The following is a 72089-nucleotide window of genomic DNA, read 5'->3' on the forward strand; positions in this document are numbered from 1 at the left end:
AACGAGAGCGGAGAAAGGACCCCCCAGAACCCCTGGCTGATCAGACCAGGCAGCAATGCAGGAACCTTTCTGAGGTGTGTTTCAAAAATGTCTGGTTTTAAAGGCAAACTTGGGCAGTTTCCCACCAGTAATCCTGATAGCCTCCCTCTGTCACAGGGGAGGGGGCACAGGGGAAAAACTGAAGGTAAGCCCAGAGACATGCCTGGACATAGTCCTGTGCAATAGGTGACTCAAGAGCACATGAGACTATGACTCATGCTCAGGATCTTAAAACCACAATAGGCCTTGCAGCTCTGGACATTGCCTACCCTACACCAAGCCCAGGTTCAACGAGGTGATAACAGGACTAACCCTTTGAAAAGGGCAGTGGTCCCATTTAGCATGCAGCACAAGTGGCCATCCCTTTGAGAAGGGCAATGGCTCTTGTTAAACAACTTAAGGGGCCCTCCCTTTAAGAAGGGCAGTGGCCCTGGTAAACAACTTAACAGCCAGGGAAGGGCGGCCACAGGAGAACAGAAAACAAAATGGAGTCTGGGGAAACAAAATGGAATAGGAGAATAGCTGTAACGGACAGTTTCAAACTTGTAAGTAATTAGCCAGGCAAGGCGTGTTAGTCTTATGTTTGTTTTCTCAACTTGTAAATGTTTCTTTTTGCTGGAAGGATTTTATCTCTGTTTGCTGTAACTTTGAACCGAAGGCTAGGGGGGCCTCTCTGGTCTATAGGAATCTGATTACCCTGTAAAGCATTTTCCATCTTGATTTTATAGAGATAATGTTTACCTTTTCTTTCTTAAATTAAAAGCTTTCTTTTTAAGAACCTGATTGATTTTTCCTTGTTTTAAGATCCAAGGAGATTGGTGGGGGAAGAGAGGGGGGATGGTTAAGGTCTCCTTGTTTTAAGATCCAAGAGGATTGGATCTGGACTCACCAGGGATTGGTGAGGGGGGGAAGGAGAGAGATGGTAAATTTCTCCTTGTTTTAAGATCCAAAGGGTTTGGATCTGTGTTCACCAGGGAATTGGTGAAGTCCCTCAAGGCAACCCAGGGAGGGGACAAAGTTTTGGGGGAACAGAGAGTGCCCCAGACACTGGAATTCTGGGTGGTAGCAGCATACCAGAGCTAAGCTAGTAATTAGGCTTAGAAGTGTCCATGCAGGTCCCCACATCTGTACCCTAAAGATCAGAGTGGGGAAAGAAACCTTGGCACACAGTCTGCTTCATTCCATAATATTTCTAACAAGCATCATCATCTTTTCCATCCAAGAGATATGCAATATTCTTTGCCAGCACGACATATCTTTTTTCTTCTTGTCAGTAGCATTCATTTCCCACAATTCACATCCCTAGATTGAAAAAATTAAGCTTTTCACCAGCCCAACCATCATATATTTTGAGATGCCATGCTTTTTTCCAGACTTTTGTAAGGGAGGCCTTGGCTCAGCCAGATATTTCTAGTCTTCTTCTGATTCTTTGGAACGGTGTCTTTGGTTGGATATATATGGTTCTAGATAATTGAATGTATCTACTGTCTCTACAGTTTGACCCTTAATTGTGGTGTCTGGTTGTGTTCTGTTTTTTGTTAATTGTGCCATCATTCAGTGAGGAATAGGCACATTCAGGGATAGTGTCCCTATTCCTCACTAACTCTTTTTATAGACTCCAATATTCATTGCATTGGTGGTGATGGCAAAAAGCATCATGTCATCAGTGTCTCTGAGGTCAGTTCAGAGGTGTTTACAAATGGAAATCCCAGCTCCTTCCACTTTGTCAAAACTTTCCACGGTTTGTGTCATAATTATCTAATCATTATTATTATTATGGGAGAAAAGAGTCAGTATTATAAATAACAGAGTGTATCATTCTATTCGGAAGCTATTTTAACTTTCTAGTTTTCTTGAAGGTGCCTACAAAGATTATTTTCTAGGGCTTACATACTAAAGAATCACTAGAGTTAGTATTGTAGATGGACAATTTGAAAGATGACACGGGACTGAATAGATGAGTCAGCTTGTCCTCTCATTTACATATGTGCAATAACAATTAAGTAATCATAATAAAGTCATGGCAATAAGCCCACTGAAATCAGTTGGGTTGCTCAGATAAGGTTGAGAAGAAAATTTGGCCGCTTATCTGGATAATATTCAGGAGGAAATTAACTAATATACTTGTGCATTCTTCATTTGTGTTCTCTCCCTTCTTCCATGCCATACTAAGGAGTTATATTTGTTAAGTAAAATATGGCATATGTGTTTTAGCCCATGTGTGGCTTGGTTTCTAAGAAGTACCCAACTGGCTTATCGATAGATAGATAGATAGATAGATACCATGCTTCTTCATGCAAACCAGGAAACTGCATCTGTAGATAGCCAGTTAGATGTTAAAATGACCACTTGTGCACACAATTACAAAAAATACAAACCGAAATTTAGCACACAATGTATCAAGGAAGCAAGTGAAAAACCTGTTATACAAGGTATATATCAATGGTGAATAAGTAATGGTTAGTAAATAGGTTCTGTAAAAATAAATAAGAATAAAATTGGAAAGATATGCAAAGGGGCAATAAGGAAAGACATAAAGGCAATAAAACAAATGCATTTTAAAAATATTAATTCATAAATAAAATTAATGTGAACTTAACCTGCCAAGTTTCGCAGACCTCATATTGTAAGGTACAACCCATCTGCCAATATTTTCATGTTGCTTCTTGCTTATAATTTCTGTCACACAAAATTACTTCATTAAGATTCTTTTCATGGAGTTCTGAAACTGCATATGTCTTACCGCCACAGACTATCTTCTACTATCTGTGCTGTGTGAAGGGGAAATGCTTCTGTAAACATGTGAAGTTTGCATCTGGAAGTCTTCCTTCTAAATCAATCTTGTGATACCTTTCTAAGGAAATCAAGTTTAAGGCTAATACAATTATTTAAAAAACTCCTCCATTTCTGCATCAGGACAGGAGCAGCGTGAGGGATTTTGGCACCCTAGGCACAGGGCCGGCTCACTGGTCCTGCGGCTCTGGTGGACCTCCCGCAGACGTTCCTGTGGACGGTCCGATGGTTCGGTGGTTCCGGTGGACCTGCCGCAGGAGTGCCTGCGGATGCTCCATGGGAGCCGCAGGACCAGCGGACCGTCCGCAGGCACACCTGTGGGAGGTCCACCGGAGCAGTCTGCCACCCTCCCAAATCCTGGCACCCTAGGCGACCGCCTAGGTCGCCTAAATGGAAGCGCCGGCCTTGCATCAGGATATTAAATCAAATATTTTAGCTACATGCCTGTAAAATGTACTTGAAAAGATGCTTTATTTTCCCTTTGCAAGCCTCTTGACCATACCCTGAGGAATGTTTTGCTATGATTTTTCAAAATAAAATAATCATTTTTCTATAAACTGTGCGAGTGTGAAGTGTGTCCTGAGGCAGACAGTAGAAGTGGCTCTCCCCATACATCTCCTCCTCTGGTTTTCTAAGGAATAATGCTGGACAAATGAAGAAGTATAAATAAAGATTGAGGTGTTCATGGAATAGCCCCTAATTTAAATCAATCACATTTATAATTGTCTAGCTGAGTTCAGTATGAATTGCCAACACATCCCTCCTTGGGCCTTAGCTTGTCATTTGATGTTCATCGCATGTTGGAAAGTGGTTTAAGTCATTTATCCTCCAGCAGACATATTCTTGTACTCTTCTATCCTCCTATTTTTTAGAAAATGACCCAGATCACTATGTAGTTTTAAAAACATTTAGTTATTAATGTATAAGGATGCCTATTAGCTGTGGCACCTGGGCACTTTACATAACTAAAATATAGCTATTAACAAATTCATCAAAATATAAGACTTACTAACAGACTTCCCATTCACCCTCTCATTACAATGATGTACTTATGTTATGTTCTTATGTTCTTACTGCCAAGTGTTCATAAAAATAACTGCTCACAGATATCGTACTTACACTGCAACCTGACACTTTCAAAGCTTAATCTCTGATGGACCCTGTCAGAAGCAGATTCAGAAGCATGACTCTTACTCTGATAGAGCCCTGCCACCTGTCCTAGAGTGTTTAATCCCAGGAACAGACAGCATGAGCAGTCCTGACATAACGGGACACCACAGAGAAGTGATTTTTCACATAACTGGATCTAAGATGGTTCCAAATCTATAAACCGTATTATCAAAGGTCAGACATATTCCTCCAATTGGCAGCCTCTTCAGTTTCATCCAGCCCTCCATTTGCTTTTTTGTACTCGGTATCACTTCAGTTTTATCTGGGCTGAGCTGAAGTTTGTTTGCTCCCATCTACATGTCTATCTGTATCCTTGTCAGAGACTGAGCCATTTTCAGTCCCTGGATTAAAGAGAAAGGAAGCATAGATCTAAATGTATCTACGTATTGATGACAGCGTAGGCCAGATCATCTCACTATTGCTACTAGTGACTTTACAATACAAGGGGTGGTAAAATGGAAGCTTTCAGAAGTATAAGTACTTACTATGGTCATTTCTCAGAGAAGGGAAAATGAACCAGTGAAAGGTCAGTGACTCCACACCCACAAGACACCACATGCCAGTCAACACAACCTCGTGGTAAGTGGTACTTGACATTGTTGAGGCCCCAAGTCATACTGAGTTTGAACCTCAGTAGCATGGTTTACAGATTTCACCGAGGAGAATGAATGGAGTTTACTGCTCTGTCCTGCAGAATCTGTGTGCACACCCTAAATAGCCTATACTATTTTAATTTTTATAGAAATATTTTGCTGTAGTCTATTGTAAACACACAAATAAAGGGCACGATCCTGCAGCCCTTAGTCAGGCTAAATTTCCTTGACTCCAGTGGGAATTTTGCCAAATTAAGAATACCATTCTGCTTGGAGCTCAATAGTCAAGAGTATGTACACTGTGCAAGTGTGAGGATTCATCTACGCAAATCCAAATGCAAGACTGGAGCTTAAGCTACAAGTTAAAAATTCCATGTTTTCACTGTAAGGGTTGGTCATATCACTCATACTTTAAAAAGTACAGGGATGTGTGATCTCAAGAACTTGTGATTTTAAGCCACTCTATATCTGGTGTAATGATTTGGGATCTAAAATGTCAAGGCCAACATTTTTTAAATGTGGGTGCTTAAAGTTAGGCAGCTATGTCTATATTTAGACACCTAAGTAAAAGTGACCTATTTTCAGAAGTGCTGGGCAACTAAATTCCCACTGACTTAAAAAATGAGAAAGGGTTACTTGATACTTGATTATATATATTCAGCGAATATGAGGCTGGGAATCCTTGGAGCATCTGTCTCCACTCCTGCTTTCTAGAATTCTAATCATTGCATAGGGGCCAACTCCGTGGGTGCTCCAGGGCTCGAGTACCCACAGGAAAAAATGGTGGGTTCTTAGCACCCACCAGCAGCCCCTCGATCAGCACCTCCCCCCCAGCGCCTCCCACTTACTGCAGGCCCCTGCCTGCCACGGATCAGCTGTTCTTCAGCTTGCAGCAGGCGCTGTGGAGACAAGGGGAGGAGTGAGGGCAGGTACACTAGAGGGAGGAGCTAGAACTGGGTGGGAGGAGGCAGGGTGGGGTTGGGACCTTGAGGGAAGAGTTGGAGCGGGAGGGCCTAAAGTGGGGCCAGGAGGAGTACCTAGCACATTAGAAAGTTGGCCCCTATAAGAACATAAGAATGGCCCTAATGGATCAGACCAAGGGTCCATCTATCCCAGTATCCCATCTACCGACAGTGGCCAGTGCCAGGTGCCCCACATGGAATGAACAGAACAGGAAATCATCAAGTGATCCACCCTCTGTTACCCATTCCCAGCTTCTGGCAAACAGAAGCTAGGGACACCATTCCTGCCAATTCCTGGATAACAACCATTGATGGACCTATCCTATGAATTTATCGAGTTCTTTTTTGAACCCTGTTATGGTCTTGGCCTTCACAACATCCTCTGGCAAGGAGTTCCACAGGTTGACTGTGCATTGTATGAAGAAATACTTCCTTTTATTTGTTTTAAACCTGCTACCTATTAATTTCATTTGGTGACCGCTAGTTCTTATGTTATGAGAAGTAGTAAACAACACTTCCCTATCTACTTTCTTTACACCTGTCATGGTTTTATAGACTTCAGCCATATCTCCTCTAGTTGTCTCTCTTCCAAGCTGAACAGTCCCAGTCTTATTAATCTCTCCTCAGACGGAAGCCGTTCCATACCCCTTGTCATAAACAGATGGTTAAGGGTTAATGTCTCTTTTACCTGTAAAGGGTTAAGAAGCTCAGTGAACCTGGCTGACACCTGACCAGAGGACCAATGGGGGGACAAGATACTTTCAAATCTTGGTGGAGGGAAGCCTTTGTTTGTGCTGCTTGTTTTGTTCATTGTTCGCTCTTGGGGCTAAGAGGGACCAGATGTACACCCAGGCTTCCTCCAATCTTTCTGAATCAGTCTCTCATGTTTCAAAATAGTAAGTACTAGCCAGGAAAGGCGTATTAGTCTTATATTTGTTTTCTTAACTTGTAAATGTGTATTTTGCTGGAAGGATTTTTACCTCTGTTTGCTGTAACTTTGAATCTCAGGCTAAGGCGGGGGGAATCCCTCTAGTCTATATGAAACTGAATACCCTGTAAGCATCCTGATTTTACAGAGATAATTTATACTTTTTCTTTCTTTAATTAAAAGCTTTCTTTTTAAGAAGCTGATTGATTTTTCCTTGTTTTGGAATCCAAGGGATTGAGTCTAAATTTACCAGGGATTGGTGGGGGGGGGAAGGAAGGGAATGGTTAATTCCTCTTTGTTTTAAGATCCAAGGAGTTTGGATCTGTATAGCTTCCCAAGGCAACCCAGGGAGGGGAAAGTCTGGGGCGCGGGGAAAGGAGGGGGAATAGTTTATTTCTCCTTGTTTTAAGACCCAAGGGGTTTGGGTCTTGGGTTCCCCAGGGAAGGTTTTGGGGGAACAGGAAGTGTGCCAAACACTATATTTTGGCTGGTGGCAGCATACCAAATTTAAGCTAGTAATTAAGCTTAAAAGTGATCATGCAGGTCCCCACTTTTTGGACGCTAAAGTTCAAAGTGGGGAAAAGACCTTGACACCCCTAATAATTTTTGTTGCCCTTTTCTGTACCTTTTTCGATTCCAATATATCTTTTTTGAGATGGGGTGACCACATCAGCACACAGTATTCAAGATATGGGCATACCATGGATTTATATAGAGGCAACGTGATATTTTCTGTCCAATTATCTATCCCTTTCTTAATTATTCCCAGTATTCTGTTTGCTTTTTTGACTGCCGCTGCATATTGAGTGGATGTTTTCAGAGAATTAACCACAATGTCTCCAAGCTCTTTTTTTCTTGAGTGGTAACAGTTAATTTACACCCCATCGTTTTATATGTATAGTTGGGATTATGTTTTCCAATGTCCATTACTTTGCATTTATCAACATTAAATTTCATCTGCCATTTTGTTGCCGAGTCACCCAGTTTTGAGAGTTTCTTTAGTAATTTTGTATCATCTGCAAATTTTGCCACTAGATTGTTTACTCCTTTTTCCAGATCATTTATGAATATGTTGAATAGGACTGGTCCCAGAACAGACCCCTGGGGGATCCCACTGTATACCTCTCTCCATTCTGAAAACTGACCATTTATACCTACCCTTTGTTTCCTATCTTTTAACTAGTTACCAATCCATGAGACCATCTTTCCTCTTATTCCGTGGCCGCTTACTTTGTGTAAAAGCCTTTGGTGAGGGACCTTGTCAAAGGCTTTCTGAAAATCTAAGTACACTATATCCACTGGATCCCCTTGGTCCACATGCTTGTTGACCCGCTCAAAGAATTCTAGTAGATTGGTGATTTCCTTTTACTAAAACCATGTAGATTCTTCCTCAACAAATTATGTTCATCTTTATGTCTGACAATATTGTTCTTTATTATAGTTTCAACCAGTTTGCCTGGTATTGAAGTCAGGCTTACAGGCCTGTAATTGCTGGGATCACTTCTGGAGCCCTTTTTTAAAATTGGCATCACATAGACTCATAGACTCTAGGACTGGAAGGGAATTCGAGAGGTCATCGAGTCCAGTCCCCTGCCCTCATGGCAGGATCAAATACTGTCCAGACCATCCCTAAAAGACATTTATCTAACCTACTCTTAAATATTTCCTGAGATGGAGATTCCACAACTTCCCTAGGCAATCTATTCCAGTGTTTAACTACCCTGACAGTTAGGAACTTTTTCCTAATGTCCAACCTAAATCTCCCTTGCTGCAGTTTAAGCCCATTGCTTCTTATTCTATCATTGGAGGCTAAGGTGAACAAGTTTTCTCCCTCCTCCTGATGACACCCTTTTAGATACCTGAAAACTGCTATCATGTCCCCTCTCAGTCTTCTCTTTTCCAGACTAAATAAACCCAATTCCTTCAGCCTTCCTTCATAGGTCATGTTCTCAAGACCTTTAATCATTCTTGTTGCTCTTCTCTGGACCCTCTCCAATTTCTCCACATCTTTCTTGAAATGCGGTGCCCAGAACTGGACACAATACTCCAGTTGAGGCCTAACCAGCGCCGAGTAAAGTGGAAGAATGACTTCTCGTGTCTTGTTTACAACACACCTGTTAATGCATCCCAGAATCACGTTTGCTTTTTTTGCAACAGTATCACACTGTTGACTCATATTAAGCTTGTGGTCCACTATGACCCCTAGATCTCTTTCTGCCATACTCCTTCCTAGACAGTCTCTTCCCATTCTGTATGTGTGAAACTGATTGTTCCTTCCTAAGTGGAGCACTTGCATTTATCTTTATTGAACTTCATCCTGTTTACCTCAGACCATTTCTCCAATTTGTTCAGATCATCTTGAATTTTGACCCTGTCCTCCAAAGCAGTTGCAATCCCTCCCAGTTTGGTATCGTCCGCAAATTTAATAAGCTTACTTTCTATGCCAACATCTAAATCGTTGATGAAGATATTGAACAGAGCCGGTCCCAAAACAGACTCCTGCGGAACCCCATTTGTTATACCTTTCCAGCAGGATTGGGAGCCATTCATAACCACTCTTTGAGTACGGTTACTCAGCCAGTTATGCACCCACTTTATAGTAGCCCCATCTAAATTGTACTTTCCTAGTTTATCTATAAGAATACCATGCGAGACCGTATCAAATGCCTTACTAAAGTCTAGGTGTATCACATCCACCGCTTCTCCCTTATCCACAAGGCTCGTTATCCTATCAAAGAATGCTATCAGATTAGTTTGACATGATTTGTTCTTTACAAATCCATGCTGGCTATTCCCTATCACCTTACCACCTTCCAAGTGTTTGCAGATGATTTCTTTAATTATTTGCTCCATTATCTTCCCTGGCACAGAAGTTAAACTAACTGGTCTGTAGTTTCCTGGGTTGTTTTTATTTCCCTTTTTATAGATGGGCACTATATTTGCCCCCTTCCAGTCTTCTGGAATCTCCCCCGTCTCCCATGATTTCCCAAAGATAAAAGCTAGAGGATCAGATACCTCCTCTATTAACTCCTTGAGTATTCTAGGATGCATTTCATCAGGCCCTGGTGACTTGCAGGCATCTAACTTTTCTAAGTGATTTTTTACTTGCTCTTTTTTTATTTTCTCTTCTAAACCTACCCTCTTCCCGTAAGCATTCACTATATTAGACATTCCTTCAGACTTCTCAGTGAAGACCGAAACAAAGAAGTCATTAAGCATCTCTGCCATTTCCAAGTCTCCCGTTACTGTTTCCCCCTCCTCACTGAGCAGTGGGCCTACCCTGTCCTTGGTCTTCCTCTTGCTTCTAATGTATTGATAAAAAGTCTTCTTGTTTCCCTTTATTCCCATAGCTAGATTGAGCTCATTTTGTGCCTTTTCCTTTCTAATCTTGCCTCTGCATTTCTGTGTTATTTGCCTATATTCGTCCTTTGCAATCTGACCTAGTTTCCATTTTTTATATGACGCCTTTTTATTTTGTAGGTCACGCAAGATCTCGTGGTTAAGCCAAGGTGGTCTTTTGCCACATTTTCTATCTTTCCTAACCATCGGAATACCTATCCTCCAGTCATCTGGTACAGAAGCTGATTTAAATTATAGGTTACAGACTACAATTAATAGTTCTGCAATTTCGTATTTGAGTTCCTTCAGAACTCTTGGGGTAATGCCATCTGGTCCTGCTGACCTATTGCCGCTTAATTTACCAATTTGTTCCAAAATCTCCTCTAATGATACATCAATCTAGGACAGTTCCTCAGATCTGTCACCTAAAAAGAATGGCTCAGGTTTGGGAATCTCCCTCATATCCTCAGCCATGAAAACCGACGCAAAGAATTCATTTAGTTTCTCCACAATGGTCTTATCATTCTTGAATGCTCCTTTAGCACCTCGATTGTCCAGTGGCCCCACTGGTTGTTTAGATATGCCTATGAATAATTGTCCAAGTTTGCAAGGCCTTGCATACAACTAGACAATATTTCTCTGTTTGTTTGTATGTACGTATGAAATGTGATAATTTTAGAATGCTGCATTGGATCAATTCCAAAATTTCAAAGAATGTTCTATCCATCAGTAGCCAGAACTCTACTGATTTTGGGGAAAATTGGAGAACTGAAAGGGAGACATATTAAGCCCGTGCCATCTGATTAACACAGCCACAGGTTCAAGCCCGTCTGCAATTGTCTATAGACTCATAGATTTTAAGGTCAGAAGGAACCATTATGATCTTCTAGTCTGACCTCCTGCACAACGCAAGCCACAGAATCTCACCCACCCACTCCTGGAACAAACCCCTAACCTATGTCTGAGTTATTGAAGTCCTCAAATCGTGGTTTCAAGACCTCAAGGTGCAGAGAATCCTCCAGCAAGTGACCTGGGCCCCATGCTGCAGAGGAAGGCAAAAAACCCTCAGGGCCTCTGTCAATCTGCCCTGGAGGAAAATTCCTTCCCAACCCCAAATATGGGGATCAGCTGAACTCTGAGCATGTGGTCAGGACTCACCAGCCAGACATCCAGGAAAGAATTCTCTGTAGTAACTCAGATTCCACCTTATCTAGTGTCCCATCACAGACCACTGGGCATATTTACCGCTAATAGTCAAAGATCAATTAATTGCCAAAATTAGGCTATCCGATCATACCACCCCCTCCATAAACTTATCAAGCATTGTTGATGGTACCCATTAGTGCCTTCAAATTTAACAATATCCCACCCTGGGAGCCACCCAGCAGCTATGAAGCAGTGCTCAGCAAGCTGGGAATCCTTAGACCAGGAGAGGAGTTTTCATACCTTCCCTCCTCCCTCCTAGCATCCTGTCTCTCAAAGTCTCCCATAGTGAGGAAAAGAGAGAGGACACCAGCCTCCATCAGTCCCTTCCAATCTCAGGGAAAGAAAAGTACTTTGGTGGGGAGCCAAAGGAAAGGCACATATAGCCCCTAACTGTGGGGGAAGGGGGAACACACAGGCCCTGCCATAGAGGTGGATGTGAAAATGGAGGGAAGGGAGATGCACACTGTGACAGTCTGTACCCCAAGCCAAAAAACAGGTCCTATATTTCATAGATCTGGTAAACTATTAAAGAAGGTTTGTGCGTGGGTTCAGTGACATATCTCCAGTCACAGATTTATGTTAAAAGACCCAGCCAAATAGAGTCATTTGGAGAAAAGCATGCCAGAAAGAATTTGATAAGGTAAAGAAAATCTTGTCTGAAAAGCCTGTTCTAGCTAGCCCTGATTTTGACAAAATGTTTGAACCGTGTGCAGATGCACCAGACATTGGTCTGGCTGCTGTACTAATGCAAACAGGGGAGAATAACAAGAAGCACCCAATTGCCTTCTTCAGCAAAAAGCTGACACCAACTGAACAAAATCAAATGGACTAGCGCCTGGTTAAGTAGCCATTATTTGGCAGGAAAAAGGGTGTAAGTCAGAATTTTACATCTTGGCAAAGAAACAGCTGGAAGTTCCCATTCCACAGACTTTCTGAACTAGGGTTGAGATGATTATCAAAGAGAATGGAAAAGATGATTCTCAAAGAGAAGGAAAAGATATAAAAATGGGAAAGAGACTCCCCAAATGATCTCTCCCTTCATCTCTACTAATGGCATCGACAACACTTGAAGGCCAAAGGAAGCATCATTAGACTGAGGAAAGAGCCTGTCTGAAAGGAGTTCAGACAGCAAGATTGCTACAGCATGTGGTGAGAAAGACTCTTTGCTTTGATTTCACTTAGTCTGTTAAGTTAGGTATTAGGTTTTTTTACCTTTTATTTACTTGTAATCAATTATGACTTTTATTCCTCATTGCTTGTAATCACTTAAAATCTATATTTTTGTAGTTAATAAACTTGGTTTATTGTTTTAACTGAATCAGTGTTTGGAGTGAAGTGTTTGGGAAACTTCATTTGGGATAACAAGATTTGTGTGGATCATTTTCTGTTAATGAACTGATAGACTTTGTACATGCTTGTATTGTCCAGGAGGGTGCTGGGCAGTACAAGATGCACATTTCTGGGCGAAAGTCTGGCACTGGGCATTTGCTGGTGTTGCCCTGCAGTGTAATTCATAGGCAGGGCTGGCTTTAGGATGTGCAGGGTCTAATTCAAAAGAGCTGCCACCGAAATGCCGCTGAAAACAGCAGCAGCGATTGAGCTGCCGCCGAAGATAGAAGCGGCAATTCGGCAGCAGCTCAAATGGTTGCCGCAGTTTCCAGCAGCACTTCGGCGGGGGATGCGGGGCCACTCTTCTGGATGCTGTGGGGCCCTCTTAGGCGCATGGCTCGATTCCCGGGAATCAGGGGAATCACCCTAAAGCCGGCCCTGATCATAGGTGGCTGGCTATAGCACTCATATGGCAGATATTAAAAGCTTATACTTACCAGAAGTTAGACCTTTTGAAAGAGTTTAGTGTAGAAATATCAGTTCTAAACATTGAAAATCATAGACACTGCATGCAGAACATGTGTTTTTCCACTCCAGTTTTATACATGTGATAAGATAAGTGCCAGATATTCAACATGTACCAATGCATTCATTTAAATAGGAGTGTGTGTGTGTGGGAGGGAGAGTATCTGACCATGCAATCAGTACTGTTGGATTACCACACACTTAGGGCAAGTCTACATGTAAAATGTTGCAGTGATTCAGTGAAGAAGCTACTACGGTGATGGCAGTGCTTCTCCCATTGGCGTAGTTAATCCACCTCCACAAGAGGCAGTAGCTATGTTGACACTAGGGGTTAGGTCTGTTTAATTGCGTAGCTCAGGGGTGTAGTTATACCGATGTTAGTTTATAGTGTAGATCTGGTCTCAGATATGCTTACCTACTTTTAACTGAATCGACTACAAGCATATTTAATTCTAATAAAAACAGGCTGTATTTATTTGTCTGTATGATCAAGACAAACACCTCTTTGTTTTTTGGTCTGGAAGTAGTCACTCTGCAAATAGTTTGTTCAGTAGTGTAGTGCTCTGCTCTGCTAGTAGTTCAACTTAATTATTTCTTGAGCCAACTCCTTTCGGAGTAGAGCTGGGTGGGAAATGGTTTTCCAGTCCTGCAAATATTTTCAAGGGTTTGAAATTTTTCATGCAAGTGGAATCAGAGAGGACAGACTTACCCAGTTCACCAATTCATCCTACAAAACCCTGTCCATGCCAGGTACTTCGAAACCAGTTTGAGCTAAACTATATTTACACAACTGTGGTCAAATCTTAACCCTTGAAACAGTGCAGTTTTTTAACAGAACTATAATGAAATTTTACAAAATGATAATGTGAGCACAAATTAAAGCTACTTTTATATAATGTTGCTTAAACACAATTTTTTAAAAAGGGCCAAATTCTTCCTTTAACTATGCCAGCACAGCTTTCATTGGAAGTTACACTCATCTCTCATAGTTATTGTCTGAACCATTTCCAATTTTTCTACATACTTTTTAATATGTGGACAACAGACTGGAGTATTCCAGTAATGGCCTCACTAACGCAATATGTACATGGGTAATGCCACCTCCCTATTCCTACTTGATATTTCCCTGCTTATACATCCATGAAATTGCATTAGTCCTCTTAACTATGGAATTGCACTGGGAGTTCATGTTCAATTGATTATCCACCGTAACGCTTAAGTTGTTTTCAGAGTCACTGCATTGATGCATTCCATGATACAGTCCCTCATTTTGTAAATGTCACTTGCATATTTTGTTCTTAGGTATATGACCTTGCATTTGGCTGTATAAAAAGTATGTTATTCAAATGGACCTAACTTATGTCACCTGGCAGAACTGAAGAGGGCTGTGATTGATTTTATTTTCTTGGAGAAGGGTTCAGCTGTCAAAAATGTTGAAAATGCTTCTTTAGGATCTTTTTTACTAGCTTCCCAATTGTTTAAAATCCATCTTTCTAAAGCATAGTTTCATACTAGGTCAGGTACTCCCCCCGAGGATGTTGAATTTAATTATAGTGTGGTCACTTTTACTAGTGGTTCAACTTAATTATTTCTTGAGCTAACTCCTTTAGGAATACAGCTGTGTGGGAAATGGTTTTCCAGTCCTGCAAATATTTTCAAGGGTTTGAAATTTTTTTCTGTCTTGAATAAAAAGCTGAAATCTCAAAAATACCTGTGAACTAAAAAACAGACTTTTTGTTTGTTTTGGGTCAATAAAAACATTTTGTTTTGAAAATTTCAAAAGTTTGTTTCAGTTTTGACTTTTATAAACCCTTTTTCTGCCTAATTAGCTTAACTTTCTAAACAAAAAGTCATTTTGAATTGTAAAAGTATTTTTTTAAATGTCTAAACTAAATGTTTCAACAATTTTGATACTTTATCTCTTGACATTTTTTTGAGCTGGTAGATTCATCAAACCCAACCCTGTTTGGGGTCTGATGCACTGGCATTTTTCAACAAATAAATTATTAGTTGAAAACATTCACAACCAGATTTACTGGACTAAGCTGAGAATAGGTTCTCCTCTTGTATGCTTATGAACTAGCTGTTTCCAGAAGCAACCATTTAGAGTGTTGAGAGATTACTTCTCTAAACCTTATCCGATGATAACAATTGATTATCTTATACGAGGGTAGATGAAATCCCTCCTCATTACTGTTATATTAGAGGGACGGATTTTTGAGATCACATGCAGACCTCCTCCATGCCGTGAAATAGAGACTGACCGAGTGGAGTCTTTAGGATTGTACCAGGGTCAGGACTGGTGGATTCATGTAATAATAGATCTTCTTCCCTATTCAGGGCGAGTACAACCTCCTCCAGCCTTGGAAACCCTAGCTGGTAAGCCTTCCTGGGGATTAAACAGCACACATACTCCACTAGGGTACCTTCACCAAGTGTTTTTATTATTATTATTTCTTGCCCTATGTTCCAGGTGCAACATAATATAGCAGCAGATAGAAGCAGCCTCTTTCCTACTTCCTCGCTCAGCCTTTTATACTGCTTGCTTTCTTCTCCAAGCTAAACAGCTAGTGAGCTAATTACCTCATCTGACTCCCTATAGATGTAAGTGATCACCACTAACCTTCCAAACACCCACCTCCTACTGTAGCTACCCAGTGCCCTGCATTTTCTAAGTGATGAGAGTGGTGGCTCCCAAAAGGGGCTCAATTGATAGCTACTAACAGCATCCTATCATGGGGAGAAGGAGCAAGTGAGGGGAGATTCCATTCCCACTACCCTGCTTGAACATGCTCCTCTCTGAGCATGCTCATAAAGATTCACGCACCAGCTACTTGAACTTGGCACAGGAAGATGATTTGCCCTTACATTTTTTAAAAGCCCTTTACGATGCTTGGTTTAAATCTGCTCTCCATCTGCTAAGTATTATTTTTGTTTTGTTAGTTATTTTTAGCTCTCTTTTTCTTCCTGTGAGAAATTTTGATATGCTTCCTATGGACATCTCACATCCAGGGGCGGCTCCAGGCCCCAGCATGCCAAGCGCGTGCTTGGGGCGGCATGCTGCGGGGGGCGCTCTGCTGGTCGCCAGGAAGGCAGCAGGTGGCTCTGGTGGACCTCCCGCAGGCGTGCCTGCAGGGGGTCCGCTGGTCCTGTGGCTCCGGTGGACCTCCCGCAGGACCTCCCAAAGGACCCGCAGAACCTCCCAAAGGCACGGTACCGGCAGACCGCGGGACCAGCAGACCCTCCTGCGGGAGGTCCACGGGAGCTGCCTGCCACCCTCCCGGCGACCAGCGGAGCACCTCCTGCGGCATGCTGCCCTGCTTGGGGCAGCGAAATGTCTAGAGTCACCCCTGCTCACATCCCTTACTATCAGTGAGTTGGATGCAGGTGATTGTGCCTAATGGTTAGAGCAGGTATCTGTAGCCTAGTTATCTGGAGCGGAGCAAAGCAAGGCAAGAATACGAATATGCAGACAAAAGAGTTACCACCACCATAAACAAAGTCTTTAAACAGCTGCTGGTCTTTTACTGCTGCTAGGCTTAAGAGCATGTCTGTTGGTTCCTCCAGCCAATCAGACGGTCTGGCCAATCAGGTGATTCCACTGAAAGCCAGCACTGATTCAGCTGAGAATGCTCTGTTGCTCACAATGGAGGTAGATCTAATGGTCCCAGGCTCAGCTGCAAGCCCTAATTCCTGACATTTACTCTCCACAAAGTATTACATTTTCTTTTCCTTTCTTCATATACTTGGAGTGGACCCCAAGTTTATGGGCTCACAGGTTTACAGCCTGTCCTGGTATTAAGAATAACAATCTTCTTCAGTGTATTGATTTTACTCCTTCCTCAGGAAACCTCCTTAATATGGTGTATTAGCAAAATCATAAATAGATTTTTTTCCTATTGATTTAACGAACAAAGCATAAATAAATCCAGCAAGAGAATTCAATCTCAGTCTTTTTGGCAAATGGTATTGCCCTGCTTTTATCATATCCAGCTGTGCAGAATTTAGTTCTAAAATGCACCATTTAAAAAAAATAAAAGGGCTCTGGGTATAACTCCCCTACCGTACTATCAACTTAAGAGTCCATCAGGCATATCAGTCTATTCAATTTCCTACGGAGAATGCAAGTTTAATCATTAAAATGCTTCCCTCCTGAAATCTATTTCAATTTTATTTTCTTCTTATTTTTTTTAAACATCCATCAGCTGAGATTTCATCATCAGTAAAATGCACAATGCTATTTGGCTATTTTATTCCAGATCAGGTATACTACTGCTGATTTCAAACTTTTCTGAATACTACTAGAAGAGTATCTCATGATGCTTACTGGAGGGTATAAAGTAAGGGATCATATCACAATTTCTCGGAATTCTGTTATCAAATATTCCTTCTATTTTTGTCTACCCCACACTTGCCCTAATTAGGGGGAAGCTCACCTGTGTGGGAACAGGCAGGGCTTCTATAAAGCCAGGGAACTGACAGCTGGAAGGGGGCTATAGGGAGATAGTCTCTAGACACTTGTTAGATGGGAGGTGTGTTTGGGGGCTAAAGCAACAAATAGCTCATGGTTGGAAGTAAAGAGGCTGCTAAGGCCCAGAAAAGGGGAAGTGCTGGGGTAGGAAGTAGCCTAGAGCGTTAGATTGGGGACTGAACAGACTATGGCTGTGTGTTGTAAAGTGCAACCTGGAGTAGAAGGTGGGCCTAGGCTACCTGCCACTGGGGAAGTGATACTGGCAAGGCAGTGAACTGGAAGACTGTCTGGGTCACTGTGGGAGTGACTGAGACTTTGAAGGACTATACTGCAGAAGTGGGGAATGCTTAGGGCCAAGTCATGGAGAGGCTGCAGCAGCTCCTGGAGCAAGAGAGGCTGCAGACAAAGAGGCAGAGGGATGGTGAGCAACAACAGGAAGGGGTGTTAATCTGGTGAGCTATTCTGCAGAGTGACCAGGAGAGGGACCATCCTAGCAGTAAGTAGAGCACCCTGTGACAATTACACTCCTTTTATTTTCCTCATCTTCCCAAAACAGATCAAAATAATGTGTTAATTTGGAAACCTAAGATTCTCTATTTTTGTTTTAGAAGTCAAATTTAATTTACCTAGAGTCTAAGGTGGTATTAATACATCTAGTTTATCTTTTCCTTTATGTAAGAGAGACATACATATGTCTTGTCATCTAGAAGATAGTCTTCCTATGATGGCTGTCTTATCTCTGTATGTTTGGTTGGGGGTGGAAAATATCCAGCATTCAAGTTCATTCAACCACATCTTCTGGAATGGAGATAGGAGGACAAAATGTGCATGGAGCTGCATGATGAAATCTAGTTTGGGCCATGGTATAGAAGGTCATCTAGGGCAGGAGTCCTCACAACAAAACTTTTGGTGGCCTCAGCATGTGGCCACCAACTCGTGCTGGTGGCTGCTCTGACCATTTCCCTAAAATACTTAATCAACTTTAGGAAAAACAAACAAATATGCACATGCCCAAATCATTGTAATTTATTTGTGTAGGACTTTTTTTTGCAAGCTCAATAATAAAAAATAATGTACAGGTGTTTCTATTCTTTACTGGGCCTAAACAGAATAGAAACACAAATAAGGTGCTTTGCACATTCTTGTCTTTTTCTTATTGTTTCTTTCGTTTTTTTTGTTTGTTTTTGTTTTGTTTTTTAAAGACTTGCTAGCTACTAAGTCTGCTGTGAAAAGTGATATTAACAGACCCAGAAATACCACTTTTCACAGCAGACTCACCCAGCCCTGGCAATTCCGGGGACAAACTGAGCCCTGGATGGGGAGGTGGGCACAAAGGCAGCAGGAGCCAAGGGCAATGGGGCACTAGGGAAGGCAGTGTGGGGAAAGGGTGGTGAGCTTGGGGGAATGGAGCCCAAAACCCCGTGGCTGGAGCCTACCATGCCAGGGCTGTAGCCCAACCCCACTGCCCCTGGGAAGGTGGGAAACTCACTGGCTGCCTGCTCCTCCAGCTTTTGTGTCTCCTGAGGGGGGCCACTGCTTCGCTCCCCACCATAACCACCCAGAAGGATGTGGCTGCAAGAAAAGCCCCTGGTGGCTGCATTTGAGAAATGCTGAAAGGGTCTGATCCAAGGGTCACTAAAGTCAATGGGAATCTTTTCAGTGCTTGCAATGGACTTTGGATCACTTCCAAATCTGATCTTTTATGTGTGGGTAACTTTACACACACGCTGATCTCAGAAGATTTTAGAAAAGGGAACAAAGACATTTACTCCCCTGTGGATTTAATGGGATTAATCACATGTATAACATCAGTCTTGCACATGTCCATGCATATGAGTAAAGGCCATAGTTTGTGGAACTGTCCTGTAGTTCTGCAGGAATACAAAAGAAAAACCCAATGGGTTTTACTCCTCGTGTCTCATTGCCTCTATGCTGTCCTTGTCCTACATTCCACCTTCAGTAAAGGCAATATAATTCACAAAGATGCATCCACTGTACCTCTCTTGGAAACAGTGTTCTCATTAACAAATCAAGTATTGTCACTTACAGGTGAGCATTTAATTCAATAGATAAGCCTGTATTTTTCCTCTAAAATATATACATTCCACACTGAAATAAATGCATGGAAGTTGCACAACTTCAGTTTTATGCATAGGCCATAGAGAACTCTAGACACTGAAATCAAAACTGATTTTTTACATTTTAAGTTGCATTCACTTGTGTGTGCAATAATATCAATAAATGCAGGGCAGAACTCAAAGCTTATACATACACTGAGTTTATCTTGAGGGCCATAAATGTACATTTTTAAATCACAAATGTTTGTTTCAATGTGCAATGAGTATTTTTCACTTTTATATTTTAAAATTAAAGAAATTCAATTAAACTTTGTAAAATTCCATATTATGGTCAAGACTTTAAACACAGAAAAATCCAGGCAGCCAAAGTTATGATTTCCATAGCAACTGGACCTTAGCAAATATTGTTACATCCCTTTTCAACAGTGTGCCTGGCTAATTTAGGAGCTTTCTCACAAAATGAGAAAGTGTATGTGCGCACACACACATTGTTGCTATTAAGTTTAAAAGTTTGTTAACAAATTCTCATTTTAATGAGAAATCTTTTAAAAGATTAAATAGCCATCTGCTGACTGCAATGCAATTATTAGCTAAATAAAGAATCTATATACTCTTTATATGCTTTAGAAACACAAACCCCATATGAGATAGAAGAGCTAACATTATAAATGCCTGACTATCCTCCACTCTTCAAACAGTCTCCCATTATAAAAAGTTCCTATTTGGATGTAATGTCCTTGTATCATCTTTGACTGTCTCTAATACTGATGGAATTTATAGACAGCACAGTGAGATTTTGATCCTACAGTTGGCTCTGTGGAGGTGGTCTTCTGAGATCTAATAGAACCTCCCTGAATATAGACATTGTCATATGGGGTCAGACCTAATGTCCATCTAGTCCAATATCCTGTCTCTGACACTGGCCAGTACCAAGTGCTTCAGAGGAAGATGTAACAACCCCACAGTGGCAGATGTGGGTTAATCTGTCACCCACATTAGGTTTCATCCTGATTTCTAATAGTTGGAAATTGGCACTGGGTTTAATATCCCTTCAAAAATGTTATGAATTATAACTAAGGCTACATTTTAGTCATGAGTATTTTTAGTAAAGGTCATGGGCAATAAACAAAAATTCATGGCCCATGACCTGTCCATGACTTCTACTATACCCTTGACTAAATCTTGGGAGTGGCGTGGGGGCTGTGGGTTCTGGGAGTGGAGTGGCCTGGGGGCATGGGTGCTGGAGGGTGCTAGGGGGGTGCTGGGGGTGTGGTCTGGAGGTCACTGTGGGAGCAGCCCAGGACCCCTGCTGCTGGGGTGGGGGGGGGGGGAGTTGGCAGGGCTGGCAAACTCCCTGCCTGGCGTCTTGGAAGTGGCAACATGTCCCTCCCTAAGCTCCTAGCTTCGCATGCTGCCAGCTCTGCAGCTCCCATTGGCCGGAAAGGAGGGACATGTTGCCCAAGATAAGCACTGCCCAGAGCCCTTGCCCCTTCCTGTACCCCAGCCCCCAGCCCTGAGCCCCTTCCCACATCCAAACTTCTCCTGCTGCTGGTGGGGAGCACGGTGGTCCGAGAGCCAGCCACATCAGCCGCTGCAGAAGTCATGGAGGTCACAGAAAGTCAAGGAATCTGTGACTTCTGTGATAAACTCGCAGCCTTAATTGTAATGCAGCCTAGTCTTGGTTATGTATACAAATGTCCAATATTTTTTGCCTCAACAACTTTCTGGAGCAATGAGTTCATCCCAGTATACACACAATTTTTGTACTAGTATATCTATTCAGTTACCAAATAGTATACCCATTCCCACCAAGCATGGACATAGTTATAGTGGTATAAAGGTGCCTTGTACTAGTATAGCTTCTTCTCCTTACCATACAGGAATAGCTATGGCAGTCTCAAATCCACCATAATGGACAAAAATTTGGCCCAGTCTAGAGCACTTTTATAGTGGTATTAGAGGTCTGCTCATGACTAATTTTTAGACCCAACTCAGACCCAAGCCTTAGAGGGTCAAGTCATTTTCTGACCCAACCCAGCCCTAAGTCTTCTCCTGAACCTGATCCAGTGCAACTGCTGCCTCCTGTCCATGGGGTTGGCATGGCAGTAGCTGTGTGCCCACTTTTCTATTCTGCCAACTCCTGCTGTGTTTTGTGTGTGTTGCAGAGTGAGAGGTGCTGCAGCTCCTCAGTACACACACAGTGCAGTGAGATGGCAGCAGCCACGCTGAGCCTGAGAGGAGGCAGCTGAGCCTGAGAGGGTCTGGTTGTTTTCCCACCCGACCTGAACCCAACACTTTTAGTTGGGCCCTGCCATGTTCTAGTTGGGTTGCAGGGCTCTAAGTGGTATAACTACTTCCACACTAAGGAGGTTGTACTGCTTTTACTGTGGTGGTATAGCTAAAGCAGTACAACCTCTGAATAGACAAGCCCAATACTGCCAAATCTTGTAATCTTATTGAAAATCTAATTATATTTATTGTTTTGCTTAAAACTTTAGCTCCTGGAGTCAAGTGATGACATGACAATCTTAGCTTTCAGTAAAAATGTATTATTTCTAGCCCTCAGGTTGTGGAGAAAAGCCTGAAAATGTGACTTGAATGAACCGTAAAAGTTAAGAAACCAGAAGGCAGTTAGAATGAATATAAAAGTAATATTATTTTAAAAGTATGAGCTGGATGAATGGACTATAAGGTGGCTAGAAAGCTGGCTAGATTGTCAGGCTCAATGGGTAGTGATCAATGGCTCCATGCCTAGTTGGCAGCTAGTTTCAAGCGGAGTGCCCCAAGGGTCGGTCCTGAGGCTGGTTTTGTTCAATATCTTCATTAATGATCTGGAGGATGGTGTGGATTGCACTCTCAGCAAGTTTGTAGATGACACTAAACTGGGAGGAGTGATAGATTTGCTGGAGGGTAGGGATATGATATAGAGGGACCTAGAAAAATTAGAGGATTGGGGCAAAAGAAATCTGATGAGGTTCAAAAAGGACAAGTGCAGAGTCCTGCTCATAGGACAGAAGAATCCCATGCACGGCTACAGACTAGGGACCAAATGGCTAGGCAGCAGTTCTGCAGAAAAAGACCTAAGGGTTACAGTGAATGAGAAGCTGGATATGAGTCGACAGTGTGCCCTTGCTGCCAAGAAGGCTAATGGCATTTTGGGCTGTATAAGTAGGGGCATTGCCAGCAGATCAAGGGACGTGATCATTCCCCTCTATTCGACATTGGTGAGGCCTCATCTGGAGTACTGTGTCCAGTTTTGGGCCCCACACTACAAGAAGGATGTGGAAAAATTGGAAAGAGTCCAGCGGAGGGCAACAAAAATGATTAGGGGGCTGGAGCACATGACTTCTGAGGAGAGGCTGAGGGAACTGGGATTGTTTAATCTATAGAAGAGAAGAATGGGCGGGGATTTGTTAGCTGCTTTCAACTATCTGAAAGGGGGTTCCAAAGAGGAACTGGTAGCAGATGACAGAACAAGGAGTAATGGTCTCAAGTTGCAGTGGGGGAGGTTTAGGCTGGATATTAGGAAAAACTTTTTCACTAGGAAGGTGGTGAAGCACTGGAATGGGTTATCTGGGGAGGTGGAGGAATCTCCCTCCTTAGAGGGTTTTAAGGGCAGGCTTGACAAAGCCCTGGCTGGGATGATTTAGTTGGGGATTGGTCTTGCTTTGAGCAGAGGGTTGGACTAGATGACCTCCTGAGGTCCCTTCCAACCCTTATATTCTATTGTTCTATTCTATGATTATAAAAAGTCTCATGATTTTAAAGCCAATCTTACGACACTTTGGAGCCTTACTTGTGATTTGTGAATGCTTAGCATTGGCAATAGTGTTCAGGGAAATGGCTCAGGCTTCTCCCCATGTGGAACCAGTTTCAGTATCAGGACCTTATTCTGTAAATATTTTAATAGTTGCACAAAGTGTCACTTATTTGCTGACAGTGGTAGCTGTTCTTAGGAAAATTACACATACCTTATCATTGGGTCCTAATAGGTTATCAACAGATCCTGTGCTTTAATTATTTGGCTCAATATATAAAGTTCAGTTTTTCTGTTTGTTTTTATTTAAACTTTAAAGTGTAAATTACTTCATAAAAAGAGATTATAATCTCCTTATCTGAACCTCAGATTGGGCAAGCCTCTGAAACTTAAATTAAATGCACATGCATGCACACTCCAATAGAGAGAGAGAGAGAGAGAGAGAGTGTAAAGACAGAATTTAGCTTTAAAAAATAGTTCTGTCTTTAGGCCAGGCTTATGCTTGAAAGATTTTCCTGGTATAGCCAGACTGATATACTGTGCCAGCAAAACACATCACGTAGGGAAGCAGTTTATATCAGCAAAGCTGCACTTATTCCAGTCCCTCTCCACCAAGGAAAATAAGCTATGCTGGCAAAAGTGCAATTTTGCCAGTATAACTGTGTCCATCTTAGGGGCTTTTGTTGGCACAGCTATGTCGGTCACAAATCACACCTCACCAATATAACTTATGCTGGCAAAAATTTGTAGTTTAGATCTGGCTTTAACTATTTCTACCTTGAATATTTTTTATTTTCTGGAGGGAATATTTTTTATTTTCTGGAGGGAAGTAAATGTTTCATATTTTCTTTGTATTTTTTACCTGTTACTATATTTTCTTTTCCTTGAACCAAGTAACAAACTGGCTCTTTTTAATATTTGCTTTTCTATTATAATGCAATCTCCTGATTATAGCTATTCAAACACTTGTGACTTCCTAAACTGAGTTACTTTAGTAGCAAAAGTTTGCTTATTTTCTGAACTAGAAAGCAATGTTTGTCTTTTTAGTTTTGCCTTTACAGAGACCTTCCAGTTCAAGAGGAGGAGAAAGGAAACACCCTGAATTTTATGCTGACATGCCATGTAACTCTAGCTACCTATTAATCTCAGCAGCCAATTATATTACTTTGGGGGAAGGGTTAGAACACTCCTAATTGAGCAGTTGCCTTAACAAACAGTTGGCACTGCCTCTGAAGGAACAAACTGCTCAGAACTCATGGAAGGTGGGATTTTCTTCCCATTGTCTGCCTAATCTCTTACTGCTTCTCACCATGGAACTTTAAAATTAGTTATTTTAGGGCTGTTCCCTAATTGAAACCTTGCCTACCAAAGGGGAAATCTTAAATACAGATATAGAAATAAATGCAGATAAATGACTGTAAGGGTGCCAAGTCTATAACAGAGCCAGCTAACCTGGCTTCAATCTTGCATCTTAATCAATATTAAGAAGTCTTTTTAATCATATTTAAGCTAAATCAAATAAACTGCTATGACTGAAGGGTTTGTCTACATAGGGCCATCCAGGAAAATTAATCTGAATTAACTAAAGGTGTGAATTTGAAGTGGATTAGTGAAACCCTATTAAATCCCTGTGTGTACAATATTCAAAATTAAATTCCATGTAGCTTAAATCACTCTGGAAGTGAATTAAACTAAACTAAATTAAGACTACTTTACTTCTGAATAGGGTCACATGGGTTTAATGAAGTTTAACTAATCCACTTCAAATTAACTGAGTTAATTTGGAATAATTTCCCTGGATGTCCCTCTGTAGAGAAGCCCTGAAAAACACACCCTTTTTGTCCATCAAGACCCAGCCTAAGGACTACATTATGCAAAAGTTTACCTGCTTGAAGCTGGATCCAACAAGGTGCTGATGCTCATGCAAATTGAGGGAGATCAGCATCTTGCAAGATTAAGCCCTAAACTGTTCCATTTCTCTGGGGAGGTCTACACTAGGGTTATTTACCTTGAGTTAACTGATTACCTGGTTTGAGTTAGTCAGCAAAAGCTTAATCTGTTCTAACTTGTATTTAGCTGTGACACTCTGAGTATGTTTCCCATACCTAAAGAAGAGCTCTTTTTTAAGTGTGTCTCTCTCACAAACAGAACTTGGTCCAATAAAAGATTTAAAAAATTTATTAAAGCAAATGCTTGAAATGAAACATACACAGGTTGAGAGGGAAGGTACTGTACATCTGGGGTCAGGCTTGGGTTATGAGGGGTTACAGATACCTTTTGCAAGGATGAAAAAGATACATACATATCGTATAACCGGCATATATCCAGATTGGGGTGCAAGGGTTTTTTAATGTGTTAGTGAATAAATGGGCTCGGGTTCGCCCCCCATGGAATGAATAAGAGGTCCAAGTCAGTATCGGTGGAGCAGATAGGTACATGGGTGGGGTGCGTCCCTTGGTCCCTCAGGGAAGGAAGTGGGTTATTTCCCTGGTCGGCTGTCTCAATTATTCAGTGTGGTATTGGCGGTGTCCGGTGATGTGTTCGATATAAATGTCTCTGGACCACCTGATGGCGCTGGACACCATGAGCTGTCTCATTAGCCGGGCATAGCGTCGACCGACCCCACATGCTCTCAGAACCGGCTCATTGCGGGGGTCCCATGAGCCCAGGGCTCCCACGATCAGGGCGTGTACCTGGCTTCGTAGCCCTGGGCTCTCAGGTTCTCAGCCAGTGAGGCATACTTCGAGTCCTTCTGCGCTCGGGCCTCGTGGAAGGCAGGTGACCGGTTTTCGAAAGGCACCGTGACGTCTACCAGGAGGACCTTCTTCTTTTCTGCATCTGTCATGACGATGTCAGGTCGCAGTCGGCTCTCTGTCTCAGGGATGGCGGAGTCGATGGTGATCTTCCCCAGGGGAAGTGGGATGGCTTTCACTAGTCGGTTCTGGATGGCGTTGTGGCGGTGCCGCCAAGCTACGGAGTGCTGCTTGCATCCACACAGGACGTGCGGCAGTGTCTCGTTCACATAGCCGCACTTCCTGCAGCACTAGTCCCGGCTGCCATGGCGGATTGCTTCGTTGAGGGGAACGCAGTTGAGTCGGGCCCTGTGGATGAACCGCCAGTCTGCGAACCTGGTGAAGCTGACCCCTGGAGGAAGTGGTTACTGGCATCCCACTTGCTGGATACCTCGAACACCTTGCCCTGGTCCAGCTTCTGCTTGAGGTTCTCGGCGCAGTGGTAGCGGATGGTGTCTTTCAGGGACCTTTCTAGCATGGCTCTGGTGGTCGGGGTGACGATGGTGTGGTCCGGGGTCTTTATGCATGGCACCAGTATTCCCAGCTCCCGGCGTTCCTCGCACCACTTCCAGAAGCAGCCGATCCTCTTACCCAGGCATCTTGAGGTGTTGCGGGCGCGGGTCCAGAGAGAGGATAGGTCTCTCCCCTCTCTCCCGTACTTACCTCAGCGGCTCCCTGGAGGCTAAGTGGCAACGTCCCGCTCGGAGAGGGCCCTGGCGATGCGTTTCCTGACCACACCCCGTACGGACTTCTGTGAGATGCTCCTCACTGTTGGGTCCAGGCACGTCAGGAGACAGAAGGCGTGGGTCATCACCGCCACATCGCACAAGTCACCCATCAGAGGTACGTTGGCACCGCCCTGTCTGTGGGAAATGTAGGTGATGTCCGTGCATGCTCTCTGGGGAAGGTGGAGCCATTTCTTCACCAGCTGTCTGATGGTGCTGTCGGCCTTGTTCAGGGGCACCTTGGCCACGGCTGATCCGCTGAGGACAAAGGAGATGCGGGGGATCAGGAAGGTGTTGAGGGCGCTGATCTTTTGCCAGGGGGCGAGCAGTGAGGAGTCGATTTGGGCCGCGTCTCGCAGGATCTCTGCGATGGTGTCTTCGGGGGTCTGCCGGACGCGAACTCCTGTGGGTGTGCCGAGGTGTTGGTATATCTCTCCCTCTTCAAGGGAGGTCATGGACTAGCCCTGGATAAGGAACTGCGAAGGCTGGACCAGTGCCCCGGTGCCACCGTCGATGTGGAGGGGGGCGCACTTTTTGGAGTTGAAACGCAGGCTCATCCACTTGGCGGCTTGGCTGGTGACGTCGAGCATTTGCTGGAGGCTTTCCAAGCTGTCGGTGACCAGGGCCAGATCGTCTGCGTAGGCCAGAATGCTGATTTTCTTGCCATGCAGGTCGAAGCCGGTCGGGCCATTGGAGATGGCTCGGATGAGCGGTTCCATGGCCAGGTTGAAAATGATGGGACTGAGGGGGCATCCTTGTTTCACGCCATGGCGGATGGGGATGGCATCCGTCTCTCCATCCGTGGCACGGATGGTGGTGGTGCAGTCCTTGTAGAGGTCCCGGAGGATCTGGATGAAGGTAGCCGGCATCCCGAACTCTCCCAGGGTAGTGAAGATGTGGTGGTGGGGTATGGACCCGAAGGCGTTGGTCAGGTCGAGCCACGCTACGACGCACTACCTCTTGGACCTCCTGGCCTCCTGGATGGCCGTCTGAAGGAGGAAGTTATGCTCGTAGCATCCCTCAGAGGACATGAAGCCCTTCTGGTCTGAGCTGACGGCGCCCCCGCAAACTGCTGCGAGGCAGCTGGCGTACAGCTTGTAGATGGTGGAGCAGAGGGAGATGGGCCTCCAGTTGCCGGGGTCGTTTCGGTCCCTTTTTTTGTGAATGAGGACAGTCATGGACTTTTTCCAGGAGCGAGGAACGCGATGGAACTGCTTGCATTTGGTGAAGATGGCAGCAAGCACCAAGCAGCTGGGGTCTCGTTTCCTCAGCAGGTGGTAGCGGATGCCATCTTTTCCAGGGGTGGTGTTTTTGGTCCTCGTCAGCCTCGCCTGCACCTCCTGGGGGGAGAAGTCTTGCTCCAGATCTTCTGTGAGGTCGATCTGGGGCAGTGGGAGAAGGCACTCCGGGCATCGCAAGTCAGTCTGGGCCTCGTTGTCGAACACGTCCTTGAAGTAGGAGTGGAGTCTCTCGGGCTGGATGGCACAGTCCTCTTGTCTCTCTAATACCCTGGGACCAACATGGCTACAACAGCACTGTATAGAAGTTGATGACACATTTTTAGGGAAAGTATGAACAATCCCTGAACATTTCTTCCAGAATACAAATGTTTGTCCTGTATTTAGGTCCTGGACGAACAAACATTTAGAGAGTATCCAGATTAGCCTTTACAAATATGGTAACTTACCACAAATATTTAGCAAATCAATAATGCCAAATCAAAATTTCTAATGTGGACAAACATGAAAGACCCAATCTTGCATGTGAATAAATGTTTGCAAGACTGCGGCCCAAACATTTATTTGATAACGATCACCATAGTTTCTGAGAATCCAAGGGACTAATCATGCTAGGGCTGAGGACAATTGCAGTTTTGCCCTAAGTCATTATGAATCTTTGTACAAGTAAGGCCTACTCCTGGGAATAAGGGTTTGTTACTATTTATAGCATAATTAAAAATGATATGGGGTTGGGGTTTTGTTCTTTTTGCAGATGCAGCCTAAGATGGCTGCTACTCTGAAACCTAAGGGAGTTAGGTATCCAAATCCCAATGAAACTGAGTGCCTGTCAGAAAGTAGCTGGCCTTCTGGAGTTAAAGGCCCAGCCTGCTTCTCACAGGCCCCATGAGTGGAAATGAGGCAGCTCAGGTACACCTGTAAGTAGTTAATTCACCCAGTAACTTGGAGGCAGTTAATTAGATTCCCTACACTGGCACTTGAATGACAAAACTTTTGTCTTTCAGGGTTTGTTTGTTTTAAACACCTCTGAAAGACAAAAGTTTTTCCACGATAAGTGCTGGTATGAACAGGCAGGAGCGACAATGCAAATGCCACTCATTGCGAGGTGGAAGTTTTTTGTCAGCAAGAGAGCCAACAAACAGCAGCTATGCTGCACAACTTTTAGTGGCATGGCAGGGAAGCACTGGGGCATGATAAAAGGTTAAGGGCCTCAGTTAGAGGGGAAACCTCCTGAAGAAATAGGAAGCCATCAGACAGGGATTGCAAAATGAGGATTCTTCCAACAGGCTGTGGAAAAAGCTACTAGAGAACCTAACACTCCAAAGAGGGCAAATTAGGGCAAGAGGCACGGAAAGCCTGCAGAGGAGGAGCGGTAGCTTATAGAGTAACAAGAGATTGAGAAGATTGATGCTAGCTATTCCAAACATGTTTCCTGAGCTGGAAATCAGTGGAGTGGGTGGGCCTGGGTTCCATAGGCACCAACTCTGTGAGTGCTCTAGGGCTTAAGCACCCAATGAAAAAAATAGGGGTGCTCAGCACCTATGAGCCACAGTCATAGGCAGGGCATGATTCTTGTGTTTGGGGAGGTGGGTGTGAGTGCTGGAAGCTCCTAGAAGGGGGGGGAGGGGCACCCATGCCTAGATCGTGGCCCAGCCCCCTGGCCCACCCCTGTTCAGCCTGCTCCCACTGAGGCCCTACCTGCGATTCACCTGGATGCACTGCTTCTGCTCTGCTGCTTCCTCGAAGCCCTGCCACCACACTTAGCCTCTGCCCCAAGGCAGCCCCCCACTGCTAAGATACTAATGACAGACACATATTCAGTAACTAGAATATGAAAGAAGTGAATAAATATGCTGAAAATAGGCTCTTCTCAAACACATACATATATCTTCAAAAGCACCCACCAGCAAAAGACAAAAGTCAGTGCCTGTGCTGGGTTCCCCTATCTACTCCAGCCAAGGACTCCAGAGAAGGAGCTAAACCCAGGAGACCTAAGGCTATCTAACCCCCACTAGAGTTATGGGACTTCTGACTCTCCATTATCTTGAAGGGGTAATTACTACTAGAACTCAGCTAGATGGGTGGGTTATAACAAGGACTCGATAAACACAATATTGAGTTTGGTGCAATTAGGGGGATAGGAGTCAGGTTAGTATAGCGCCCCATCCTGCTGCCAGAGGTGCTAACCGATAAAGGCCCCATATCATGTCTAATTCACTAAAGAACTTTAACTATCTTAAGTTCCTTTAAAAATCCTAGCCCTAGAACAGAAATTATACCCAATTGTTCAATACAAGGTTGCAGCTGGTTTGTAACTTATTGACAGCAAAGCTCCAGTGATGTATGCTTATCAAAACCCATTTTTATGGTAATATATGGTCATATAATGCATTGCTGTTAATAACTAAAAGTAGTCTGCTATCAACCAAACCCATCAAGTAAACATAAGTAGATTATCTACTTACATTTTTTCTATTTATATAATTTCTTTTAGATAGTCTAAAATGCTCTCTCACTGCTTAAAAAAATAGAACCAAAGCTGCTTTACTGATGCTTAACAAAAATTTTAAAAGGGCTTAAGGCCCTGATTCAGCAAAGACTTCTATAAGTGCTTAATTTTAAGCATTATCAGTTAGTCCCATTAACTTCAACACAGTTGATTGAGACAATTCACAGCACATAAAATTAAGCACGTGTAAGTCTTTGCATCAGGCATTAAGGATGTGATTAACTTTATTCATTTGAGTAGTCCTCTGTTATATGAATGGAATATTCACATGCATAAAGTTATTCACATGCATAAATGTTCGCAGGATTTAGCGATAGTATGCTGTGACAGAATATGATGTTGCACTGCAAAAGGAAATGCTGGTAAAGCCTGTAATTACAATGCTTCTTTCTTGTTATGTAATTTTTAATGTATATGAAAATTAGAATGTATTTGCCTACACAAGCATTAAATATTCTTTTAATATTGTGACACCCCATAAGATGTACTATATTATATCTAAACAAACCACAAAATATCCCTAAATATTATAAAGTACATACAAAATGCACCCAGTGATAATATTTATTAAAAAGCTAGATTCTGTAATCACACCATAGCTAAGCATATGCAGTCAAATTTCCAAGAGGAGCCGTGGATTTTGCATGCTTCAGTTTTTGGGTGTCCCAAATCAGTGGTTCCTTCTGAAAATTTTGTCCAGAATTTCTAGATTGTATTTTGACCCTGTGCACACTAGCTTGCCTTGGTTAATGTACATTCTAACTTCCTGATCCTGCAAAAGCCCACTGCAGAGTCGTGGCCTAACATTGTGATCTAAAAACTAATATATAAATAATAAACAAGAATGGGCTTTAAATTTATTATAATAAATGGAAAAAGAAACAAACAGCAACTCCAGCAGACACCACTAGAGTTCTCCTTCTCCCAAATATCCCTCGCACCATCCTAAACCCTGTTTACCCCAGAAACCTTAACTGTGGACAGACAGAAGAGGAGAGGGAGAGAATATTCAGACACAATAAAACTCTGAGGGGGAAAAAAATATGTGGAAGGAGGAGGCAGCAGAGGCCTGGGGAAGCGATTGAAAAGTTTCCCCGGCTTAACTTCTCCCTCCCCTCCCCCCCCGCCAGCAGCAGAAGCAGCAGCAACAGCACAAGGTGAGAGAGACTTTCGAGTCTGGGGAGGAGGGGTTCGTGTGCGGAGGGAGGGGGGGCTTGAATTTACAGCCCTGTGGATGATGTTTCTGTCTCTCTCCCCCTGCCTTTGGGGTGAGGAGACACCGTGTCTCGTGCTGGGTGGATTTTTTTTTTTAAATATGATGGAGGATTATAAACATGGCGCCTTAAAAAAAAAAACCCTACAAAATCTGTACAGTGATCCAAGGCGATGGGGGCAGGGAGAGGGCTGCTCTGTAGGGGAGGGGGATCCTGCCTGGGGAGGGGGCAATAATAATAATTAATAAAATGTGGGGAGCTGCGGGGGGCTGGAGGGGGACAAGGTAGGATTTTGTTTGTTGTTGGGGTGGGGGGAGGATAATTTCCCAGCCAGCTTGGAAATCGAGCAGGGAAACTGCGAGCGCGGAGGGGGGGGGTATTAACTATTATTTATTCTCGTTTACAAAGCGCCCCCCGCCCATGGGCTTCAGCTGCAAAGGGCTGGGATTGCGGCCCCCCCCCCTGAAGTTACAATAAATAACCTGGGGGGTGCAACTGGGGGAGGGAAGGAAACGGGGGGGGGGCACGAGAAATCCTCTCCCGAATCTTCCACGAGGGCCTGCGGGGAAGCCGGGGCCTCGAGTGAGAGGAGAGGCCGAGCGGGGTGTGGCGCAGGCCAGCCACAGCCCCTACCCCCCGCCCCGGCTCACACGCAAGGCGCCTGGTTTGCCCCCGGCCCCGCCTGTGTCCGTCGCGGGGGTGGTGCCTGCTAAGACACGGGGCTTGGGCCTGACAATGGCAGCTGCTCTTCAGGCTTGTCTCCGAAGGAGCGACACGGGGGGGGGGGGGGGATAAACTCCTGCAGGGGGCACATGGGGGGGGCGAGGGCTGTACCCCACCTCCCCCCGAAGGGCCTATGCTGGGGGGAGGCAGTTCCCCACCCCCGAGTTTCCCCTGTAGGGTAGACGAGGCGGGGAGGTCGATATTCCCTCTCCCGCTGTAGTGCAGACGCGGGGGGCGGGGGGAGGAATATCCCCACTCCCCCTAGTTCCCTTCCTAGGGCAGACCCTGAGGGAGGGGCAGCGATATTTTAGCTCCCCCTTAGGGCAGACATGGGCAGGGAAGGTGCATGTTACACCCTCAAACTGGCTTCTAAAGGAGGGACTAGGGTAGGGGTGGGGTTACATCCCCTGCTCCCTCTAACAGGAGACAGGCCCCTTGCTCCCCAAGCCCCTGCTGGCCAGATGCTCATCAGCCCCAGGCAGCTCCTCCCCTATCTTCACTTTCCTTCCCCACCTGCTGGATGGGTTTCTTCCTCCCACAGTGTCTGCTCTAGCTCTTTTGGGGTAGTAGGGCCTGGGGGAATTGGCTCTGGTTTCCCATATGTGAGGAGAAGCTCACCCAGCCACCTGCAGGCCCGAATCTTTGTGGGTCTCCCTTCCTCCCTTTTCAGAAATAATTTACTCACTTTGCTCACCTGAGAAGTGTTGCTTGAAACTTGACAGCCCTGGTTCTAGGGAATTTTGAAATATTTTTTTAAAAAAACTTAATTTCCAAATTATCTTCAGCCTCCCACAGCATTGACTTAAGTGGTGACTCTACTTCTGTCTCAAAGATTTGCCAGAGGACTCTCCAGGTTTCCTTCCCTTTTTTTATTTTAAGTTTAAGAGGTGAAAGTGTGCAAGGAGAAGCAAATCTTTATGTATAGTACGGAAAACAGAAATATAGTGAGGTATTTCATTACATTTTCCTGGCTCTCTTTTAGTTTGAGACACAAGTCAGTATGTCGAATAGTGACATTAGGGACTTGGGAAACTTTGTGTGAGCTTTGTGAGCTCACAGTTTTTGTCCCTGAAAATCACACAGAATCTGTCATTAAGTGTGTTTGGTCTTGTTCAAATGCAAAGTAGTGAACAGCACTTAAAAGACACTAGTAGTAAAGAACCAGGCTTGAGGAACCTAAAAACATACTGAAAAATCAAATATTGAATACAGTGCTGGGTATTGTATAATTCAGTGATAGTTTGACATTTTAACAACTCAGAATAGTCTCTTCCTCTCACACTTACTGATTGTATTACTTGAAAAATATAATAAAATATTTTTTAAAATATCCTACTGGAATGGAGAGGACAAGAGGAAGGTAGAAAATTTCTCCCCTCTTTGTGAAGCCTGTTTTTTTTAACTTTATGGTGTTCCTTTGTAGGAAATTCCTTGAGGGGAATCTCTTACACAACTAGGGTTGGGGGCCGGAAAAAGCAATTTGTGGTTTAGGTTGCAATCTCTTGAGGTTTTTCTTGTCCCTCATCATTCAGCACAAAGGACTAGGTCTCTCTTCACACATTTTAAACACAGTTTTGTTATCAGCCATTCTGAGCATGTTACAGAAAGTCTTTAGGGAAGTAAAGCATTTGCTGACTGCTGTTTTATATAAGAAGTGAAAATATACTCAGAATAATTCCCTGCATGGGTTCAAGTTTAATCCTAAAATTTCTATAGCTAAATAAATTATTGTTGTTTTGACTGGATTTTTTTGATGGAGGTCTCAATAACTCATGGGGTTGTTAATGTTATGAGAGCATTTAATTTTTTTGGTCATAAATTTTAATCTATGTTCAGAGTGACTGAACGAGTTATCTGATGGCTGCTTTGTTGATTGTAGTATTTATTGGTGGTCAATCTGTGGACAAAATTCACTGTCAAATATATGTACATTACTTGTTATACAATTTTATGAAATTAAATTCATTGATATTAAGCTATAACTATTGACACTAGCAGTGAATTTTACCCATGAAATTTCAGATTTATGAAAAATTACTCCACAGATGTGTGTTTCATTTTTAGAGTTTAAGTTCCTGAACCAGTCTAGATAGACGATTGTTCTTCAGCAAGGATTGTGTTTATATTCACGTATATTGGGGCTAATTCCTTTCCCTCCATATACTCAGTAAATGAATAGTAGATTGTGTAGAGTAGAGTTTCTGTTCAGTAATTTCTCCTGGTTGTAACTTTTTTTCCTTCTGGTACCTAATGTGAGATTTCTTTTAGTCATTCTCCTTGCAATGAAGGTTTGGGAGCTTACCAATACTAATTAACATTTTTTATTCCACAAGCTGACTTTATAAGAATTATGTTTTATGTGTCCCCTTTTGTCTGGGTTCCTCTGTTGTCCTAAGACGAGAGTGCAATCTGAAGTTATTTCTTTTACAAGCATTTCAAAGTGGTGGATTTTTCAAGAGTCCCAGAAGGTAGTCAGAATTGAACACTCTATGATACTTGGAGCGTGGTGCCCTTGGTACTTTGGCAATGCTATGTGTCATCTTTTATGTAATCCATACATCTTAGTTTGTCAGGGTTGCTTGTGCTAACAATTGTGAACAAAGACGGTAATGGCAAGATTGTTTTTGTCAGGTTCTGGAAGACTTTTGTTAATTTGGATCTACACTTGATTCCTAAATGAGTTACTTATTGTTCTATAGTTAGATCTGTCAGTTTATCTTATAAACTTTGCAGGCCATATTTTCCAAAGTCATGAGTTTGTGAAGCAATATGCCATTTTGGAGGGAATTTTCTAGTGGGATAAGTCTTGGGGAGGTAAGTCTTTCTGCAAGAGGCTTGTAATCCAATTAAATTTATTTTTTAAAATATTAAATCAGTTTTTTAAAACCTGGTGAAAAATGGACTTTTGCAGTCTGTGTTGGTTGCAAAATAAGATTGTAAATTATTTTATTTTAAATCCAATTTTAAATTGTTTTAAAATGTTACAAGTTAAAAGGTCCAGCCCTGGAAACACTTACTACTGGTACAGTATATGTAACTGGGAGTAGTCTGATGATAGTCAGACGTCTCACATCATATAGTAAGCACTATGACCCCTACTCTGCACAGGTGGACCTTACATCTATACTGAGTCCTTTGGATGTCAGGGGTCTACTAAATGCATCTCATGGCAGAATCAGGGGTTATGTCTGCTGATGTTTGTGAGATTGGGCTTTAAACTAGGTATAAATTTTCTATTGGAAGCAGTGGCTTTTGTTGATTTCAGTATGACCAGTACTACATCCTTAATTATTTGTTAGCTATTACTTTGAATGTTGAGTTTTAAACAGAATGGGTTTTTTTCATGCAGAGCTATTGACAAGTTATTTTTAATATGAAGCCAAGCAAACTCTTGACTATATTACAGATTCTTAGTAATGTCCTAGTTACAAAAGAAGTGAATAAACTTCTGGTTATTTAATCAAGATGTTTAAATGGATATCTAAAACTATGCTGACATGTAGTTAGATTTGTGTTGGATTTTTTTGTGTGTCATTGCAAGACTGCCCCACTCCCTCCCCATTAGTTAACACTTTCCTTAAATTTCAAACAATTAGAGTTTGAACTAATTTAAAATAATAAAGTTGTGCAGTGCTGAAACTTGATTCTATTTTAGTAACATCTGATTTTGTTTTTCTCCTTTGAGAGCAGCATTCTTTAGGCTGCCCACAAAAGCACAGCAGGAATAGTGGAGAGATGCTGTGACACACCCATGAACTCAAATCAGAGGTCTAATTTTAGGCCTAGCAGCCTTGGTAACATCCCTTTAGAGTCCAATCTTGCAGTTATTCTGTGCAGGTAAATCCCAGTGAAGTTGCTGAGAATTTGTATACAGAATGAGTGCAAGATCTAGTAAAGGAAACAAGTTGATTATTTTTTCAGTTTCTCCTTCCTTTACCATTTTTCAGAATTGCAGTTCTTATATCTTTTTTGTAGATACCTATATCTTTATCTACAGTAGTAGAGTGGAATTTTAAAAGAAACCCAAACTGTTGGATGCAATTGCAGGAGAATAATACAAATGATTCCAAAATACAAAGAAGTAATTATTTTATATAAGCAAGAGAATATTTTAAACTTTTTATTTTGCATATATTCTGAACTTGTTGCACAGAACCAGATGAATAATTTAAAAAGACTTTCTGCATGATCACAGAAAATAGGTACCTACACAAACAGGGAATCATACTAAAGTATATGTTTGGGTTTTTTTACCTTAAAATTAGCTAATTTATCATAGTACATTTTTAGTTACAAGTTCTGGAGTCTACTGGTAGGTGTAGTATTCAAAAGTGGCATGCTGGAAATTAGATTTTGTACTTTGGTCTCCTGGACTTACAGTACGACACCATTATCTGTTATTTTTAAGAGAGGTTGATGGGAGCAGGTGGAACAATTAATGGTAGGCTGTACTTAGTTCACAAATCTTAGCAAAATAACTCTTATCTTCCATCAATAAGTTTTACTGGATTTTGTTAGAGTTGCAATAAAGTGAAACAAAATGGAGTTGAGAGACTGACTAAAAGCTTAAAGATAACAAAGTAATATGCCATAATAGTAAGTTGAAAGAAAAGTAAATCAAATGAAAAAGATGAAAAATATAGCTATAACTTTGTTTTGAAGAATCTGAATTTTTGGACAAGATAGTTTTATTATTTGCTGTCTAGTTGTCTAATCCTTCTAATTTTCTATGAACAATCCTCATGCTTATTTTGGAGCAGAATGTTTATTTTTGGACATACATGTTATTATATTGTAGTTATTTGTGTACTGTTATAGAAGGTGTGTTATCAGAAACCCAAGGAGTAGTAGCCAAGTCTGCACAGAAGCTTAAGTTGAATTTTATTACCTTGTTCCTTTCTTTGTTAATAGAGGAAAACCACAGGAAGAGCGTGAGTTTGACTCCACAGCATGAGAGAGATTTTAGCGAACAGCAGATGTTCACACTTATTAATACTTCAGAAGAACATTTTAACCCTGAACAGTTAGTTTTCAAGTTCTGCTAAGTTCTGCTCTCTTAAGTGATATTTGTGATAACTGTAATTCTCCTATGATTCACATTATGGGATCAATCCTGCAATATACTGAGGTACTCATCTGAAAGGTGTTGAGTTACTATTGGAGAATTGAGCCCTTTTTCTTTTTTTACTGTGAACGGTGAGTGAAATTCTAGCTTTAATAAAGTCAGTGCCAAAACTTCCTTTGACTTCAGTAGGGCCAGGATTTAATCTAACGTGTTTTTGTTTAATTGTCTTTTCAGTAATCAATACAAAAGATTTATGTCCCAATAACTAATTGTAAATCTCAGAGAGTTTGCATTCACAACAAAGAGGATGTATTCACAACCAAAGGAACTGCGTACCATAAAATATAATCACAGGGCACTGTATTGTAATAATAGTTTTCATTTCTGAAAACAAGTAATGGATGGTACAAGTGTAATTACAGAGCCCCTGATGCTTCAGAGACGTATACATGTAATCAGTGAGCCTAGTCACATTCTTAAAGTTAAACATGTATAAAAGTTTGCAGGATTGGGGCCATACTTAATACAAAAATCTGTGTTTTTATAACTAAAGTAATATTTTAAAAGCTTTATATACAACTAAAGTACTATAAGAAAATGACATTAGTTTTTGGCATTTTTTTCTGTGTATTTTTTTTTTTTTTTTTACTTTTATGAAGATGACATTATCTTCATCTTTAACTACTTTATGTATGTTTTTCCTGGAAGTCTACCTGTAGTAGTACAAATTGTCGCCATGATTCTGAAAAAAATTAAGAACATGGTTAGCTTTAAGCTTGTCAGAGTCCAGTTGAACTCAAGGGGACAACTTACATGATTAAAATGCATCCTGTACATAAGTTTCTGCAGGGTCTACCTATATTTTTACATTTTCAGTCAATTGTATGTTTTCTCTGGCTCATTACTTTATATTTCTTTATTAATATCTGCCTTTCTAAATGTTTTATAACCTGTATACATTATACATACCTAGAGTTACATTATTTGTAAATATAGAAAATTAGTAAAGAAAAACTTAATTGGAAATTAGTTAAGATTGAAAATGTGTATCAATGGAGGCTGCCTAACAGTTGGAATTTTTAAAATTTCCATATACTGTCTTCCTCCAAAAACCAAAACACTGAAATGCGGACATTTCATTCATGCCTTCTATTCCTATTTCACTTACTGTCATGCCATAAAAGTTACACATACCAATCCCTAACCACACCTTTTGTCTCCTTATAATTTGTATAAATTCATGTAAAGTTAAGATCATATTACTATGAATATAAAATCCCATTTCCTTTTGAAGGGGTTCTATATCCAGTATGCTATAACTAACTTATAATTTTCCATTACTTTTTTTTTTTTAAATAAGCAGTATAAATGTTAGTAAATAATGCTGGGAAACTACAGTTGCTTTAGGAAGGAAATGTGACTAGTTCATCACTTGCTCTGGCTTTTTGTTCATGGCAGTTGACCAGAAGTAGCAAACTCACTCCCATGTGCAATCTCAGTTTCATTGGCTGGAAAGTAATGGAGGCGGAAACAAAGCTCCAGCCCTCTCTACCCACCTGCTCTGAGGGAAGAAGAAGGAGAGTCCTAGGCACCTGCTCTTCCGCCAGCACTCCGACCAAAAATCTAGGAAGCTGTAACGCATTAATTCAGGTGGGGAACTTCTTCCTCTGTTCCCAGCCTCATTTGGGCCAGGCACAGTCCGGTCAATAAATGTAAAATACCATATAGTCAATAGATTCTGTAATCACAAAGATAGTGTTTTGCTTTTTATTCATAAAAGTATCTTACAGCTTGAATGAGTCACACCAGCAGAAACCTGACTTATCATAATGTATCCTGGGACTAAACTAGTGTTGAAATCTTTAGCATTAATTAAATAGTATAATATTTCTTTTATATACACCTAATAATGTATAATTTCAGATCACAAGAGGGAATTTCTAGACATTCATGTTTTTAACACTTTTTTTAGGTAGAAAAGTGGAAATCATAGTACTTTCTTGGTTTTAGGTAGACTCTTTATAAACACTTTCAGCCTTAATGACAGGTTTCAGAGTAGCAGCCGTGTTAGTCTGTATCCGCAAAAAGAACAGGAGTACTTGTGGCACCTTAGAGACTAACAAATTTATTTGAGCATAAGCTTTCATGGGCTACAGCCTGCTTCATCGGATGCATATAGTGGAAAATACAGTAGGAAGATATATATATATACACAGAGAACATGAAACAATGGGTGTTACCATACACACTGTAAGGAGAGTGATCAGTTAAGGTGAGTTATCAGCAGAAGAGAAAAATAACTGTGGTTCCGTTGATTTCAAAGTCCCTGGATGATTGATATGCCTTTTATTATGATGGCTGCCCTTATTGACAGATCAAAGATTATTACCTTTTAAGGCTACTAGCTAAAAATAAATTTAAAACATATGTATTGCAAGAAATGTTACTGATAAACTTTAAGAATTTTAAAAATGGAAATGAACAGCTAAGTCAAAGTAAAACTAATACTCAAATATCTTCACAGTTCATACTGTATGAATAACACCCAGTATGGATATAGTATATTACGCATTCTAACAATAACCTGAATTCTGGCACTTTATCCCCACTATTTCAAAACTTCAAAATAATAGACACTTGCATCCAACCACCCTACAAAATACATGCTGAATATGAGCTACAAGTGGCTCACCTACCACTTGTGTGTGGATTTTAGTGCAGAATTGAGTCTTATCTCCCATAAAGAGTTCAGAAACAACACCGTTCCTTCCACCTTGCAATTTTATTCTGAGACAAAGTGCACTTTACCTCATTCACAGTCCCTTTAAATCTCACTATATCTGCTCTCTTCATCTTTATTTCTTGGTTAGTGAGTGTCATAAAACCCAGGTTACTACTGTCCCTTTAAATTGATCTGAATGCTGTCTAGGCTTTAGGTCACTCCTAGGAGCTAAATGCTTGAAGCAGCTTTCGGGAATCTAGATGTTTCATCACGATTTATTGTTATTGAAGAAAACATGGCTCAGTGAAAAATCAATCCTTGAATAGCATCATTTCTGAATAAGAGAGAAATATAAAGTATTTATTCCACCCACAAAAGCTTTCTAAAAACTTCTCTTCCCACCCAAACAAAACGAGGGTGGAGGGAAGAAGAGAGGTACGTTTGCCCTCAGAGGACTTTGTCTCATTGATCAGGGTGATGGGTTTCTTGAAAACTGGTGCAAGTATAAAAGCCTTGTGTTTTGTACATTTACTTAAATACAATGGAAAAAAAGTGAGGTAGGGGGAAGATTGCTGTATTTTTATGGACAATTAATTTGAAGGAAAGGCAATAGTTCAAATCACTTCTAGCCATTATGGTCTGTACTATTACAGACCTAGGAGTGGATCAGTTCGTTCCTGCTGAGTGATAGGCGCCACCACCAACAATCCAATAACTGCATATTCCAGTTGTACAGCTCTCACATCTTTTTATTTTTAGAATGCCCCAAAGTTAATGGGTTTAAAGAAAATAGTTTTAGGAAGAGGCTTTACCTTTCCCCTCAGTTCCACAGGTCACGTTCCTGTCAGCCTCCTTTCCACTTCTCTGACTACTACGGGGTTTCTTTATAGTGTTTCTTGATTGGGGTCAAGCTTTTAGCTCCTACCTGAGTCCAGGCATGAGAATCTAGTATTGCTGTTCACGCCTTCCCACTTGGGGAAGCAGGATGAATTAGCGGGAAAGGAACTCCACAAATACTGAAAGCAATAGGTCTTCCACCCCATATTAGTTTTCTTTATCTGAGTTGATTATAATAAAGAGGCAAGATGGGTGAACTAATATCTCTTATTGGACCAACTTCTGTTGGTGAGAGAGACAAGCTTGGTCCAATAAAAAATACTACTATGCCCACCTTGTCTCTCTAATAGCCTGGAATGAACACGTCTACAATAATATTGTTTATAATAGAGCAGTCTTCCAAAACCCCATTTGCTAGCTCTCTGGGGACAAGTGGCATTAACTTCTGCAGTCTCTAAAGGTAGTGCTACAGTGTAGACTAGTGGTTCTCAACCTATTTACCATTGTGGGCTGCATAGTCACCTTTCTATGTATGTTATGTGGCCTGCATGCACACTATATATATATATACACACTACCTGTAGGGACTTGATGATGACACATGGGCCACAGCTGTGTGCTGGTTGGGCTGCAGGAGGTCCGTGGGCCACAGGTTGAGAACCACTGGTGTAGACACTACAGTGATGGAGGAGTTTTTTCCATTGCTGTAGTAAATCCATAACTCCAAGAGGTAGCAGCTAGGTTGACAGAAGAATTATTGTGTTGACCTAGGTGCATCTAGGGTGGGGGATGAGTTCTACTTAATCATGTTGCACAGGGTATGAAAATTTTCACAACTCTGAGCAATGTAGCTAGGTCAGCCTAAGTTTTAGGTGTAGGCCAGGCGTAACCTACTTTTTTTTGTTTTTTTTTTAAAGGCTTCTACCCTTTATGGTTGTAAAGAAAACCTTGAAAAATGTGAGCCAAGTGTAATCAGCTGCAGTTAGCAGCTGGTGGGAGAGCAGTTGTTGCACTGTGGAGCAACCCTGCCCAGTTCAAAAGCAGAGAGAGTGAATGCAGTGGCCCCTGAGCCCAGGGGGAGGAGTGAACTCTAGTGATTCTTATAGACTCATAGACTCATAGACTCTAGGACTGGAAGGGACCTCGAGAGGTCATCGAGTCCAGTCCCCTGCCCTCATGGCAGGACCAAATACTGTCTAGACCATCCCTGATAGACATTTATCTAACCTACTCTTAAATATCTCCAGCGATGGAGATTCCACAACTTCCCTAGGCAATCTATTCCAGTGTTTAACTACCCTGACAGTTAGGAACTTTTCTTGCTGAATCCTCTTTCATAAGAACATAGGAATTGCCAAAATGAATTAGACTAGCATGCCAGGTAGTCCTGTATTCTCTCAGACAGTGGCTAATAGCAGGAAACTCAGTGGAAGACACCAAAAAAATCCCCACAAACCCCCAGAACTTTGCAGTAGGCAGGTATGGAATAAAATTTTCCCTCCAGGGAAAATTGCATTCTGATCCCTAATAGTTTGCTTTTGCCATGAAGCAGGAGGATTTCTCTCCTTTCCAAAGCTCGTGTATTTTTTAAAATATTTAATCCTTTCTTGGGCCAAGCCGCTTCCCTTGTCATCCCTGAATACTGTTTCAGAACACTCCTGCTCCACTGCCTTGCAGCCTCCTATTGCAGGCCCAGTATCTTCCGGCCCAGTTCCAAAGTCCTCTCCTGAGGCCCAGAAAGAACAGAAGACACCTGGCTTTCATTCAATGTGTGACTGAGTTGGGAGACTTTGAGTTGTGAGTTAATAGCGAAGTATAGTGGTTGTCTGGCGTATGTGAATAAAAGTCTGGAAGTCTGTGTGACAGGAAGAAGGAAAGATTCTGGTGTGAACTGTACCTGTGTAAGACAGTACAGGTGCATGTGTCAAAGAAAAGTGCGTATGAAAGAGAGAGAACGCCAGATTCTCTTTTGATGTAAATTGGTGCAGCTCTGTTGGCTTCAACATCAGTTTACGCTAGCAGACAATTTGGTATGTCATAGGTACCTGCAGGGGTGTGAAGTGAGGGTGTAGGGGAAGAGAGAGAGAGTGTGCGTGTCTCTGGCCTGGTCCACACTACGCAGTTAAATCGATTTAAACAGCGTTAAATCGATTTAACGCTGTACCCGTCCACACTACAATGCACTTTAAATTGATTTTAAGGGCTCTTAAAATCGATTTCTGTACTCCTCCCCAACGAGAGGAGTAACGCTAAAATCGATATTAGCATATCGATTTAGGGTTAGTGTGGCCGCAAATCGAAGTTATTGGCCTCCGGGCGGTATCCCACAGTGCATCAGTGGCCGCTCTGGACAGGTAACTGAACTCTAATGCACTGGCCAGGTATACAGGAAAAGCCCCGCGAACTTTTGAATTTCATTTCCTGTTTGGCCAGCGTGGAGCTCTCATCAGCACAGGTGACCATGCAGAGCTCATCAGCACAGGTAACAATGCTGTCTCCTGAGAATAGAAAAAGAGCTCCAGCTTGGACCGCACGGGGGGTACTGGATCTTATTGCTATATGGGGAGAGGATTCAGTGCTATCAGAACTGCGTTCCAAAAGACGAAATGAAAAAACTTTTGAAAAAATTTCCAATACCATGAGGGAGAGAGGCCACACCAGGGACTCAGTACAGTGCAGAGTGAAAGTGAAGGAGCTCAGACAAGCCTACCAGAAAACCAAAGCAGCAAACGGCAGGTCCGGATCAGGGCCAAAAACATGCCATTTCTATGCTAAGCTGCATACAATTTTAGGGGGCTGCGCCACCACTACCCCCCCCTTGTCCGTGGATTCCGAGGTGGGGGTTATAATCTCAACCATGGATGAGGATTCAGCGGAGGGGGAAGATGACAAGGAGGAAGAGCTTGCAGAGACCACACAGCACTCCATTCTCCCCAACAGCCAGGAGCTTTTTCTGACCCAGACGGAATTACCGTCCCTGCTCTACCAAGCCACTAGCCCAGACAGTGAAGCCATGGAAGCGACCTCTGGTGAGTGTACCTTTGTAAATATAAAACATAGTTTAAAAGCAAGTGTTTTTTAATGATTGATTTGCCATGAGTGTTTGGCATGCATTAGCAGGCATCAAAGTTACTGGAACAGTTTGTTAACATGTCTGGGGATGGAGCGGAAATCCTCCAGGGACATCTCCATGAAGAGCTCCTGGAGGTACTCCAAAAACCTTTGCAGAAGGTTTCTGGGCAAGGCAGCCTTGTTCCGTCCACCATGGTAGGACACTTTACCACGCCATGCATGTAGCAAGTAATCTGGTATCGCTGCATGACAAAGCCTAGCTGCGTATGGTCCCGGTGATTGCAGGCATTCAAGAAACATCTGTTCTTTATCTCGCTGTGTTATCCTCAGCAGAGTGATATCGTTCATGGTAACCTGGTTGAAATTAAGGTATTTTATTAAGGGGACAGAGCTGGCCATTCCTACTGGGCTGCTTGCCTGTTGCTTAAAAGAAATCCTTCCTTGCAGGTAGCCAAGCGGGGGGAGGGAAGGGGGATTAATGGTGCTGAGCTTTTTACCGTTTGGCAAGCAGGAATCTTCCCAGCTACCAGCCACACGGCGGGGGGGGGGTGGAGAAAGGGGGGGTGATTAGCAGTGATCTTCCATTATACCAGCCATGCGGTGGGGGGAGGGGTAAAGCAATTCCAGTGTTAGGTTTAGGGTTTGGCGTCTGCTGCTCCTTGTAAAAGCAGCAGCACAGGGAGAAGCTGTATGCCTTACCATGACCGCATGCAAACTGAATTGTGATACCCGGACCTGCGTCTGTGTTGATCTGTTACACCACAGCCGCAGGCACTCAATACTAAAAGAATCCAAATGCGACCTTGTAGTGAAATCACATGCGCTATGTAAGGTGAATAGTGTTGTTCACTGTGAAAGAGTATAGCCATTGTTCTGTGAAATGTATCTTTTATAATCCTTCTATCACTATTTTCCCCCACTCATGCAGCTGCAAATTTTTCAAGCCTCCCTACTCCATTCCGAAGGCTATCTCAGATAAGGCGGAGGAAGAAGAGGACACGAGATGAAATGTTCACAGAAATCATGGCAGTAACCCGCAATGAAAGAGCTCATCTGAGGGAGTGGAAGGATGTGGTAGCAAAGTACAGGAAAGATGCCAGTGAACGTGAGGACAGGAGGGATGAACATGAGGATAGGAGAGACGCTCGAGATGAGAGGTGGTGGCAGGAAGATCAGCGGTGGCGGGATGCAACGCTGGAGCTGCTGCGTGATCAAACTGACATCCTCCGACGTCTGGTGGATCTTCAGGAAGAGCAGCGGGGTCACAGAGTGCCGCTCCAGCCCATGTTTAACCACCCTCAGTACTCACCATGTTCCATATCTTTCACACCCAGACGTGTAAGAACGTGTGGAGGAAGGCTTTCTGCACCCACCCACTCCACCCCCGTGGACAGTCCAACCAAAAGGCTGTCATTACATTGAAATGTCCTTAATGGCCTTTTTCTTCCCTCCTAGCCTCCTCCCAAACCACACCTGGGATACCTTGTTAATTCTCTGCCTCTTTTTATAATTACATGCTTCTTAAACGATAGTAACTTTATTTCCATAAGCAAGCTGTAATCGAAGGGGGAGGGTGGGTTGCTTACAGGGAATGACTTTTAATAAAAAATACATGCTTTTTAAACGATAGTAACTTCATTTCCAGAAGCAAGCTGTAATCAAAGGGGGAGGGTGGGTTGCTTACAGGAGGAGTCAATAAAGCGGGGGGGAGGTTCATGAAGGGGAAACAAACACAACAGTCACACCGTACCCTGGCCCATGATGAAACTCGTTTTCAAGGCTTCTCTGATGCGCACCGCTTCCTGGTGAGCTCTTCTAATCGCCCTGGTGTCTGGCTGCGCGTAATCAGCAGCCAGGTGATTTGCCTCAGCCTCCCACCCCGCCATAAAGGTCTCCCCCTTACTTTCACAGCGATTGTGGAGCACATAGCAAGCAGCAATAACAAAGGGGACATTGGTTTGGCTGAGGTCTGAGCGAGTGAGTAATGTTCTCCAGCGGGCTTTTAAATGGCCAAATGCACATTCTACCACCATTCTGCACTTACTCAGCCCGTAGTTGAACAGCTCCTGACCACTGTCCAGGCTGCCTGTGTATGGCTTCATGAGCCATGGCATCAAGGGGTAGGCTGGGTCCCCCAGGATAACTGCAGGTATTTCAACATCCCCAACTGTTATTTTCTGGTCCGGGAAGTACCTTGCTGCAGGCATTTAAACAGAGCAGTGCTTCTGAAGACGCGAGCGTCATGAACCCTTCATGGCCATCCCACATGGATGTTGGTGAAACGTCCCTTGTGATCCACCAGTGCTTGCAGCACCATTGAAAAGTAACCCTTGCGGTTTATGTACTGGGTGCCCTGGTGCTCCAGTGCCAAGATAGGGATGTGGGTTCCATCTATCACCCCCCCCCACAGTTAGGGAATCCCATTGCAGCAAAGCCATCCACTATGACCTGCACGTTTCCCAGAGTCACAACCTTTCATAGCAGCAGCTTAATGATTGCTTTGGCTACTTGCAACACAGCCGCCCCCACAGTAGATTTTCCCACTCCAAATTGATTCCCGACTGACCGGTAGCTGTCTGGCGTTGCAAGCTTCCAGAGGGCTATTGCCACTCGCTTCTCCACTGTGAGGGCTGCTCTCATCCTGGTATTATGGCGTTTCAGGGCAGGGGAAAGCAAGTCACAAAAGTTCAGAGAAAGTGCTCTTAGGCATGCGAAAGTTTCGCAGCCACTGCGAATCGTCCCACACCTGCAAAACTATGCAGTCCCACCAGTCTGTGCTTGTTTCCTGGGCCCAAAATCGGCATTCAATGGGTAGAACCTCCCCCATTACCATCAGGAGCTCCAAAGTGCAGGGGCCCGTGGTTAGGGAGAAATCAGTGTCCAGGTCCTCATCACTCTCGTCGTCGCGCTGCCGTAGCTGCCTCCTCCTCTCCTGCGTTTGCAGTTCATGGTTCACCATAGACAGCACAAGAATGCATGAGGTGTTTACAACGTCCATGATCGTGCTACTGAGCTGAGCAGGGTCCATGCTTGCTGTGCTATGGCATTTGCTCAGTTCACCCAGTAAAAAAGGCGCGAAATGGCTGTCTGCTGCTTTCAGGAAGGGAGGGGTGAGGCTGACCCAGAACCACCCGCGACAATGATTTTTGCCCCATCAGACACTGGGGTAGTAACCCAGAATTCCAAGGGTCAGGGAAGACTGCGGGAACTATGGGATAGCTACGGGATAGCTATCCACAGTGCAATGCTCCGGAAATCGATGGTAGCCTAGGACCATGGACGCACATCGCCGAATTAATGTGCCTAGTGTGGACGCATAAAATCGACTTTATAATATCTGTTTTATAAAACCGGTTTAAGTTAATTCAAAATTATGCTGTAGTGTAGACGTACCTTCAGTGTGAGAGAGAGAATGATTATATGAAGGTAAAGGAGTTAAAAAGATCATATATTTTAAATAGTATTCATCAGTGTTAATGTTCATACATGAGCTTAAAACTGAATGTTAATCTCTTCTGCTTTACGAAGTTCACTAGGGACCAATATCTACCACCCTTACTCACATTGACCAGTACTTCACTATGTTGTTTTCTTCATTGTGATTATTCAGTGTGTGAGGTGCAGAATCTAGTCCTGTGTTTGGACAATGAAAATTAACTCGTTAGTCCCCCTACCCTAGAACAATGCTGCAGTATTGTGTTGCAAACAATTGTAAAGAGAATGTTTAAATCAAATACATCTCTTCTCAGTGAAATAGTTTTCATATTTTATTTTATATTTATTTTAATATATTAGGTTTTGTAAAATCTTAGGCTTGCAGAAGCTTTCAGCCATTTTAATGCAAGTTGTAATGATCCAGCAATTAGGTTGTTTAAAGTTACTGCAGCTAGCTAAGCCACCTAAAGGACATTGCTGGGTAATTTAGTTATAAAATCTGGCTTACTAGCTTCTAAATGTCTGTTTTTGTAAGTATTAACTATTTTTATTAAGTAAAGAAAACAAAACTATATCAATTACAATGAAATAAAAACACAAAGCTAAGTACAATATAAAGCTATAGTCATATAATATTTTACATTTGTTCACTGCTTTCCATTGCACAAAAATTCAGAAAAGAAAGCAAATAGGAAAGAAAAACAGGCTATATCAAACAAATAGCTTGATTTTTAATAGGGCTGTCGATTAATCGCAGTTAACTCATGCAATTAACTGGAAATTAATCATGATTAAAAAACTTAATCGTGATTAATTGAACTGTTAAACAATAGAATATCAATTGAAATATATTAAATATTTTTTGTTTCTACATTTCCAAATATATCGATTTCAGTTACAACATAGAATACAAAGTGTACAGTGCTCACTTTATATTATTTTTATTACAAATATTTGCACTGTAAAAATGATTAAAGATAGTGTTTTTCAGTTCACCTCATACAAGCACTGTAGTACAATCTCTTTATTGTGAAAGTGCAACTTACAAATGTATGTATATTTTTTGTTACATAACTGCACTCAAAAACAAAACAATGTAAAACGTTAGAGCCTACAAGTCCACTCAGTCCTACTTCTTGTTCAGCTAATCTCTAAGACAAACAAGTTTGTTTACATTTATGGGAGATAATGCTGCCTGCTTCTTAATTATAATGTCACCTGAAAGTGAGAACAGGCATGTTGTAGCTGGTGTGCAAGATATTTACGTGCCAGATGTGCTGACGATTCCTATGCCTCTTCATGCTTTGGTCATCATTCCAGAGGACATGCTTCCATGCTGATGACGTTAGTTAAAAAATAATGCATTAATTAAATTTGTGACTGAACTCCTTGGGGCAAGAATTGTATGTCTCCTGCTCTGGTTTACCTGCATTCTGCCATATATTTCATGTTATAGCAGTCTCGGATGGTGACCCAGCACATGTTCGTTTTAAGAACACTTTCACTGCAAATTTGACAAAATGCAAAGAAGATACCAATGTGAAATTTGGAAAGATAGCTACAGCCCTCGACCCAAGATTTAAGAATCTGAAGTACCTTCCAAAATCTGAGAGGGATGAGGTGTGGAGCATGCTTTCAGAAGTCTTGAAAGAGCAACACTGATGTGAAAACTACAGAACCCAAACAACCAAAATAGAAAATCAACCTGTTGGTGGCATCTGACTCAAATGATGAAAATGAACATGCATCAGTCTGCAATACTTTGGATTGTTTTTGAGCAGACTCTGTCATCAGCATGGATGCATGTCCTATGAAATGGTAGTTGAAGCATTGAGGGACACATGAATCTTTAGCGCATCTGGCATGTGAATACCTTGCAACACTGGCTACAACAGTGCCATGCAGTCGCCTGTTCTTACTTTCAGATGACATTGTAAACAAGAAGCAGGCAGCATTATCTTCAAATGTAAACAAACTTCTTTGTCTGAGCGATTGGCTGAACAAGAAGTAGGACTGATTGGACTTGTCTGTAAAGTTTTACATTGTTTTATTTTTGAATGCAGGGCTTCTTTTGTACATAATTTTGCATTTTTAAGGTCAACTTTCATGATAGAGAGATCGCACCACAGTACCTGCATTAGGTGAATTGAAAAATATTTTTTTTTACAGTGCAAAAATTTGTAATAAAAAATAAATATAAAGTGAGCATTGTACACGTTGTATTCTGTGTTGTAATTAAAATCAATGTATTTGAAAATTTAGAAAACATCCAAAAATATTTAAGTAAATTATATTCTACTGTTTAACAGTGCGATTCTGGATTTTTTTCTTCAACAGCAAACATATAATATTTTAACAAAACAAGCATATGAATTTTTGAATTTAGTTAAACATTCACATTTTTTAAAATCAAGTTTGTTTTTGTTAAAATTGGTAACTAAAATAGTTAAATGAAATATTAAAAAAAAACAAACCAAAAATTAAATCTACTGTGTCAGCTAGGTCAACAAGAGAAACTTAAAATATTGGCTTCTCCAGCTAACTCAGTTGTCTTCACTTCACCTTCGTGTTTGTTCGTAATCTGGAAAAGAAAAACAAGCGTTCCTCCTTTTTCAGGTCCTGAACGATTTCTCAATTTGGAATGAATTAGTCCAAAGGAAGAAAGTATTCTTTCTACACTGGCAGAAGAAGCTACTGCTGTTAAAAGTGAGATTATCACTTCAACAGACTCTGAATCCAAGTGCTTAAGTGACTTCTACTAGTTCACTGGTGTGACTTTCTTTAAAGCATCATCAGCAAACATATATTTCTTGAGTGGTTCTTATTCCCAGACAGGGTCTCTTTTACAGTCTGCTGCCATTATAGGTTTTCCCTTCTAATGAGATAATGGTATGGTAGATCTCAAATCAATGAAGGCTACTCTCAGAAAGACCTCAAGACTTCTGGAATATGCTGCTCAAACAGTTTCACTTTTGTTTCTACTGTCTGTCCCTCCCTTCTCATATTTATCTCCAGACTTCTCCTTGTCCAGATCTAGTCCGCCCCCAACGATCTCCTATTCATTGAACTTTTTGAAACTTTACACTTTTAGAGAGCGGTAAGGGATTGACTCCATGTATTCAAATTTGTAGAGGGACAATAGGGTTGAGGTCTTATTTTTCACCTCTTTGTTGTATTTATTTATTTATTTAATTAATTAAAACAATTTTTGCTGTTAACAAGTATGTTATCTCTGGAGACACAAATCCACAATTAGAGAACTGCAAAGCTAAGCATCTCTGGTGGTATCTTCTAGACTGAGCACTGAGTCCCATTGGGTAGATAGAAAGATTAACCTAAATAATCTATACAGAAGCCCCTGGAACTCATAAGATTGGGTCCCTAATCCACGAACTATTGGATTTACAAACATTTCTTAAACATTACATCAATATATTGTCTCATACTATAGAATTATAATCCCTATTTCATGATGAGATATTGTTGAGCTATAATGTATCTTAATTAAACGTATCTTTAGATAGGATTTTTCCTCAAAAAGCATTTTATCCAAAAATCTGATTTTTTTTATTTTTAAATCATTGATTTTATCCACCCTGGCAGAAACAGAGGGGACACAGTAACATGAGTAGGACTTTGCATTGTGGCTGTTCACAGCAGGACTAGGTCAACCCAGTACCAACCACGTAGGTTAACTGCAATGTAGACATAGCTTTTACTAGAGATTTAATTTACGATTTGGATCAGTTGTTCCCATTAATTCACATATACACCCTATAACAAAACCTCTTCAGTATATAGTTTGTGCCTGCAATCAGGGCACCTATCTTATAGGGAGCTGGTTTTATAGGGAGACTTTGAATTGGCTTGCTTCAAACGAGCTTGTCTCAATTGTTTCTATCCCTGTTATGGATACAATGACAACAACTCGTGACTGCTAGTCCTCCAGAGCCTTCCCGAAATCCCCCAGAAAGCCCTACTGCAGAGGTTCTCAGACTTTGTACTGGTGACCCCATTCACACAGCAAGCCTCTGAGTGCGACCCCCCCCATACGTTAAAAACACATTTTTATATATTTAACACCCTTATAAATGCTGGAGGCAAAGCTGGGTTTGGGGTGGAGGCTGACAGCTGCCGACCCCCCATGTAATAACCTCACAGCCCCCTGAAGGGTCCCGACCCCCAGTTTGAGAACTCCTGCCCTACTGTGTTATCTATCTTGCCATCTACTTAGCAGGCTAGAAGTCATGAGTGCGGTTACATTCCAGATTCCCCTCCCCCCCCCGCCCTTTCAACCTGTTTACAGGCTTCTTTTCTCACTGGGGCAGACTGCATGAAATTACCGATACAACAGTAATTGTAACAAAAAAACAACAGATTTACTACACACAGAGAAAATGGAATCAAAATAAAAGAAACTGTTGGCTTAATATATCAGATTTACGCTACTCAGAAGCTAATCTAGATAAGTCATTTTCAGCATAGTGCTGAGGGAGAAAAGAAAAAGTGAATGTTTGCATCCCTGGAAAGCAATATCCTCCCTCAGATCACTTAGATCTGCCTATGAGCATCACACAGCTTTCTAAAGAGAGATTTTTCCCTCTCTTTTATCAGCCTCCGTCCTGATTCATCCTCCCCATCCTTTCCAAACTAGTTTTCTACAGTTACCTACACGGACAATAGGTTTGGGGACTCTGCATTCTCTTAAGAGGACACACAGATCCTTTAATGATGATTAATAGCCATCTTGCAACAGCCTAGTATTATTTCTTCTCTTGATTGCATAATAACCTTTGTAAACAGGAAGTATGCCAGTTTAAGTTATTGGGGTTTCACTTGTTTCAGGTACGGTATGGAAGCACTTTAAAAAGAGCAGAAGGAGGGAATTCTTCATTTCCACAGAAGCATTATATTCTAATTACCTATATGGACCCCAGATTAAAACAATTCTCGGGTTTTATCTGAACTGAGGGAGAAAGATTTGATTTTTTCAGTTGAAGTATCTCTTTGCATGGCCTTGTTTGGTTTTTATATTTTAAAAGGTCTGAAAATATTTTTTTAATGAAAGATTTATTGGGTATTTAGAGCCAACTTCAGATTCACTGTTGTCTAGGTCACACACACAAAATAGTTTGCTTATATATCTGTGGTCACACAGTCTTGTTCATCTCATTTGAAATATTTTGCTAAATTTATCATATTATTCAATGAGTATTATATCAACAGCTCTGCTGCCTCATTGTATAATCGACTGCAAATCCAGTATGTAGTTTTGTTTGACTTTCATTGTGATATGTGATATCAGGAAGATCTGTCAAGGCAGTTTTTGCATGCTTCTACTAGAAAACAGGGACTTGAACTGGGGATTGCAACTCCAGAAGATAAGGGATGAAGAAGAAAACGTTGCTAAACACAGAGGTTCATGCCTGCTAACTAGAAAGTAGCTGGAGAAATTAAGAGGTAGGTGGTAGTAAAGTAAATTTTAGTATGACTGATATATTTGGGCATTTGCCTAGTGGGAAAAATCTTTCTTTAAATAGGCTTGGGAGATTTTGGTTGTTGAATGACATCAAGAATGAGAGCTTATATGTATTTTCAGCTGAAAGTATGTTTTACTGATGAAGGTGTGGCTTGAACAATGGAGACTTTCACATTTGGAAGAGTAACAAGTGTCAATTGTCCAATGTGACACCTTTGTGGTCGTGATGCCCAGAGTATTACCAAACAAATGCATTAAATTTTGTACAAGATTACAAAGAATGCAAAATACATTCACATTTCTGTTGCTAAATTTAGGAAACAAAATTGCTCTTCACTGTTTGAAATTACAGCCTAGTCGTTTTGACCATTTCTTCTAAATTCCACTGAATTAATGAAAGTATCTGGACTGCCAAACATACCTACAGAACTGCCTATTAGCTATTGTTAAAGGAACCTCCAATTTTGGAAGAATGTCAAGCTTTACAGTAGCTTTTTCACCTGAATTTAAATGCTGACCTTCACTTTCTGTGTTTTTTGACTACAACCTAAGTGTGATGGGATATACATCTCTACCCTGATATAACACTGTCCTCGGGAGCCAAAAAATCTTACCGTGTTATAGGTGAAACCACATTATATCGAACTTGCATTGATCCGCCAGATGTGCGCAGCCGCCTTTCCCCGGGGTGCTGCTTACCACGTTATATCCGAATTCATGTTATATCGTGTTGCGTTATATCAGGGTAGAGGTGTATCACTAAAATGGCAGCTGCTGCTGAGACCTCAGCACCCCTTCACAGTTGTGTTATATAGTGAAACAGTGATAGATACTTCTAAACTCTGTTTTATAGTATATATTTATTTAGTTATGTAAAGCATTTTGACTAATCACAGCTGTTTTAAAGATCCCCTGACACTTTCTGCAAGAATTGGGATGTTAGCCCTGGTGTCCTGGCCAAGTTCCAATTTGTATAATTACATTCTGCCTACCTCAGTTCTCTCTGCAATTTCAACTGGATATGACTACTGTATTTATTTACACAGCAATGCGTATGTACACGGCAGTTTATAAAATAATAGTGTATGCTAAATAAAACCCAAATTCGAATCCGAATAATTTACAGTCTGTGTCTATGAATGGATTCAGTAGAAAGAATGCAAAGTGGCACATATTTGAATAGGCTTCAGAACAGGTGGGTTTTCAGAGCTTTTGAAGTAAAAGAAGGAGGGCACATAACATATATGGGGACCTTTTTGAAGTGTAAAAGGAACAGGCATGAAATAAGGCATAGAGGTAAAAAGAGAGAGAAGCAGCAGTCAGGAGAGATACTTACATAGAGCTGGAGGAGCTGAAGGCAGAAATATAGGTATAAATGCAGTGGTGTAGTTACTGAGTACTTTGAAAATGTGTAGAAGAAGCTTCACAAAATTCTTCAGTTACTGACCTAAACTGTTGTGAAGTGTGCACTGTAAAGCAGATTATATGTTGTATTGCGGTACTGGTGGCTATATTTCAACTGGTGGATGAAATGATTCCTGTATTATATTTAAAATGATTTGATTCTTTTCCTTACAGATATTATTTCTATGAAACTAAGATTTGAAAATGTGTATGCTGGTTTTTTGCACAGGATGCACATTAATTTAATAACAGTGGGTTGATCATAGCTTTATGCATGAGCTGGATATGATTTTACATGTGCATCAACAAGAAAAAAGTCAAATTATATGGGTGTTGCAGGTATGTGCATTTAGGCTATCTCGGATCTGCACATGGCAATCAATTTCTGGCACAGAACGCCCCTGTTCTATATGCGAAGATTGATTGCATGATCTGCTATTCAATTTGTTTTATAGAGACTCTTGTTTAAATAGTAGCAGGAACAACTTGCTGTATGTGTTCCTACAGCAGCAACTGGGTGGGAAAAAAAATCCTGACACATGCAGAGAGAAGGGAAGAGGGCTGAACTGAGGAAATTATGGTTATTTCTGGCATCTGAACTAGAAAAACTGGGAGCAATTAAAGCTGCAAGTTAAATCTCACAACAGTAATTAATACTAATACATTATTTGTAAGTCTGTCAGAAAGTTGTGTTTTGTTTTTTTTTTTGGTTCAAAAGTTGCAACCATAGTTTTGTTAAAGTTGTGGTTTTGATGTGGTCAGTTCAACTTCCACTAAAAAACCAAACACATATACACACAAAATAAAAACAGGTTGTCAAATTTGAATAAGTGACATTGCAACCTGGCACACAATGTCAAAATGCCACTCAGATTTGCAGCAACTATAAAAAGTTGCAGTATGTGTTACAGTTGTGGTTTCCATAACAAAATCGTAGCCCACAATTTTCTTATAGCCATAATCATTTGTAATTTGTTAAATTAATTTACAGAGGAATATAGGCTAATCCACCATTAGACCATACTGCACCGCTTTCCTCTTTTATAAAGGTTTCTCCCCATAATCAGAATGACATTTGTGACAACTGTCCCTGTACCCTTCCAGAAAAACTTAACATACTACTCCCTTGATGTCAGATATACAGTTCACAAGTTGCATCTGGCCCATTTGATGTATTTATTAGAGTTGGTTGGAAATTGTTTGTTGAAACACTTTTCCACTGAAAAGTGCTATTTCAACTAAACCAAAAAATTCTCCAAAATTGTATAGATTTCAGTGAAATTTTTGCCAAAACAGGTTTTTACAGCATAGTGTTAATTTTTCAAAAACAAAAATTGTTTAGGGAAAATTTTGAAATTTCCAAAATGAATTTTTCCTTTAAGGATTATTTCATTTTCTGTTTTCATATCACTTGTTATTTTTTCATTATTTCATGAGATGTCAATAGTGTATTACGTCATATCATGTCAAGTCATGTAATATGACATACTATGTTACACATTGTTACTGACAAGACCTGTTCTGCAAAATGACCTAATATAATACTCAAAATATTGTTAATTTGTTATATTGTTTTATTTTTATAGTATTTTAGTTTAAAAATCATTAAGGGTGGTTGCTATTTAGTGCTGATTGAAACCTCTTACCATGTTTTCTAGATTAGTGGCTGCTGACTGTTGCAATTGAACAGTTGACACTTGATCTAGAAAAGAAGATAAGAGGTTTCAATCAGCACTAAATAGCAACCACCCTTAATGATCTGGAACAAAACATAGTTCAAATGTCAAAATTCCCTGTAAAATGGAAGTTCCGAGTTTTGACCTGCTCTTGTATCTATGTGGCTTCCATGACATGTTCAGGTTGCCCAAAATCTCCTACCTACCTCCTTCCTCTTCTCTTTTATTAAGGGAAGTAACGGCCTTAATAGTTGTGAAGAAAACTTTCTTCTGTGAACCCAGAATAACTGCTGGAGTGACGTAGGCTGGAGTGTCAAACAGCCTGAAACAATGACTTAGCAGTGTGAAATCGTTTGTGTACTACATAATTTCCTGGGGCATCAGTCTTCCAAATCCAATCTGCCATTTCAGTGTCAGTATTGACTGATTTAGTGCTGATAATTTTTCCGTTTAGAATAGGGAAGAGGATGGGAATGAAGCCCACAAGAGGAGATGGAATTGAGAGTCACTTTAGGGAGGGAAATGCAAAGGGAGACAGACTGGAAGAGCGGGAGAGGACCTGAAAACTGGGGGAAGGAACAGAAACAAAGGCACATATTTCAGTAGCCATAAAGGGGAGCTATTTTTCCTGTGTGATGATGAATGCACCGGTAAGAGGCTGAATTCCAAACTTCCTAAGAATCTAGTACTATATAACGACCAAGTTTCCTTTGATCTCTCTCTGAATTTCCCCAGTGACATCAGTGGGAGACTACTGTACATTGAGAGGAGTCTACAGTCTTCACTATACCCTGACCCAATTGGCCATAATTTAACATGGAATTTGGTCCTTGGGACTGAATGAGTTTGGTACCTCTGACCTACCTGAGGCCGAGCTTCCCAAACTAGGAATGGCAGAAGAGCCATTCACGTCATGAGTCCACTCAGGATGTTATTGCACCAATGTATACGCTGTAAGTTTTTCCAGCATTGTAGTCTTTAAATGTAGATTGGATGTCTAGAACATATATTCTAGTTCAACTGTAAATTATGGGATTTTACACAGTAGAGAATAAATCACTCCACTGCAGGAATTCTGGGTGAAATTCTATGGCTGTTATTATGCAGGAGATCAGAGTAGATGATTGTTTCCGTTTAAATCTATGGATCTACAAGCTGTTCAGATTCTGTAGTGATGGGTGTTAATGCAAACCCCAAAGATAAATTTAGGAAAAACACAAGTTTTGAAAGCTGATGTCTTCTTTTCATTGTTCATGATGTAGTCAGACATCCTACTCCATAACACAGGTCATAGAATTTTACTCAGCTGTTTCTGCAAAATCCATAAAACATACAAACCCCCCCAACTTACGCAATCGTTCTGTTACAGAAAGCTTTGGTAACTCAAATTTTGTGTAAGCTGGAAACGTATACCCATATGTTACGCAAAAATTTCTGCAACTCAGAAATCCTATTTCATGACCTATGAAGGAAGGCTGAAGGAATTGGGTTTGTTTAGTTTGGAAAAGAGAAGACTGAAGGGGACATGATAGCAATTTTCAGGTATCTAAAAGGGTGTCATCAGGAGGAGCGAGAAAACTTGTTCACCTTAGCCTCCAATGATAGAACAAGAAGCAATGGGCTTAAACTGCAGCAGCAAGGGGATTTAGATTGGACATAGAAAAAGTTCCTAACTGTCGGTAGTTAAACACTGGAATAGATTGCCTAGGAGTTGTGGAATCTCCATCTCTGGAGATATTTAGAGTAGGTTAGATAAATGTCTATCAGGGATGGTCTAGATAGTATTGGTCCTGCCATGAGGGCAGGGACTGGACTCGATGACCTCTCGAGGTCCTTCCAGTCCTAGAGTCTATGAGTCTATGAGTCTATAGAACTTCTTCCCTAAGTGTGAATTTGGTAAGTTGGTCTTGCATAACCCTGGAAGCGTCTGTATTTCTATTATGTAAAATTGTAACAATCCCCTTTCCCGGCCCCCTTCCACTCCCCTTCCATCATGCATCATGGCAGGATTTTGGATCCTGAACTGTCAGTACTGCGAAAACAGAGTGCTGCCACGTTAGCTACAGGACTAATTACTAGATCCTGGATTTACCAATCTGAACTGGATGATTCCTCACGAAACATTTGTATATTTTACATTGAACTGTACATTTAAAACGCTTGAACAGAAAACGTGTTCAGAATATGACATGCTGATTAAGTAAAACATTTTTAATAAAATTACCAGCAATGGATTTCTTAGAATTTAGAACAGACCCTGTCAATTTAGAACAGACCTTGTCAATTTAGAATCACATTTGTCTAAAAATACTTCCTAATATGATTACAAGTAACCTGAGATTACTAAAAGAGATAGAGAACAAGCTATCTGTCTTTTCAGTTTGTTTAATTGGGGGCAGATATTTCAATGGTATTTAAGACTCCTAAAGATGCAGAAATTGCTTCAACAGTTAGGTACCTAACTTCCATTTATGTCAATGAGAGTTAGGCACCTACATTGCTTAGGTGCTTTGAAAATCTGATGAGGTGCCTGTCTGCATCTTAGGCACCTAAAACATTTAAAATCTGCCCTTGCTGCATTTTCTTTATATAATTAGTTTCACTGTTTTCTCCTATGCTGTCAGCAATTTCCCCTTTTCTTCAGGGAAATTGATCCACAGATTCGAATAATGAGTCAACTCTGCATTATCTGCAGCCGTTCTGGGTTTAGGAGGCATACCTGTCAGTCACTAGCAGAGTGAGTGAGGCTACACCTTTCATAATAATAATATGATACTCCCAATAATAATAAATATAACAGCTCTTATCTATAGACCTCCAAGTGCTTACAAAGGAGGTCAGTGTTGTTATCTCCATTTTACAGCTGTGGAAACTGAAGCATGGAGGTGATGAGGTGACTTGTCTAAAGTCATCCAGTGGGTCAAATGGCAGAGCTGGGAATAGAATCCAGATCTTCTGGGTCCCATCCAGTACGTAGCCACTGTTCTGATCTATGTCCTTACCTTTAGGCAGGTTTTTACAGTCTTTCCTGTTTAAGAGCTCTTAACTACAGAAGAAAAAGAAAACAAAAAGACCCTGAAATTGGTAACAGGATCCTTGAGCTGTGTGTGCCAGATTTTGGCAGATTGGCAGCGTTTCTTGGTGACATTCTCTACTCCTTTGCTTTTGATTTCTGAGGCTACTACTGGCTCATCAAGAGTGACAGCCAAAGAGTGAAAATTTGCTCACACTGTTTTCTCTGTATTGGACTATACACATGGAGGACAGTTCTCTTTTTTTTCATAAAGTGGCTGGGTTGGTCCATTGAACTGAAAGCTGGCCAGGGTTCCACAAGACCATCCTCAGCCTTGTTTGACGAAGTGCTATAAGTTAACCCTGATCCTGTGCGGGGAGAGGCTCAGATGAAACAGTAATGGGGTAGGATCTGAGGCTAACACAAGGAAAGAACAAGTTAAGAATTACTTAGGTGAGATATCTTCAAGTCATCAGGGCCTGATGAAATAAGTCCTAGAATATTGAAGAAACTGTCTGAAGAGCTCTTTGAGCCATTAGTGATTATCTTTGAGAACCTGTAGATAGAGCCCTGCAAATATCCATGGACCATTTTACAGACAGTGGATCAGATGCAGATGTGTAGGGCTCTTCTCACTGGTGTTGCCTGGCCTGTGGCATCCAGGTTGGGCAGGGGCCAGGGCTGTCCAGCAATTGCTCACCATGCTGCTTCCTGTCCTGGAGCTTGGGCCCCTGGGCAGCACCAGCATCCCCACCATAGCCTGGTCTGGCAGCACTGGCCACACTCCTGGTTCTGGGTCCTGGGCAGCAGGGCCCCCTCACTGGCCATGGGGATGGGAGCAAGCAGAGGCCACTGATGCCCCACTGTGATAGGTATAATTGGAGATATACAATCTCCTAGAACTGGAAGGGACCTTGAAAGGTCATTGAGTCTAGCCCGCTGCCTTCACTAGCAGGACCAGTTTTTTGCCCAAGATCCATAAGTGGCCCCCCTCAAGGATTGAACTCACAACCCTGGGTTTAGCAGTCCAGTGCTCAAACCACGAGCTGTGCCTCCCCCCTATGCAACATTGTACTGCTGCGACGTGCCATGCTCATGAGCCCCAGGAAAGCACGGGATGCGACGCCCCTTCCCCACAGCCCCACCTCTGTGCTGCCCCTTCTCCTCAAGGCCCTTCCCCCACACTGCCCTCACCCCCAGTCCCCACCCTCATGCTGCCTCTTCCCTGCAAGACCCCCTCACTTGCTTCCTTCTCCCCTCTCCCCCCGCCCCCGCAGTCACTAGCCCTTGTGAGATGGGATGCGGATACAGGTAAAAGATGGATATGGGGGTTACAGTGGATCACAAACAAAGTAGAGGTCAACAGTGTAACACTGTTGCAAAAAAAGCAAACATCAGTCTGGGCTGTATTAGCTGGAGTTTGTAAGCAAGACATAAGAAGTACTTCTTCCACTGTGCTCAGCAGTGATAAAGACTCAATGTGACATTACCTAGGGTAAAATCTGGATTGATGGACAGCTGTATCCCTTCGATTCTCTAATCTGGGGTGCCTTTTACATTGCTTCGCGGTGAGAGCAACCCCTCCTGGTCTGCTCACACACAGCCTCTAGCATGTAAATCTCTCCTAGCTATGTTATATGAGTGCTAGAGCCAGCCACTCATGAATTACACTGCAGGGCAACACCAGTAAACTCCCAGTCCCAGACTTTCCCCCAGAAATGTGCATCTTATACTGCCCAACACCCTCCTGGAGAATACAAGCGTGTAAAAAGTCCATCATTTATTAATAGAAAATGATATGAACAAATCTTGTTATCCCAAATGGAGTTTCCCAAACATTTAAACCCAAACAGCAAAATAAATTTATTAACTACAGAAAGATAGAGTTTTAGTGACTACAAGTAATGAGGCATATAGGTCAGAATTGGTTACAAGAAAATAAAGGTAAAATGCAACTAACTTATAGACTCTAGGACTGGAAGGGACCTCGAGAGGTCATCGAGTCCAGTCCCCTGCCCTCATGGCAGGACCAAATACTGTCTAGACCAAATGAATACAAAGCAAAGACGTGTTTCACCACATGTTCCAGCAATCTTACTGGCTGAACCTCTTTCAGTCAGGGTCTCTTCCCCCACTCCAATGCTGCTTCCTTTGTTCTTCAGGTGTTGATGTCATGGGTGGAGAGCAAGAGAGGGATGATTTGAGGCATCTGTCATCTCTTTTTATAGCCCTTTCAGTTGCGCAAGAATCACCTCCAGCTGATATTCTGTGTGGTCAAGAACTTTAAGCTGCTTCTTTGTCCAAATGTAGACTTTTTTGCCCACACTTTCTGTCCTGCTGAAGGGTGGCCATTTACTTAGGCGATGGTCCATTTGAATTTATTGACACCTGGCTGAGGTGTTGGCTAACCTTTTGTCTTTGGGAAACTTGATTGTGACTGGCCTCCAGAACATGTTGAAACATGTCTTGGTAATATCATATAGTGGAATCTTATATCTTTACATACAGTGTTGCCATGCATATTTTACCAGGACAATAATGATCAGCAAATCATGAATTTTCAAATGATACCTTATGTAGTATGCTTTGTACAAAATGTCATGTAGTTCTGTAAAATGGGTGAACATGGGGTACAGACTGTCACACTCAGTTGGAGGATTGTGTCTAGTTCTGGATACCACATTTTGGAGAAAGTTCAGAGGAGAGCAACAAAAATGATAAAAGTCTAGAAAACATGACATAAGAGGAAAGATGGAAAAATTTTGTTTAGTCTGGAGAAGCGAAGACTGATGGGGGGACATGAAATATTCTTCAAGTACTTACAAGGTTCTTATAAAGAGGAAGGTGATAAATTATTCTCCTTAACTATAGGGGAGGAATAGTTCAGTGGTTTGAGCATTGGCCTGCTAAACCTAGGGTTGTGAGTTCAATTCTTGAGGGGGTAAAAATCTGTCTGGGGATTGGCCCTGCTTTGAGCAGGGGGTTGGATTAGATGACCTCCTGAGGTCCCTTCCAATCCCAATATTCTAAGAAGTAATGTGCTTAAACTGCAGAAAGGGAGTTTTAGATTAGACATTAGGAAAAACTTCCTAATTGTCAGGGTAGTTAAGCACAGGAACAAATTAGCTAGGGAAGTTGTGGAATATCTGTCATTGGAGATTTTTAAGAACAGGTTAGACAAAACCTGCCAGGGATGGTCTAGATAATACGGAGCCCTGCCTCAGTGCAGGAGACTGGACCAGATGACCTATCAAGATCCCTTCCAATCCTACATTTCTATGATTCAATTCTGTTCTGTGACTGGAAGAAATAATTTGCACTGCAGTGAACTGCATATTAGAGCGGTGTTCCTATTCACTTTAAAATTAAATGGTTATGATTTAGGATTATCTATAGTAATAACTGTGGAAGTCATCAAACTGGTGGGATCTTCAGGGGGCAAGGATGATCCAGTGGCTAGGATGCTACTCAGGATACTCACATTCAATTTTCTGCTTTACCACAAAGTTTCTGTGTGAGTTTGGTCAAGTTACTTAGTCTTCGTGCCTCTGTTCTCCATCTGCAGAATGGGAGTGATAGCACTTTCCTGCCTCACAGTGTGTTGACAGGATAAAGACATAAAATAGAATAAAACATTAAAGGCTGAGTATCTTGGATACTATTTAATTGGGGCCATACACATACCATAGATACGGCAAATACTTCCATTTTACCAGTGATTAAGAGCTCTAGTCTTTTCAGAACTGGCTGAAAATACATTGCTTAGGATCTGTGAACCTTCCTGCTAGAAGAAAGGAAATTTTGTATACAGGAGTGTTTTGGGACAGGGTGGGGGTGGGGTGAGGGATGGGGAAATAGACATATTTGAAAAATAAGAATGTAGCTGTAAGGGCACAAATATAAGGAGAGAGGACTCAGAGGCGGATGTATTACCCAAAGCTTACTGTTGTTTATTTGTTTGTTTGTTTTTTTTTAATGGCTAAACTTCTGGTAGTTGATGTGCTTTTAATAGTAGGGAGGATAAAAATGTTTTGGACTATAGCAACCTCAAACAGGAGGCTCATTACTACTTTTGGGATACCTTTTTAAGAAGCCACAATATTGCAGATAGTAAAGTTTGTACATAGTAAAAAGATTAAATGTTAATCCACAAAAGAAAAGCTGCCTAATAACTTGTAAGAGAGAGTCACAACGAACAGCATCATTAAAACTTTCCTCAAGAGAGGACAACTCTCAGCTGAAACTTACCATTATTTTAAATCTATTATTTCAGCCAGCCTGAACAGATTATTTCTCCTCTGAATAAACTTATTCATATATTACTCTATTTGTTTTTATTCCATTGTTTACCCTTTGCCATAACTTAGATGCAGTGCTGACATTAGCTTTCTGTGGCCTACATGGCAATGAGTTTTGGAACTGCATTGACGACTTCTTAGAATATTGATTATAAATGGCTGTAGACTGAAAGGTGCAAGGAGTTTCAGATCTCACTAGAGGGTAGGTGCTGTAAGTGTAGACAAGCCCTTTTACTTTGACAATTACTGTCCTCCAATATTATATTGTATCTCTCTGTCACATGTAGCTACATAAAAATATCCCCTTGAATTTTTAACTTGCAAAATACCTGTCTCTCCAACATGGCCTGTGAGAACAATAATGGGGATAATTTACATATAAATAGCCCTTCCATTCTAGAATATTGAAACATTTTACGGATATTAATGAATATATCCCAGAGAGGTAGATAAGCACTGTTCCTGTTTTACATATGGTAAGTAACTTGCCCAATATCACACAGATTGTCCAGCATCACACAGAAAATATGTGGCGGAGCCAGGAATAGAAGCTTTCTCTGTCTCTTATATAAACCACAGGACAATCCTTCCTAAACAGATTAATTTGTTACTTTATTGAAGCCTGCTGTCAGCTATAACCATGCATTGTAATCTCTGGTAGCACAATGACCAGAGATCCCAGGAGAGCCAGCAAGCTACCTGGCATGAGGACAAAAAGCAGCACTATTTCAGACACAGAAGACCCTGGCTAGAGGAGAATGAAGAACTAGGAACTCTCAGGATCTGAAGAGGCCAGTGGGGTAGTAACAGAAAAGTCAGTAGGATCCTGCCTGCTTCCCACCTCCTTCATTCCTGATTTATCTGTTTCTGCGACTTACAAAAGGATCCCAGTTTGTTTTTCAGATCAGGCATTCTTTGTTTTTCATCCTCCACCTTTGTGTAACTCCAACACACATGCATACATTTTCCCCATACTCTTCATCTTAAAAAATAAAAAAGAAAGAGAACATTTTGGTTGAGACCAAACATGACTAATTTCAACAGACATAAAGATGTGTTTGAAAATGTATGAATGAATGAAAGCAAGGCATTATACGGTAACTGAAACTATGGTATTTTGCGCTTTCCCTGTTGTGGTCACTACCAAACAAAAGCTAGAACAACACCTGTTTAGATTGTAAACACAAATATTTAAGATATCATGTTACTTTTTCCTGTGTGCTGTGACATTCTCTCTTGTTCTTCTATTTGTATTTCTCAGTGTGGCCTGTTAAAATATACTAGTTTGATTTTAGTTTCTAGTCAGAATCACTTTCTGGATCATTTTAAGCACTAAGGTCATGTGGCAAGGTTTGAGTGGCAACACATTTTTTAAGAAAGTTTGATGAATTAAAAGTATCAGCTGGTCTTACTTTTTTGTAAAAACTCTGAGTTCTTTTTCAATTATTGATCTAATGAAGAAAGGAGTTCCCTTAGCCCAGGGATTGTTTATAATTTTAAAGTGCAAATATTTGTAAGTAAAATAATATAAAGTGAGCACTGTACACTTTGTATTCTGTGTTGTAATTGAAATAGATATATTTGAAAATGTAGAAAAACATCAAAAATATTTAATAAATTTCAGCTGGTATTTTATTGTTTAATAGTGCGATTAATCGCGATTAATTTTTTTAATTGTGATTAATTTTTTTGAGTTACTCGTGGGAGTTAACTGCGATTAATTGGCAGCGCTAGTAAAAAATTTTGGTTTATTGGGCCTGACCCTACAAGGTGCTGAATATTCTCAGCTCCATTAAAATTGAGGGCTCACAACATCTTATAGGGTCCCAAAACAGAAACAAGAGAGTACCAAGGGAAGAGTTATGTTTTTACGGATTGCTTAATTTCCTTTTCTGTTACTCTAACTGTGCCCCTTCAAGAGACGCCCCCCTCCAGACTCCACTCTACTCCAAGCAGAGTTTTTAGCCCCAAAAAGTAGTATCAGAGACTCCATTAAATCCACCAGCAACTTTGCTAATGCTATTGATTTTATGTGTAAGCTGCTAGGATACTACAGGAATGGGTGGCAGTATAGAATACTGAAGTAGATAGATAATCTTTCATGTCAGTACTTCGTTTTATCTGTTATTTGACAGAGTATCGCCTTTGGTATTAACTTCATCTTTGCAAAGATATATTTGAATTTTATTAATCTGAGACATGAAAAAATTAAAAACCTGTCTGCATGGTTGATGCAGTTTATGTCATGTGTTTGGATCCTTAAATCATAAAGATTGTGGATTTGTGATCTGCTTTAAAAATCTTTGTCTGCTTCACCTTGAATCTAATAAGCTGAACCATAAGGCTATTGGTTTTCATAGGTTCCTGGCCAATTTATGACCAGACTTATTCCTTAGTTTGGTTTACTGGACTATATTAATAGATATGAAATTATACTGGGTGACTATAATTTTTCCTGGCAATATGCATAGCATAAATTTGCATATATGCATAATATTTCTATTATTTCTGTACTTATTTGACAAAAAAAATTGCTATGCACATAGCTTTCTTTTGGATTTCTTTTCCTCTGTTTGGTTAAACATTACAGCAAACTCCTAGAGGCTGATATTTCTGGTGAGTGCAACTTTTTTCCAATGTGTGCATCCCTTCAGCTCTGCCCACCTCTTCCTTCAGCCACATGGTCCCATGTCTCCTTTACTTAATATGCTAATTATAAAAACTGTTTAATTATTATTATGACTGAGTCTTGGAGCATCTGGGGTTCTCTCACAAGAAAAATTTTGGTGGCCTCAGAGTGCAGCAACCAACTCTTGCTGGTAGCAACTCTGACAGTTTTTTCTCAAATACATAATTAACTTAGGAAACTTTAGGAAAAATAAATAAATATGCACATATATATGTCCAAATACTTGTAATTTATTTATATAGAGGTTTTGGGGGGGTGGTTTGCAGACAAAAATAATCTACAGTTGTCTCTATTCTGTACAGGATCTAAACAGAACAGAAACACAAACAAGGTGTTTTGCATGTCTTGCTTTTTTGGTTGAATTTTTTTTAGACTTGCTAGCTCTTAAGTCTGCTACTGTGAAAAGAGAGATTTGTATATTTGTTAATATTACTTTTCACAGCAGACTTACTCAGCCCTGGCAAGATGGGCGACAAATGAAGCCCTGAATGGGAAGGTGGGTAGGAAGGTGGTGTGTGTGTGCAGTGGTGATTGATGGTCTGGATGGAAGACTGGAGGAGGCAGCAAGGGTCAGGGTGATGGTGGGGGGTGAGCCTGGGGCCAGACCCTGGGGTCCTGCTGCATGGCTGGAGGAGGCAGTGGGAGCCAGGAGTGACGGGGAGCGGGGAGGGCCTGAGGCCAGAGCATGAAGCCCTGTGGCTAGGGAAGGAGCCCACCACCACATGGCTAGAGACAGCCGTCCACCATCCCAGAGAAGAAACCGGAGTCCCACTGGCCCTGCGAAGGTGGAGAACTCCCACTGATCACCTGCTCCTACAGTGTTTGTGGCTCCGGAAGGGAGTAGGGACCAGCCCCTGCTGGCAGGCCTGGGGGAGAGGCCACTGCTTTGCTCCTCCTCCCCATCATCACCCAGGAGGCTGTGGCTGCACGAAAACCCCTAGTGGACGCTTGTAGCCATGGTGGCCTCATTTGAGAAATGCTGATCTTGGCAATGGCAACATGTGAGTTTCACGGAATAAACACAAATACGGTAAGCACTGTCCTCCAGCTGGTTAGCCACTGTGACATATAAATGTGTTCTTCATCCGCTATCATTGTTTAAAAATGAAATTTTTACATTTTTACAAGTGGGGAAAAGACAGGAGACCATCTAGAAGTAAAATTGTAAACTGGAATTCTTAACAGGAAATTATTTTGAGATGTTATACTGTATGGTCTGTTGAGGCCATTTTTTTCAGTAGTGTTTTTAATAATGTCTACAAACATAACTATGATATTGCTCTGATAGCCACCTTTCTTTACAGTTCCATGAAGGGAGAAAGAAGGCAATGTAGTCCAGCAATGGTCAGAGCAGGAGACTCAGGTTCTATACCTTGCTGTTGGTTACTTGCTGTGTGACCTTTTCCCTAATTTAAAATGGGTATGATAATACTTAGATCATAGAATATCAGGGTTTGGAAGGGACCTTGAGAAGTCATCTAGTCCAACCCCCAGCTCAAAGCAGGACCAATCCCCCTACAGATTTTACCCCAGTTCCCTAAACAGGCCCCTCAAGGATTGAACTCACAACCCTGGGTTTAATAGGCCAATGCTCAACCCACTGATTGTCCAATATCAAGTGCTTTGAGATCTAATAAAAAACTCTCAGCAATTGATTATTATTTTATTAAAGTACAGAAATGGTGGCTCCAGATCAGTTCCTAATTTGTGTTGGTAATTAATTCTTACATAACATTTTTTCTATAAGCAATATCCAGGGACTTCTGAAATTAAATATTCTCCTGATTTCTAAATAATGTTCTCTAACTTTGATCCCAGCTCTACCTTACTCCTGTTGAATGTATTGGCTGAATGTATCCATGTATTAGGTGAACTGTGGCATTTCACCACTGGCCTGAGTATGGAGTGGTATGGAGGAGAACTATGTGATGGTGGATGGATGGCAATAATCCCTCTGAGTAAGCTGGTACACAGGGATGGTGTTCAGACCTCACTATCCTTTAGGATATTTCAGCCTGCTCCTACCTGTCTGTCTATATCTGTGGTACTTAGTTATATGACCTCTGTTACTGTAGTTTCTGGGTGCCTCACAGTATTTAATATATTTTTCCTTGTAATGCCCCTCTGCTTATCCTAGTGTAGTTACTCTGCTTGGGAGCACTCAGTGTCCCCAGGAACACAGTGTCCTGGGCAAAATGAGTGTCCTTCTGTGGGTCGGGCATGCAAACTTCTCTTTTCCCCTGCACATCTGAATATGGGCCATTTATAATCTGCCACATTTATTTTTGTGCTTTACCATGGTGTAGTATTTAAGTACCTCACAAACATTATTGGGTTCCACTTGTTCTGCTTATATATTGATTTCAGTGTAGTTGCATGCATGTAACTGAGGTCAGAATTCAGTCAAACTGTAACTTGAAAATTATAGAACCCCACTATTTCTGAACTCTTCTAATAGTGCACTAATAAGAAAAGGCTTCGGACCCCTTCACTCTTAAAATACCATTCATTTTCTTGGTAGGGTAGTTATATATTGGCTAAAGAGCATTTACATTTCCTTTTTTAGACAACACATTTAAATAGTCATCCCAGCACCAGTTGATAAGCTCTTTTAACTAATCCAAAGAGCTTTGTGTAACTGATTAAAAAAGATTGGTGGCAGTTTCCCCCACAGTTGAAGGTCATTGGTGGGATCATTAAGTTTTACTTTTTAAAAAGATTAATATCTAATTTTTTGTCTCCAAATTCTGTTATGAAAGTTGACGTATAAAACGGTATATATTTTTTAAAAATCTGGAATCTTTTTGTTGTCATAAAATATTTGGTCGTCGTTCAGTAAAACAAAAGGAAGACACTGCATTTTTAATTCTTTTTTGCTCTGATATAAGCAAAAATGGTATGCTGGATTGTAAAACACTGGACAGTATTCTGAAGATGTGCTATATTTCCAAGGACATTCCTATAAACGTATTGTTAAAGTAGTTTCACTTTCTGCTGTGTTCTCAACCTCAATATTCAGAGGACAGAAGATCCTGCTGTTGTGTGTGGGGGATGGGAATGGAGTCCAAATGGGATATCTTATCTATAGTTAAAAATTAAAACTAACTCCTCATATTTTTGTAATAATTTCCTCCATCCTGCTCTTCCCTCTCCTAAACAAGCTCTTGCGATTTATTGTAGTTAAAAATCTGCATTGGAATGACCTACAACCCCAACATTTATAGCAACTCAGCGTCAGACTTCCAGTATCTAGGCAGCTGAATAATATGACAATACTTGTTAAGTATGAACTGCAATACCTTTATAGTTTTAGGGCCTGCTCTCTGAAGGGCAGCAGCAGTCTTAACTCTCACTGAAGTTAATAGCTGTGGATGGCTCTCCACATCTTGCTGGAGGTGTTGGCACTCTGGATTCAATAGACGTGTTTGTCACAATCTGAGACTTCATTCTCTTATTCCTGCCACTGTACCTAGTCACCAGACTTTCACTAAGAGCCAGATTTTAAAAGGTATTTACAGGTGGGCAGTGTGTATGAATGTCCAGGGTGGCATGGCCAGGGGGCACTGTGGTCACCCCCTCAGTCACACACAGTCAGCCCAAGGCTCCTTTAACCCCTAAGCGCTGAACCCAGAGCCAGGGAGGGTCAGCCAAGCTACTACCATGTGCTTGGCTCCAGCTGCTAGTCCCAGCTGGGCTAGGGAGGGATGGGACTTTCTCTTCCCCTGCATGAGCCTCTCCTGGGGTCAGGTCAGACCCATGTCTGCAGGAATCTCTGCAGCTGCTGGCTGGGAGCCCCACTCTGAAGGCAGCGCCCTGCCAACAGCAGTGCAGAAGTAAGAGTGGCCAACTGTGACCCCCCCCCACAGCCTCCTGTTGAGTCAGGACCCCCATGATTACAACACAGTGAAATTTCAAATTTAAATATCTGAAGCTGTGAAATTTAAGATTTTTAAAATCCTGTGACCATGAAATTTACCAAAATGCATTGTGAATTTGGTAGGGCCATAAATAAAACATTGTTTGGTGTTCTTTTTAGAGAAGAGTAAATCAAAATAAATGAAAGCTACATCGTATAAAACAGGAGTACTTGTGGCACCTTAGAGACTAACAAATTTATTTCAGCATGAGCTTTCATGAGCTACAGCTCACTTCTTCGGTTGCATAGAATGGAACACACAGACAGGAGATGTTTATACATATAAAACGTAGCTTGGTTTGCATCTATAACTTGTCTTGCCTAGGTACACTAGTTCTGAATCTTGTGGTTACAGCAAGTTAAATAATTATTTACTTTGATACTAGACCTCACTTTTGCCAGTCCATCACAGTCTTTCTCTTTCTTCTTGTTAATATCACAGTATCTCAGAAGCCCATCTGAGTCCTTGACCTTCATCATTTACTCCTGACAGTCTTTAAAAGGTGTGATGCCCCTTTCCTAACCTTATTAGCTATGTCTAGACTTGAGTTTGTGGTTGTGTTTTAACTTATTTGATTGTCTTTAATTAATATGATTGTCTGCATACTTTTGTACTGGGAAACAAAGGTCTGTTTTTACCCTAGGCTGAGCCACAAATGTTTATGAAGTGCATAGACTAGGGTTGGAAGGGACCTCAGGAGATCATGTAGTCCAACCCTCTGCTCAAAGGAGGACAAATCCTCAGACAGAGTTTTTTACCCCAGTTCCCTAAATAGCCCCCTCAAGGATTGAGCTCACAACCTTGCATTTAGCAGGCTAATGCTTAAACCACTGAGCTATCCCTCCTCAGGCCCTTAAAGATGCAGGCACATTTAAAAATCTGCCCTGAAATGGTTGGCCTCTAGGGCTTACCCTGGCCAGCTGATACATGTTAAAACCTTAACAACACTAGGCGTTTAACATGTTATAAAAAACCTTTCTAGTGAACACATCTTTCTAGTGAACTCAAGGTCTTGATTATGAAATATTAACTTATTGACAGTCTATCACATATTAATATACTGACAGTGGTGATTATTCATATCTGCCATCTGGGAAGGAAATTATCCCTGTGTTCTTTCTGGCACAGTGCTCATTCTATAAAATATTTGTATACAAAGATACCTTTCTTTAGATAATCAGTTATTTATGACTACTTAAAAGGATCCCTTTGTATCATTTTTTAATTCAACTTAGTTAGAAAAAAATTATTTGAATATCTATAGTACTATCCCCCTGGCGGCCGTTAGTTGTCTTATCTAGTTTAGTGTATGAGAAGTGTAATGCACTTATTGAAGCCCCAGATCAGAGTCCATTTCTTGTTGGTGATATGGAACCTAGTGTACAACCCCACCCTGAATTCCTACATGCTGTTCTTTCCAGACATCCAAAAAAAAAATACAGATGACATGGTTACAATTCTGAGAGTCTTAGTTTAATGTTGTGTTATAAGAATGCATTGTCTTCCATGGCAATGCCAACCAGAAGGTCAGACTCTTAAAATTACCAGTACTATAGCTGTTCTTCTACAATAGTCTTCATGCTTTTGGCTGTAGCACTGGCTTGCATTATTTGGGGGCCAGCCTACACTTCTAAAAAAAAAATTTTTTTTTTGAGCTGCTGCACAACAGTCTGTTTCTTCTTCCTTTAGACTTTTTTTTTATTTTTTGTGTGTGCTTGTATGTAGTTATAATTCCGTGGGGATACTGCAGAGTAAAGGACTGATCCTGTAAACTGTTAGCCTGGCTAGAAAAGTTATACCAGTATATCTAGTCTGATTGGAGGTGTGATTTTTTTACTGATATAGTTATACCAATATAACCCCTGGTGTGAAGGCAGTTCTGTAGTAAAGTGTTAGATAGGTTAGATAAATGTCTATCCAGAATGGTCTAGATAGTATTTGGTCCTGCCATGAGGGCAGGAGACTGGACTTGATGATCTCTCAAGGTCCCTTCCAGTCCTAGAATCTATGAAAAAGGTGCCTTTTGCTTTCTGAACCAGAATAAAGCTATACTGATATCAGCAGTTTTATACTGGTATATCCGTGCATGAG

Source organism: Gopherus evgoodei, chromosome 2, assembly GCF_007399415.2.
Source record: "Gopherus evgoodei ecotype Sinaloan lineage chromosome 2, rGopEvg1_v1.p, whole genome shotgun sequence".
Taxonomy (NCBI): Eukaryota; Metazoa; Chordata; order Testudines; family Testudinidae; genus Gopherus; species Gopherus evgoodei.